Below are 72,089 nucleotides of genomic sequence, written 5' to 3'. Positions count from 1 at the left end.
TTCAATACCCGGGATGGTAACTATGAGTACCGAGTGATGCCCTTTGGTCTCTGCAATGCTCCCGCCGTCTTCCAAGAACTGGTCAACGACATATTCCGTGATCTTCTTTACTCCTGCGTAGTGGTATACCTGGACGATATCTTGGTCTTCTCTCCGGATCTTCCCACACACCGGAGGGATGTTTGTCAGGTCCTGCTTAGGCTCAGACAGAACCACCTCTATTCTAAATATGAGAAGTGCCTCTTCGAGCAGACCTCTCTTCCATTCCTGGGCTATGTTATCTCCCAGACAGGCTTGCAAATGGGTCCCGAGAAACTCTCTGCGGTCCTAAAGTGGCCCCGTCCGGAGGGGTTGAGGGCGATTCAGCGATTCCTGGGCTTCGCCATTTACTATCATCTCTTCATTCCACACTTCTCGTCCCGGACAGCTCCCATATCTGCGCTCACCCGCAAGGGAGCAAATCCCAAGGTATGGTCGCCCGAAGCCAAGGAGGCCTTCCTTTCCTTAAAGCAAGTCTTCTCCTCTGCCCCAGTACTGCACCATCTGGACTGCAATAAACAATTCTACCTGGAGGTTAATGCTTCCTCCTCCAGAGCCGGAGCGGTGCTCACCCAAAAATCTTCTTCCGGGAGAATGGTAACCTGCGGCTTCTTCTCCAAGATCTTCTCCTCATCTGAGCTCAACTACTCCATAGGAGACCGAGAATTTCTAGCCATCAAATTGGCGCTGGAGGAGTGGCGCTACCTGCTTGAAGGGGCTCTATACCCGGTGATCATCTATACGGATCACAAAAATCTGGCATATCTCCAGAATGCCCAAAGACTCAATCCGCGTCAGGCCCGGTGGTCTTTGTTCTTTGCCCGCTTCGACTTCATCCTACATTTCCACCCGGCAGACAAGAATGTCAAAGCCGATGCCTTGTCCCGATCCTTCCTGTCCTCCGACCAAGAGGAGGAGCCTATGCACATCATCGACCCCTCCAAGGTGATGAATGTGGCCCCCTTGGATGTGACTCGTCTTCCACCCGGTAAGACATTTGTAGCGGTTCCTGACCATGAGAGGGTTCCTCGCTGGGGTCATTCTTCTAAACTAGCTGGCCATGCTTGCCAAAAGAAGACCTTCCTGCTCATTACCCGGCATTACTGGTGGCCTGCCCTGTGTAAGGATGTGGTAGACTTCTTCTCAGCTTGTTCATCTTGTGACCACAACAAAGTTCCCAGACATTTACCAGCCGGTCATCTCCTGCCTCTTCCAGTACCTGCTGCCCCATGGCAACACATTGCTATGGACTTTATTACCGATCTCCCTGTTTCTGTCGGTTGTACAGTCATTTGGGTGGTCGCGGAACGCTTTTCTAAAATGGCCCACTTCATTCCTCTGCCTGGTCTCCCGTCGGCATCAGAGCTTGCTAAGGACTTTTTTCACCATATCTTTCGTCTCCATGGCCACCCCTCCACATCGTGTTGGATCGAGGGGTTCAGTTCACCTCACGCTTCTGAAGAGCTACCTGTAAGCTGCTGGATGTCACCCTGGATTTCTCCTCCGCTTACCACCCACAGTCCAATGGTCAGGTAGAGCGGATCAACCAGATCCTTACCCGCTACCTCCAGCACTTTGTCAATGCCCACCATACTGATTGGGTGGACCTCCTACCATGGGCCGAATTCTCTTATAACAATCATGAGAGCGAATCCACTTCCAAGTCCCCGTTCTTTATTGTCTATGGCCAACACCCCCGGATTCCTTTTCCCGTCTCCACTTCTGTGGACAACCCTGCTGAGGAGTCTCTGGTCAGTGAATTCTCCACTATCTGGGAGAGTACTAGGTCCGCACTTCTTCAGTCCTCCGAGCGGATGAAGAGATTTGCTGACAAAAGACGTCTGGATCCGCCTCAATTCCATCCGGGAGACAAGGTTTGGCTCTCCTTCAAACATGTGCGGCTTAAAATACCCTCCTACAAGCTGGGTCCTCGGTTCATCGGTCCATTTGAGGTCCTTAAACAGATCAATCCAGTGGCCTGCAAGTTGAAGCTTCCACCCACCTTATACATTCCCAATTCCTTCCACGTACAGTATCTCTCCTCAAACCTGCTGTCTTTAACTCTTTCTCCAATAATTCAGGTACTCCTCCTGCTCCGGTTTCTGCTGAGGACGTTTTTGAGGTAGAGAATATTCTGGCCACCAAGAGGGTAAGAGGGAGAACCTTTTTTCTGGTGGATTGGAAGGGGTTTGGCCCAGAGGAGAGAACTTGGGAACCCAGGGAGAACGTCCATGCCCCGCTTCTCCTTGAAATTTTTTTTGCCAGCCTAAAAAAGAGGGGGCGTAAAGGGGGGGGGGGGTACTGTAGCATCGGCGTCTCTGCCTCCTGCCACGCAGAGACGCCGTCCCTCTCACCTCCTCTCTCCCCGCGCGGCATCCTCCGGCGCTCCTCTTCCTGCAGCGGCCAGCGCGCGCTCCTTCCCGGGCACTGTGCTTAAGGCGCACGCGCTCCCTCTCTCTTAAAGGGACCGCGCGCGCCATCCTAAGGAGTCCCCGGCCAATTGCCGGAGGACCTCCCATATATAAGGCACCTCCTCCAAAATGGAGGTGCCCGAGCAAAAGTTGTTACACAAGTATACTTACCTCTGCTTCAGCCCTCAGGTCCCGTTGCCAGCCTGACTACCAGTCCTGTCTGTCAGCTTGTCTACTCTCCATCCCGACAGTCTGTCTCCGGTCATCCGCCAGTCTGTCTTTGGGCAAGTCCACCTGCTTACCAGGAAGCACCTGCCTGTCTCCTGCCTGCTACCTGCCATGCTTGCTAACCCGCTCACCTGGGAGCGCTCGCCTGTTACCCGTCTGTTACCTGCTAGCCTACCTGGAGGCTCTGCCGTCACTTGCCGTGACCACCTGCCTGCTAGCCTAGAGACTTCACCCTGCTTGGCCGTCACTTGCCGTGACCACCTGATAGCCTACCTGGAGGCTCCTGCTGTCACTTGCCGTGACCACCCACCTGGTAAACCTAGACACTACTACCTGCTCTGCTGTCACATACCGTGACCACCTGTCAGCTATACCAGAGACTTCTGCCTGCTTGCTGTGTCCATCCGTGATACCGGTCAGTCCCAGCCATCTGACCCGTCAGAGCCACCTGCTCTCTTACATGGTCGTCCCCAGAGTAGCACCTGGTCCCTCTGCCCGGATCCTCCCTGGTCACGGAGTCGTTAGCCGCCGTCCGACCAGGGTCGGTTCGGGTTGATACTTAGTTACGCCATTCTGGGTCCCTCCTTGCACCGCGGCACAGAGGTTCCACCACCCGGACCCGTAACACCGAGCTTCAGCAACACGTGAGTAGCTGTCCTGGAGCTCATTTTGTCGAACCCAAGGTAGGATTGCCTGATGTTTTTTATGGTAAACAGCAAAGTTTTTTTTCCTTTAAAAATGCTTGTTTGTTATATTTTCATTTGAGACCAAGATCCTCTGGGAATTAATCACAGCGCATTGGTTTTATTATGTCACTTTTGCGCAAAGAACCACAGGGTTGGGCCTTTTCTCTCCAGCTTAATGATCCGTGTTTAAGTTCTGTTGAAGAATTTTTTTCTGCTATGGGGCTATTATATGACGATCCTGATCGAATTTCATCTGCTGAATCAGAACTTAGACGTTTGAATCAGGGGTCTGATGATGTTGAAAATTATTGCACACACTTCAGAAGATGGGCATCAGAAGTTAAATGGAATGATTCTGCGCTGAGATGTTTATTTCTTGCTGGTCTGAGTGAAAGGGTTAAGGATATGCTAATTGCATTCCATGCACCTGAGACTCTGCAGGAAGCTATGCAGTTAGCTGTTCGTGTGGACAGGAGACTGAGGTCCAGGGTGAATGATGTAAAGACTCCTGTAATGTCAGATCCTAGTCCCCAGAAAATCTGCTCTGATGGTGGGAACCAATGGAGGTTGGGGGGGATGTCACTCCGCTCTCAGGAAAAGACCGGAGAATCGCAGAGGGATTGTGTCTTTATTGTGTTAAAGGTCACCATTTGATTAAGTATTGTGAGCGTCGTTTAAGTAAAGAAAAAAAAAAAGGTCAGTTATGTCCGTATAGCTTGTTTACCCTCTGCAGGAGTATTTCTTTCTGGGAGTACTACTCTTCAGGGAGATTTGATTGAATTTCAGGTATTTGTGGATTGTGGTTCAACACTTAATGTGATTGATAAAGGGTTTTTGGAAAACCTTAAATTGAAATCCAAACCTTTGTCATCACCTATTTCTGTGGATGCAATTGATAACACTCCTTTGAAATGTATTACTCACAAGACTGCTGCATTTTCCCTCACTATCAATGGAGTTCACCAAGAAATTTTGGACTTGGTTGTTTTGGATTATTTGCCCTCTCCAGTTGTTCTAGGATTGCCTTGGTTAAAACTGCACAATCCTTTATTGGACTGGTCTACTAATGTGATTAAGTCTTGGAGTCCAAAGTGCTATGATAAATGTTGTAATGGTCACCTTGCGGCTGTGGAAAAAGGGGAATTACCTGTACCTATTCAAGATTTTTGGAGGGTTTTTTCAGAGGAGGAGTCGCAAGTTTTACCTCCTCGTATGGATTATGATTGCGCCATTGAGTTTGTTCCGGGTGCTACTCTTCCCAAAAGTTGCTTGTTTAATCTGACTATCCCTGAAAGAAAGGCTTTGGAGGAGTACATAGAGACTAGCCTGGCTGCTGGTCACATTAGACATTCTATGTCGCCGTGGCAGTTGGATTCTTCTTTGTTAAAAAAAAGGACGGCGGTTTACGTCCATGTTTGGATTTTTGTGAAATTAATAAGATTACTATACGCAATTCCTACCCATTGCCGTTAATTCCTGACTTGTTTAACCAGTTAGTGGGAGCCAAGTGGTTCTCCAAAATTGATCTCCAGGGGTCATACAATTTGTTACGAGTGAAGGAGGGTGATGAATGGAAAACTTCTTTTAACACTCCGGTAGGTCATTTTAAGAATGTGTTGATACCTTTTGGTCTTACCAATGCACCTGCATTTTTTCAGAACCTTATTAATGACATCCTGAGACCTTTGATTGGTAAGAATGTGGTTGTGTATTTGGATGACATTTTGATTTATTCGCCAGATCTGGAGTCCCATTGGCAGAGTGTACGTGAAGTTTTGCAGTTATTGAGTGATAATTCACTCTTTGCTAAACTGGAGAAATGTGAGTTTGCTGTGCAGAAAATTAGTTTTTTGGGCTACATTGTCTCCAGCGAGGGCTTCGAGATGGACCCTGTGAAGGTTCAGGCTGTGCAGGAATGGCCTAGGCCTATTGGTTTGAAATCTATACAGAGATTTTTGGGTTTTGCCAATTATTACAGGAAATTCATTAAGAATTTTTCTGTAATTGTTAAACTTCTAACCGATCTCACCAAGAAAGGTGCAAATACGGCCCTGTGGACTACTGAGGCCATTGAAGCGTTTGAGTATCTCAAAGAGAGGTTCAGTTCTGCCCCTATCCTTATGCAGCCTGATGACACCAAGCCTTTTTTGGTCGAGGTCGATGCTTCATCGGTGGGGGTCGGAGCAGTTTTGTCTCAGGAGAACAAGGGTGGAGTACATTCTTGTGCCTTCTTTTCGAGGAAATTTTCGGAAACCGAACTGAATTATGATGTTGGAAATCTGGAGTTGCTGGCTATTAAACTTGCGTTTGAACATTGGCATAATTTTTTGGAAGGCGCTAGATTTCCTATTCAGGTTTTCACAGATCACAAGAATTTGATCTATCTGGATGCTGCCAAGCGCTTGAATGCCCGTCAAGCTAGGTGGGCACTTTTTTTTTCCCGGTTTAATTTTTCTGTTACCTATATCCCTGGTACTAAGAATTTTAAAGCCGATGCTTTATCTCGCAGCTTCTCTCCTGCGGTCGGTGCCGAGGAGGAGGAGAGCATTTTACAGAATGGAGTTGTGGTGGCGGCTTTGGACTCCGTTTTGGAGAATGGGATTCTGAAAGCTCAAGATGATGCTCCATTTAACACTCCCCATGGGAGGTTGTTCGTGCCTAGAGCCTTTAGGAGAGATTTGTTTGTGGAGTGTCATGAGTCTCAGTTGGCAGGTCATCCAGGAATTTTGGAAACTAAGAGACTTATCAGTCGCAGTTTTTGGTGGCCTGGATGGCAGAAGGAAGTCATCAAGTGGGTATGTCAATGTACTGCGTGTGCTAGGTCAAAGGCTTCACATACTCCTGCTGCGGGGTTGCTTTACCCTCTGGAAGTTCCTAGTGTGCCTTGGATGCATCTCTCAATGGATTTTATTACTGATCTCCCTTTGTCCGAGGGTCTCACTGTCATCTGGGTGGTCGTGGACTGTTTTAGTAAGATGTGTCACTTGGTTCCATTCATTAAGTTGCCCTGCGCCAAGACACTCGCTAAGGAGATTGTCAACTCCATGGCATTCCCACAGATATTGTTTCTGATAGAGGACCTCAGTTTGTGGCTCGCTTTTGGCGTGCTTTTTGTGACAGGTTGGGAGTCCATTTGTCATTTTCGTCTGGTTATCATCCTGAGTCTAATGGACAGACTGAAAGAAAGAACCAGGATGTTGAACAGTTTTTGCGTTGTTTTGTGGCAGACAATCAAGAGGTGTGGTCTGAGTTTCTGCCTCTCGCTGAATTTGCTCTTAACAATCATACATCCTCCTCGGCTGGGTGTTCTCCTATTTTTTGCTGTACTGGGAGACATCCGTCTTTTGGTTCGTTCTCCAAATTAGGGTCGGCGGTGCAGGAGGAGGAGAATTTTTACGGTGATTTGGAGAGAGTTTGAACTAATGTACATTGCAACCTTCAAGAGGCTAACAAGAAGTCCAAGAAGTATTTTGACAGAAAACGTAAAGAGGTTTTGTTTACTGTGGGTGACATGGTTTGGTTGTCCTCGAAGAACCTGCGGTTGAGGATTCCCTCTAAAAAACTGGGTCGTAAGTTTGTGGGTCCATTTAAGGTGCTTCAGGTTGTTAACCCGTCTGCTGTTAGGTTGGATGTCCCTACTTCCTGGAAGATTAATCCTGTGTTTCATGTTTCCTTGTTGAAAAAGGCTGACGTATCTGATAGGGACGCCACTGTCACAGTTCCCCCTGTGGTGGAAGACGGCGAATTTGAAATTTCTAGTATCTTGAATTCTAGATGGCATAGAGGGAGATTACAGTATCTTGTCTCCTGGAAGGGTTTCGGTCCCGAAGACAACTCCAGGGTGAGGACGGATGATGTCTCTGCTCCTAGGCTTGTTAAAGCTTTCCACAGGAGGTTTCCGGATAGGCCTGGCCTGGAGGATCCAGAGTATCCTCATAGAAGAGGGGGTACTGTTAGAACCCTCCTGTTAGTTTTTTCTATCTTGTGTTTTGCGGTCACGTGACCATCTGCCTATATATTCCAGCTCCGCCCTTATGGCTTTGCTGGACTTCAGTGTTGTTTGACTGTTTTGCTAGCCTGGTGCTTCGGTGCCTATCTCTGTCAGTTTGCTTGGTCCTCTTGGACCTCTAGTACTTTTTGTCAGTTTGTCTTTTGTGTTCTACAACAATTTCTGTTTAGGAGGTGTCCCATTTTTGTCCCAGTCCTTAGTTCTTTTAGGGACCCCTCCCTTTATTCTATAGGTCTTCGTTCAGACTAGCCGAGGACGAAGGCGGGTCTGTTCACTAGGAACAGGCAGCCCGCTACTTCATTAGTCTTACTGTAGGGACAGCTTTTCCCTATCTTTCCTTAGTAGAGATGAGCGTTGTTCTACTCGAACTGTTCGCCAATCTCAAATTCGAGCTGTTTTGGGCGGTGTTCGAGCCGTTCGGCGAACACGAACAATTTGAGAAAAATTCGGCTGTTCGAGGTTATGTTCGATAACTGTTCGTGCACCAAAATCATAACTGGATTTTTTCTCAGTAATGATGAAAATTAATGTTAATACGCAGTTTGAGTGTACAGCGGGGTGGGGGGGAGGGGCAGGGGATGGATCTCTGCAGGAACAATGAAGATCTCCATTTTTTTTTTCTCTTTCCCGCATTTACAGTGGGGAGGTGCAATCTGTCAGCCTATCAGCAGAGCACACACGGAGCAAAGTGCTTTTTTTCACACAAGCAAGGGCATGTGTCATTGGCAGTGTATGTCACATGTCCTTGCCCTATAAGACCAAGGCATTTTCCCCGTCGCCACCATTTTCTCACTGCTGCAGCTGCGTGTTAGACGGCACCGCTGTTGCTGTGTGCGCTATACCTTGTTAATTTCAAGCCAATTTTCGCACAAATCTACAGATAGCTTGGGAGTAGGGAATAGTTGTGATTGCAGTCCTTTTAAGGACTAGGTTACAGCATTTCCTACGACTTTTATCAGGCAGGTCTGTGCTCTTAAATAGATAGATTGTGGGAGTAAAGACTAATTGTAATTGGAGTCCTTTTCAGGACTAGGTTACATCAGTTCCTATCAGTTTTTGCCAGGCAGGTCTGTGCGAGTGCTGTGCAAGTTTTTTTCACAGCATTTGGCTGAATCTAGCAAAGCTAATCCTTTTTGGCCTATTGCAGAGTGTGTTAGTCAGTGGAGTAGCCTATCTGTGTTGCAAGATATACCACCTGTGTATAGAATACCAATTTTTTTACTGCACCTAGTGAAGTAAAATCTTTTGGGCATAGCATCATTCTATTAGTCCATCTATACTGACCTCCATCAGGTTGCAAATTGAATATAATTTTTTTCTGCATCTCGCTCTGAAAAAATATTGGGCTTCTAGCTGTGTGTGGGACTTGTTGTATTAGTCCATCTATACTGACCTCCATCAGGTTGCAAACTGCATATATTTTTTTCTTCATCTACCTCTGAAAAAATATTGGGCTTCTAGCTGTGTGTGGGACTTGTTCTATTAATCCATCTATACAGACCTCCATCAGGTTGCAAACTGAATATATTTTTTTCTGCATCTACCTCTGAAAAAATATTGGGCTTCTAGCTGTGTGTGGGACTTGTTGTATTAGTCCATCTATATTGACCTCCATCAGGTTGCAAACTGAATATATTTTTTTCTGCATCTACCTCTGAAAAAATATTGGGCTTCTAGCTGTGTGTGGGACTTGTTGTATTAGTCCATCTATACTGACCTCCATCAGGTTGCAAACTGAATATATTTTTTTCTGCATCTACCTCTGAAAAAATATTGGGCTTCTAGCTGTGTGTGGGACTTGTTCTATTAATCCATCTATACAGACCTCCATCAGGTTGCAAACTGAATATATTTTTTTCTGCATCTACCTCTGAAAAAATATTGGGCTTCTAGCTGTGAGTGGGACTTGTTGTATTAGTCCATCTATACTGACCTCCATCAGGTTGCAAACTGAATATATTTTTTTCTGCATCTACCTCTGAAAAAATATTGGGCTTCTAGCTGTGTGTGGGACTTGTTCTATTAATCCATCTATACAGACCTCCATCAGGTTGCAAACTGAATATATTTTTTTCTGCATCTACCTCTGAAAAAATATTAGGCTTCTAGCTGTGTGTGGGACTTGTTGTATTAGTCCATCTATACTGACCTCCATCAGGTTGCAAACTGAATATATTTTTTTCTGCATCTACCTCTGAAAAAATATTAGGCTTCTAGCTGTGTGTGGGACTTGTTCTATTAATCCATCTATACAGACCTCCATAAGGTTGCAAACTGAATATATTTTTTTCTGCATCTACCTCTGAAAAAATATTGGGCTTCTAGCTGTGTGTGGGACTTGTTGTATTAGTCCATCTATACTGACCTCCATCAGGTTGCAAACTGAATATATTTTTTTCTGCATCTACCTCTGAAAAAATATTGGGCTTCTAGCTGTGTGTGGGACTTGTTCTATTAATCCATCTATACAGACCTCCATCAGGTTGCAAACTGAATATATTTTTTTCTGCATCTACCTCTGAAAAAATATTGGGCTTCTAGCTGTGTGTGGGACTTGTTGTATTAGTCCATCTATACTGACCTCCATCAGGTTGCAAACTGAATATATTTTTTTCTGCATCTACCTCTAAAAAAATATTGGGCTTCTAGCTGTGTGTGGGACTTGTTCTATTAATCCATCTATACAGACCTCCATCAGGTTGCAAACTGAATATATTTTTTTCTGCATCTACCTCTGAAAAAATATTGGGCTTCTAGCTGTGTGTGGGACTTGTTGTATTAGTCCATCTATACTGACCTCCATCAGGTTGCAAACTGCATATATTTTTTTCTTCATCTACCTCTGAAAAAATATTGGGCTTCTAGCTGTGTGTGGGACTTGTTCTATTAATCCATCTATACAGACCTCCATCAGGTTGCAAACTGAATATATTTTTTTCTGCATCTACCTCTGAAAAAATATTGGGCTTCTAGCTGTGTGTGGGACTTGTTGTATTAGTCCATCTATACTGACCTCCATCAGGTTGCAAACTGAATATATTTTTTTCTGCATCTACCTCTGAAAAAATATTGGGCTTCTAGCTGTGTGTGGGACTTGTTGTATTAGTCCATCTATACTGACCTCCATCAGGTTGCAAACTGAATATATTTTTTTCTGTATCTACCTCTGAAAAAATATTGGGCTTCTAGCTGTGTGTGGGACTTGTTCTATTAATCCATCTATACAGACCTCCATCAGGTTGCAAACTGAATATATTTTTATCTGCATCTACCTCTGAAAAAATATTGGGCTTCTAGCTGTGTGTGGGACTTGTTCTATTAATCCATCTATACAGACCTCCATCAGGTTGCAAACTGAATATATTTTTATCTGCATCTACCTCTGAAAAAATATTGGGCTTCTAGCTATGTGTGGGACTTGTTGTATTAGTCCATCTATACTGACCTCCATCAGGTTGCAAACTGAATATATTTTTTTCTGCATCTACCTCTGAAAAAATATTGGGCTTCTAGCTGTGTGTGGGACTTGTTCTATTAATCCATCTATACAGACCTCCATCAGGTTTCAAACTGAATATATTTTTTTCTGCATCTACCTCTGAAAAAATATTGGGCTTCTAGCTGTGTGTGGGACTTGTTGTATTAGTCCATCTATACTGACCTCCATCAGGTTGCAAACTGAATATATTTTTTTCTGCATCTACCTCTGAAAAAATATTGGGCTTCTAGCTGTGTGTGGGACTTGTTCTATTAATCCATCTATACAGACCTCCATCAGGTTGCAAACTGAATATATTTTTTTCTGCATCTACCTCTGAAAAAATATTGGGCTTCTAGCTGTGTGTGGGACTTGTTGTATTAGTCCATCTATACTGACCTCCATCAGGTTGCAAACTGAATATATTTTTTTCTGCATCTACCTCTAAAAAAATATTGGGCTTCTAGCTGTGTGTGGGACTTGTTCTATTAATCCATCTATACAGACCTCCATCAGGTTGCAAACTGAATATATTTTTTTCTGCATCTACCTCTGAAAAAAATATTGGGCTTCTAGCTGTGTGTGGGACTTGTTGTATTAGTCCATCTATACTGACCTCCATCAGGTTGCAAACTGAATATATTTTTTTCTGCATCTACCTCTAAAAAAATATTGGGCTTCTAGCTGTGTGTGGGACTTGTTCTATTAATCCATCTATACAGACCTCCATCAGGTTGCAAACTGAATATATTTTTTTCTGCATCTACCTCTGAAAAAATATTGGGCTTCTAGCTGTGTGTGGGACTTGTTGTATTAGTCCATCTATACTGACCTCCATCAGGTTGCAAACTGCATATATTTTTTTCTTCATCTACCTCTGAAAAAATATTGGGCTTCTAGCTGTGTGTGGGACTTGTTCTATTAATCCATCTATACAGACCTCCATCAGGTTGCAAACTGAATATATTTTTTTCTGCATCTACCTCTGAAAAAATATTGGGCTTCTAGCTGTGTGTGGGACTTGTTGTATTAGTCCATCTATACTGACCTCCATCAGGTTGCAAACTGAATATATTTTTTTCTGCATCTACCTCTGAAAAAATATTGGGCTTCTAGCTGTGTGTGGGACTTGTTGTATTAGTCCATCTATACTGACCTCCATCAGGTTGTAAACTGAATATATTTTTTTCTGCATCTACCTCTGAAAAAATATTGGGCTTCTAGCTGTGTGTGGGACTTGTTCTATTAATCCATCTATACAGACCTCCATCAGGTTGCAAACTGAATATATTTTTATCTGCATCTACCTCTGAAAAAATATTGGGCTTCTAGCTGTGTGTGGGACTTGTTCTATTAATCCATCTATACAGACCTCCATCAGGTTGCAAACTGAATATATTTTTATCTGCATCTACCTCTGAAAAAATATTGGGCTTCTAGCTGTGTGTGGGACTTGTTGTATTAGTCCATCTATACTGACCTCCATCAGGTTGCAAACTGAATATATTTTTTTCTGCATCTACCTCTGAAAAAATATTGGGCTTCTAGCTGTGTGTGGGACTTGTTCTATTAATCCATCTATACAGACCTCCATCAGGTTTCAAACTGAATATATTTTTTTCTGCATCTACCTCTGAAAAAATATTGGGCTTCTAGCTGTGTGTGGGACTTGTTGTATTAGTCCATCTATACTGACCTCCATCAGGTTGCAAACTGAATATATTTTGTTCTGTATCTACCTCTGAAAAAATATTGGGCTTCTAGCTGTGTGTGGGACTTGTTCTATTAATCCATCTATACAGACCTCCATCAGGTTGCAAACTGAATATATTTTTTTCTGCATCTACCTCTGAAAAAATATTGGGCTTCTAGCTGTGTGTGGGACTTGTTGTATTAGTCCATCTATACTGACCTCCATCAGGTTGCAAATTGAATATATTTTTTTCTGCATCTACCTCTGAAAAAATATTGGGCTTCTAGCTGTGTGTGGGACTTGTTCTATTAATCCATCTATACAGACCTCCATCAGGTTGCAAACTGAATATATTTTTTTCTGCATCTACCTCTGAAAAAATATTGGGCTTCTAGCTGTGTGTGGGACTTGTTGTATTAGTCCATCTATACTGACCTCCATCAGGTTGCAAACTGAATATATTTTTTTCTGCATCTACCTCTGAAAAAATATTGGGCTTCTAGCTGTGTGTGGGACTTGTTCTATTAATCCATCTATACAGACCTCCATCAGGTTGCAAACTGAATATATTTTTTTCTGCATCTACCTCTGAAAAAATATTGGGCTTCTAGCTGTGTGTGGGACTTGTTGTATTAGTCCATCTATACTGACCTCCATCAGGTTGCAAACTGAATATATTTTTTTCTGCATCTACCTCTGAAAAAATATTAGGCTTCTAGCTGTGTGTGGGACTTGTTCTATTAATCCATCTATACTGACCTCCATCAGGTTGCAAACTGAATATATTTTTTTCTGCATCTACCTCTGAAAAAATATTGGGCTTCTAGCTGTGTGTGGGACTTGTTGTATTAGTCCATCTATACTGACCTCCATCAGGTTGCAAACTGAATATATTTTTTTCTGCATCTACCTCTGAAAAAATATTGGGCTTCTAGCTGTGTGTGGGACTTGTTCTATTAATCCATCTATACAGACCTCCATCAGGTTGCAAACTGAATATATTTTTTTCTGCATCTACCTCTGAAAAAATATTGGGCTTCTAGCTGTGTGTGGGACTTGTTGTATTAGTCCATCTATACTGACCTCCATCAGGTTGCAAACTGAATATATTTTTTTCTGCATCTACCTCTAAAAAAATATTGGGCTTCTAGCTTTGTGTGGGACTTGTTCTATTAATCCATCTATACAGACCTCCATCAGGTTGCAAACTGAATATATTTTTTTCTGCATCTACCTCTGAAAAAATATTGGGCTTCTAGCTGTGTGTGGGACTTGTTGTATTAGTCCATCTATACTGACCTCCATCAGGTTGCAAACTGCATATATTTTTTTCTTCATCTACCTCTGAAAAAATATTGGGCTTCTAGCTGTGTGTGGGACTTGTTCTATTAATCCATCTATACAGACCTCCATCAGGTTGCAAACTGAATATATTTTTTTCTGCATCTACCTCTGAAAAAATATTGGGCTTCTAGCTGTGTGTGGGACTTGTTGTATTAGTCCATCTATACTGACCTCCATCAGGTTGCAAACTGAATATATTTTTTTCTGCATCTACCTCTGAAAAAATATTGGGCTTCTAGCTGTGTGTGGGACTTGTTGTATTAGTCCATCTATACTGACCTCCATCAGGTTGCAAACTGAATATATTTTTTTCTGCATCTACCTCTGAAAAAATATTGGGCTTCTAGCTGTGTGTGGGACTTGTTGTATTAGTCCATCTATACTGACCTCCATCAGGTTGCAAACTGAATATATTTTTTTCTGCATCTACCTCTGAAAAAATATTGGGCTTCTAGCTGTGTGTGGGACTTGTTCTATTAATCCATCTATACAGACCTCCATCAGGTTGCAAACTGAATATATTTTTATCTGCATCTACCTCTGAAAAAATATTGGGCTTCTAGCTGTGTGTGGGACTTGTTCTATTAATCCATCTATACAGACCTCCATCAGGTTGCAAACTGAATATATTTTTATCTGCATCTACCTCTGAAAAAATATTGGGCTTCTAGCTGTGTGTGGGACTTGTTGTATTAGTCCATCTATACTGACCTCCATCAGGTTGCAAACTGAATATATTTTTTTCTGCATCTACCTCTGAAAAAATATTGGGCTTCTAGCTGTGTGTGGGACTTGTTCTATTAATCCATCTATACAGACCTCCATCAGGTTTCAAACTGAATATATTTTTTTCTGCATCTACCTCTGAAAAAATATTGGGCTTCTAGCTGTGTGTGGGACTTGTTGTATTAGTCCATCTATACTGACCTCCATCAGGTTGCAAACTGAATATATTTTTTTCTGCATCTACCTCTGAAAAAATATTGGGCTTCTAGCTGTGTGTGGGACTTGTTCTATTAATCCATCTATACAGACCTCCATCAGGTTGCAAACTGAATATATTTTTTTCTGCATCTACCTCTGAAAAAATATTGGGCTTCTAGCTGTGTGTGGGACTTGTTGTATTAGTCCATCTATACTGACCTCCATCAGGTTGCAAACTGAATATATTTTTTTCTGCATCTACCTCTAAAAAAATATTGGGCTTCTAGCTGTGTGTGGGACTTGTTCTATTAATCCATCTATACAGACCTCCATCAGGTTGCAAACTGAATATATTTTTTTCTGCATCTACCTCTGAAAAAATATTGGGCTTCTAGCTGTGTGTGGGACTTGTTGTATTAGTCCATCTATACTGACCTCCATCAGGTTGCAAACTGCATATATTTTTTTCTTCATCTACCTCTGAAAAAATATTGGGCTTCTAGCTGTGTGTGGGACTTGTTCTATTAATCCATCTATACAGACCTCCATCAGGTTGCAAACTGAATATATTTTTTTCTGCATCTACCTCTGAAAAAATATTGGGCTTCTAGCTGTGTGTGGGACTTGTTGTATTAGTCCATCTATACTGACCTCCATCAGGTTGCAAACTGAATATATTTTTTTCTGCATCTACCTCTGAAAAAATATTGGGCTTCTAGCTGTGTGTGGGACTTGTTGTATTAGTCCATCTATACTGACCTCCATCAGGTTGTAAACTGAATATATTTTTTTCTGCATCTACCTCTGAAAAAATATTGGGCTTCTAGCTGTGTGTGGGACTTGTTCTATTAATCCATCTATACAGACCTCCATCAGGTTGCAAACTGAATATATTTTTATCTGCATCTACCTCTGAAAAAATATTGGGCTTCTAGCTGTGTGTGGGACTTGTTCTATTAATCCATCTATACAGACCTCCATCAGGTTGCAAACTGAATATATTTTTATCTGCATCTACCTCTGAAAAAATATTGGGCTTCTAGCTGTGTGTGGGACTTGTTGTATTAGTCCATCTATACTGACCTCCATCAGGTTGCAAACTGAATATATTTTTTTCTGCATCTACCTCTGAAAAAATATTGGGCTTCTAGCTGTGTGTGGGACTTGTTCTATTAATCCATCTATACAGACCTCCATCAGGTTTCAAACTGAATATATTTTTTTCTGCATCTACCTCTGAAAAAATATTGGGCTTCTAGCTGTGTGTGGGACTTGTTGTATTAGTCCATCTATACTGACCTCCATCAGGTTGCAAACTGAATATATTTTTTTCTGCATCTACCTCTGAAAAAATATTGGGCTTCTAGCTGTGTGTGGGACTTGTTCTATTAATCCATCTATACAGACCTCCATCAGGTTCCAAACTGAATATATTTTTTTCTGCATCTACCTCTGAAAAAATATTGGGCTTCTAGCTGTGTGTGGGACTTGTTGTATTAGTCCATCTATACTGACCTCCATCAGGTTGCAAACTGAATATATTTTTTTCTGCATCTACCTCTGAAAAAATATTGGGCTTCTAGCTGTGTGTGGGACTTGTTCTATTAATCCATCTATACAGACCTCCATCAGGTTGCAAACTGAATATATTTTTTTCTGCATCTACCTCTGAAAAAATATTGGGCTTCTAGCTGTGTGTGGGACTTGTTGTATTAGTCCATCTATACTGACCTCCATCAGGTTGCAAACTGAATATATTTTTTTCTGCATCTACCTCTGAAAAAATATTGGGCTTCTAGCTGTGTGTGGGACTTGTTCTATTAATCCATCTATACAGACCTCCATCAGGTTGCAAACTGAATATATTTTTTTCTGCATCTACCTCTGAAAAAATATTGGGCTTCTAGCTGTGTGTGGGACTTGTTGTATTAGTCCATCTATACTGACCTCCATCAGGTTGAAAACTGAATATATTTTTTTCTGCATCTACCTCTGAAAAAATATTGGGCTTCTAGCTGTGTGTGGGACTTGTTCTATTAATCCATCTATACAGACCTCCATCAGGTTGCAAACTGAATATATTTTTTTCTGCATCTACCTCTGAAAAAATATTGGGCTTCTAGCTGTGTGTGGGACTTGTTGTATTAGTCCATCTATACTGACCTCCATCAGGTTGCATACTGAATATATTTTTTTCTGCATCTACCTCTGAAAAAATATTGGGCTTCTAGCTGTGTGTGGGACTTGTTCTATTAATCCATCTATACAGACCTCCATCAGGTTGCAAACTGAATATATTTTTTTCTGCATCTACCTCTGAAAAAATATTGGGCTTCTAGCTGTGTGTGGGACTTGTTGTATTAGTCCATCTATACTGACCTCCATCAGGTTGCAAACTGAATATATTTTTTTCTGCATCTACCTCTGAAAAAATATTGGGTTTCTAGCTGTGTGTGGGACTTGTTCTATTAATCCATCTATACAGACCTCCATCAGGTTGCAAACTGAATATATTTTTTTCTGCATCTACCTTTGAAAAAATATTTGGCCTTCTAGCAGTGTGTGGGACTTTCTCTATTAGTCCATCTATACTGACCTCCATCAGGTTGCAAATTAAAAATAATTTTTATCTGCATCTAGCTCTGAAAAAATATTTGGCCTACTAGCAGTGTGTGGGACTTTCTCTATTAGTCCATCTATACTGACCTCCATCAGGTTGCAAATTGAATATAATTTTTTTCTGCATCTAACCCAGCCAATAGTTTTGGCCTAATACCACAGTTTGGCCACTCAGCTCTGCTCGGTTCCCATCCATTGTTTTTTTGTGCAAACAACTCCAGAGTTGTTAATTAGTTAACCACCAAAATGAGTGGAAAAAGGCCTGCTGCTGGTGGAAAGGGGAATAGGCGTGTTGGGAAGGGGAAAAAAGGTTGTGTCCGTGGGGTAGGTGTTAAAGCAACAGTAACATCTGCAGAAGAAAGACCATCTTCCAGCCAAACTAAAATGTCTACTTCTTTTAGCGGACAATGTGATAAGATCCCTTTCTTACGGCCACGCCAATCGCTACAAATTCCAGATGAGGCACAAAAACAGCAGGTGCTTCAATGGATATCAAGTGCTCCTTTAAGTGGGCTCTCCTCCACATCAAATTCAACATCACAAATACTCCAGTCCTCAAAGGTGTCACCCCAATCGCACTTGCTTCCTCACAGCTCCCAAATCTCCAGCTGCCCGTCTGAGTATGAGGTAGAACAGATGGTTGAGTCTGCAGAGCTGTTTACTCATACTATAGCCTGGGAATCAGAGGTCGACTCCAGCGCTTCTGTGAATCCAGACGAGGAAATGATCTGCACTGATGCCCAGAATCTTTATGAGTCGGATCAAGGACCAGACGCAGAAGGTTCTGACCATAATGTAGACCCTCATTCCCAAACTGTAACTCCTGTTGGTGGAGACAATGAGGAAGACGATGATAAGACTCAAATACCTGATTGGAGCGACAACTTTAGTTTTTTGTCAGGGCAGGAACAGGTTGGCTCTGAGGACAACGGGTGTGATAACGCACAGGGTGATGATGATGAGGTTGAAAATCCCACTTACTGTCAACCCACAGTCAGCCAAGAGATGAGGTCAGCAGAGGAGGTGGAGGAAGATGCTAGTGACGACGAGGTCAGGTTGCGCCTTCCTGGACAGAGACGTAGTACTGGAAGCACGTCAACAACTGCATCCTCAAACACAACTCTGCCTCTCACCACAAGTCGTGGTGGCTCTTCAGGTCGCATGGGTGCTAAGCCTTGCATAGCCTGGGCATTTTTTCAGATCGATAAAGATGACCCAACTCGTGTTATCTGTAACATTTGTCAGCAAAAGCTAAGTAGAGGCCAAAAAATACATAGTTTGAGTACTTCATGCATGAACCGGCACATGGACATGAAGCATAAGTTGCAGTGGGAAGCTCAGTGTGCTACAATGCGGCCTAGCCGGCCGGGCCAACCACCGTCTGCCATATCTTGTGCATCCGCGGCCTCTTCATCCTCTGTGACTGGGGGGACAGCAGTCACACCTGTTTTGGGGCGCAGACCTGCCACCTCTTTACCCGCAACAGCCAGCGTGATTGGCAGGTCATCATTTTCTTTGGAGGTGGTAACACCAGCTGGTGTTGAGCGCTGTCCGACATCGATAGCACCACCTTTGGATCAAGGCAACCTAACATGTCCGCCTGCATCTTCCTCACAGACCGGCAGTTTGCCGGGGACACCCTTATCAACCCCGTCTAAGCACAATAGCCAGCCCTCGGTCCCTCAGATGTGGACAAGTAAAAGACCATTTCCTCCTAGCCATGAGAAAGCTAAGAGGTTGAATTTCACCATCTGCAAGTTCTTGGCTACAGAAATGCTGCCTTTCCGCCTGGTGGACACAGAGGATTTTCGAGACCTTATGTCCGTCGCAGTGCCCAAGTACCAGATGCCCAGTCGGCACTACTTCTCAAAGAAAGGTGTGCCTGTGCTCCACCAGCATGTCGCACACAACATCACCGCTTCTTTGAGAAACTCTGTGTGTGACAGGGTGCATTTCACCACAGACACTTGGACGAGTAGGCATGGACAGGGGCGTTACATGTCGCTGACTGGGCACTGGGTAACTATGGTGACAGCAGGACAAGGGGCTGCTGTCCAAGTCTTGCCGTCCCCACGAGTTGTGCGTCAATCCTCTTTATGTCAAAGTTCCTCCACTGCTTCTGCCTCCTCAACCTCCTCTCGGTCTTCCACCTGCACCCAAAGCCTGTCTGGTCATGCCACAAGCTTTCTAACTGCGCAGAAGGGATCCTGCACACCTCCTTACTATGCTGGCAGTAGGGCTCAACGTCATCAGGCGGTTTTTACATTGAAATGTCTGGGAAATGTGAGTCACACAGCTGAGGAGTTGTGGTCAGCTCTGGAGAACCAATTTCATGAATGGTTGTCTCCACTGGACCTGAAACCAGGGAAGGCCGTGTGCGACAATGCTGCAAACCTGGGTGCGGCCCTTCGCCGGGGCAATGTCACACACGTGCCTTGTATGGCTCACGTGTTGAACCTGGTTGTCCAGCAATTTTTAGCCCACTATCCCAGACTAGATGGCCTTCTGCAGAGGGCACGGTCGCTGTGTGCTCACTTTCGCCGTTCGCATCCCGCAGCTCAGCGACTTACATCTCTACAGAAGTCGTTGGACCTGCCACTTCACCGGCTAAAATGCGATGTGCCTACCCGGTGGAATTCAACTCTGCACATGTTGCAGCTACTGTGGCAGCACCGACAAGCCCTGGTGCAATACGTTCTGACGTATAGCCTGGGCCAACGAGATCCAGAGGTGGGGCAAATCACGCTGGAGGAGTGGTCTCAGATCAGGGACCTATGCACCCTTCTGCACAGTTTTGAAATGGCGACGAAGATGTTTAGTGCTGACGATGCCATTATCAGCATGACTATTCCGGTGATTTACATGCTGGAGCACATGTTAAACAGAATTCGGAGTCAGGTGGTGGCACAAGAGGAGGTGGAGGAAGTAGAGGAGGAGGAGTTGTATGCGGAAGGGCTAACATCTGCAAGGTCCAGACGGTCGGCAGCACCAAGGCGGCAGGCATGTGAGGGTGGGGGAGATGGTTTTACCAGGGCGCATGGTAGCAGCCAAACTAGTGAGGAAGGTGCAGGAGCCCAGGAAGAAGTGGAGGACGAACTGATGGAAGACTCATCAGATGAGGGAGACCTTGATCACATTTCTGTTGTGCGAGGTTGGGGGGAGAGGACAGAGGAAGGAAGCATGATTGTTACCTTGCCACCAACACAACAGGGACTTGGTGCTCCTGGATGCGCAACACACATGAGTGCCTTCTTGCTGCACTACCTGCAACATGACCCTCGAATTGTGAGAATTAGAAATAATCCTGACTACTGGGTTGCCACACTGTTAGATCCCCGGTACAAAAGTAAATTTGCAGAAATTATTCCTGCCATAGAAAGGGATGCACGCATGCAGGAGTATCAGCAGAGACTGTTGCAGAATCTTACATGTGCTTTTCCACAAAATACCAGTGGTGCACGTAGTGAATCTCACAGTTCCAACTTGCCAACCGTGGGACCGTCAAGTGTTCAGCACTCAAACCGTAACAGAACCACAGTATCTGCTGGTAACATCAATTTTGCGGAATCATTTCACCACTTTTTTAGCCCATCCTTTGCAAGGCCACAGGAGACAAGAAGTCTGACACATAGTCAACGCCTAGAGACAATGGTACAGGAGTATCTCCAAGTAAACATTGAATCCACGACTGTGTCACTGGACCCTTGCTCTTTTTGGGCTTCCAATCTGGATAAATGGCCGGAGCTAGCCACTTACGCCTTGGAGATCTTGTCATGCCCCGCAGCCAGCGTTCTGTCTGAACGTGTGTTCAGCGCTGCTGGTGGTGTGCTGACAGATAAGCGCACGTGGCTCTCCACTGATAATGTAGACAGACTCACGTTCATAAAGATGAACAAATCATGGATCCGAAATGACTTTTCTACCCCTGTGTCATCCTGGGGAGAGTAAAAGCTTGATGATTGGTTAAAATCACCCTACCAACCGTTTTAAGCTTTCAAATTACTAATCATGTTTATCTGTATCTTGGCTGGAAAATAATTTGGGCTTTGTAGCAGCGTGCAGCACTGATTCTATTAGGCCATCTATAATAAGCTCCACCAGATTTAAAATTACTAATCATGTTTATCTGTATCTTGACTGGAAAATAATTGGGCTTTGTAGCAGTGTGCAGCACTGATCCTATTAGGCCATCTATACTAAAGCTTCACCAGATTTAAAATTAATAATAATTTTTAGCTGCATCTAGCCCGGAAAATAATTTTGCGGCTCCGAGATGCGCAAGACACATAAGTGCCTTCTTGCTGCACTACCTGCAGCATGACCCTCATATTGTCAGAATTCGAAGTAATCATGACTACTGGGTTGCCACACTCTTAGATCCCCCAAACTTTTCGATCAACCTTTTCATTTTAATAAAGACCAAAAAAATGGTCATTTTTGAAATTATAAGCATTAGCAGGTTGTTAGAAACTGAAATCAAACAGTTTTCAACTCAAAACTTTATTCTAGGTGATGTTACATTTTCACATAGGACCCCTTGTTCGAAAGGAGCTTCTGAACTCTCTCGTCCATTGAATTTGTCAGGTTTTGGATGGTTTCTGCTTCAATTGTTTTGCATGAGGACAGAATACCCTCCCAGAGCTGTTGCTTAGATGTGAACTGCCTCCCGCCATCATAGACACTCCTTTTAATGATGCTCCAAAGGTTCTGAATGGGGTAGAGGTCAGGGGAGCATGGGGGTCACACCATAAGTTTGTCCCCTTTTATGCCCATATCAGCCAGAGATGCAGATGTTTTATGTGCAGCATGAGATGGTGCATTATCATGCAGAAAAATGATCTTGCTGTGAAATACACGGTTCTTCTTCTTGAACCATGGCAGGAAGTGCTGTTTGAGATAATCCACATACATTATGGAGTTCATCTTTAGCGCCTTCAGGGATCCTAAAGGGGCCGACAATCTCTCTCCCCATGATTCCAGCCCAAAACATTACTCCACCTCCTCCTTGTTGGCGCTGTAGCCGTGTTTGCGTGGGGTGTCCATCAACCAGCCATCCTCCACTCCATCCATCTGGACCATCGAGCGCTGCACGGCACTCATCCGTGAACAAAACAGTTTTGAAATCAGTCTTCATGTAATGTTTGGCCCACTGGAGCCGTTTCTGCTTGTGTGAAGTGGATAGAGGAGGTCGACAGGATGGCGTATGCACAGCTGCAAACCTCTGAAGGACCCTGCATCTTGTTGTTCGGGGGACGTTGGAGGCACAAGCAGCTTCAAAAACTTGTCTGCTGCTATGACAAGGCTTTTTTGCCGCTGCTCTTTCAACCTGACGTAATTGCCTGTAGGAAAGAGTCCTCAATTTGCCCTTATCAGCACGCACACGTGTGTACTGTGAATCAGCTACATACTTCTTGATTGCCAAGACACTTCATCCTGATCATCGCACAATGTTGATTGTAGTCATGCCTTGACCTAAACACTCCACAATTTGTTGCTTCTCAGCAGCCGACACATCCTTTTTCTTTCCCATTTTGGCAGAAAATGTAGGCTGCTTAATAATGTGAGACAGCCTTCTTAAGTAGTCTTGCCTTTCATTGGACACACCTGCCAAACTAATTAGCACAGGTGTCTGCAATTGCTTACAGTGATATAAAGAGCCCTGACACACATCACCATCAATGAGTTTAACTGACAAACAAACAAATTCTTCCCTTATCACTCCTAAACACTTTTTGCATAATAATTTGGAACACAGTGTACATGTGCTTTTCCACAAAACACCAGTTGTTCACGTAGTGAATCTTACAGTTCTAACTTGCCAACCGTGGTCTGTATGGAGTTGTTCAATAAAGGGCCCAAAATTAAGATAACATAGATGGGAGAGGTCTCTATGAATAGGAATTCCTAAGTATTTGATACCCTGTGAGGGCCAGGCAAAGGGAAAGTTGGACTGGATGGAATCCTATATGGATTTGGGGAGGGAGACATCGAGGGCCTCAGACTTCGCTGCATTGATTTTAAAATTTGACCATGTAACAAAGTGATCTATTTCAGCCATAACAGCATGGATGGATATATGTGATTGAGTGATATATACTAGGACATCATCAGCAAATAGAGAGCACTTGTACTCGGTGCCTCCCACCTCAATCCACCTAATATTGGGGTTATGGCGAATTGATGAGAGCAGGTGCTCCGTCACTAGGATGTATAAGAGAGGGGACAGAGAACATCCCTGCCTTGTCCCATTGGTGATTGTGAAAGGTGATGAAAATGTTCTGGCGCGCCCCCTGGGCCTTGGGACACCCGGAGCCGGACCCTTTTTGGTGGATGCTGGTGGTTGTAGTCTCCGTGGCGGCAACCCGGTTCCGTGGCTCAGGGCGGTCAAACCAGTGGCGGAACTATTTATGTGGTTTTGATGTTTAAATGTCTGACTACGCCACCCGTGGATTGCGGTCAGAGTGAACCGCCGCTCCAGGGCAGACCGCTGAGGCTGGTGTTGTGGGTGCAGCAGAGCGTAGCATAACTCCCCACGGGAGGAGTATAGCCTCAGGGCAGTGTATGCGGAGGATGGGGGTGATGGTGCAGGGCAGCAGCAGTAATAACACGGAGTCAGTGATGCAGTCCAGGGCCTTTACTCACAGTTCTTATTATCCAGACCACGTCTGCAGGTAACGGCTGCCCACGTCGTACTGTGCTCACCAGGTGAGGGGCTCAGACAACTCCCAGATAACTTTGGAGTGCTTCACAGGACCCCCTTTGTGTGTCCTTTGTCTGGCCTTTCTTACCAACCCTTCTGTCCGGCTGCCTCGGGCCTCCTCTTGGTAAACTTGGCGCCAGTTTCCCTGACCCTATGTGGTGCCTTCCTAGCGGGTGTAGCGAGGGGCTGCGCCACATAAAATGTCACAGCCTCCTGTTTCTAGCTGAGGGTCGTTTCCTGCCTCCACTAGTTTCGGGGACCGGTCTCCCCCTTTGGCCTGACCCCTCCACGCAGGTGGATTCGGGCGTGCGGTGGTGACTCGCCCGTCCGCACCCCTGAGATCCCTTCGTTCCTCGTTCCTGGAGCCTTCTCCGCTCCTCTTCCTTCCTTCTCCCTCTTCCAGGCCTGGGCCTCTGTTACTAGGCCCACCTCCGGAGCAGAGCTCATGCAGAGCCCCTGCTCCCTGCCACTTCTGCTCAGACTTCTCTGCACTGAACTAAGATGGTGCCCACCTTTTATACTCCCTTCTCAATGCACCCAGGAACTGCTTCCTCCCTGCTCCTGCACTACAGGGTTCCCCTTCCTCAGTGTTCCCTCCCCCCACTCCAGCCAGGGTCAGGGACTGTCGTGCCCATCTCAGGGGCATATTGGTCGCCCTGCCCCACGGCAATGTGGTGTAATGCATGCAGGTGTCGGGTCCTGATCCACACTACATCCTTACCTGAGAGTGAGATATCACACCTCTGGGTGAGGTGCAATACCTCTGTAGCAACCGAGCCCTCAGGGTGCTACAGTTCCATTTATCTTCAGCCTAGGTGATGTATTGCGATACAGGGCCGTGATTTTGGCTATAAAAGGGTCCCCTAGACCCCTACCCCAAGCTTTTTAAGAGAATCATATATGGCGTGCCAGGAGACTCTATGGAATGCTTTCTCAGCATCCAACGAGAGTATCTAATTACAAATTTTTAACTACATCTAGCCCAGGAAATACTTTGTGCCTAGTAGCAGGGTCTGCTAGTCAGCGGATTATCCCGGCTGTTAAGCAAGCTACACCACCTGTAGTTTGGACACTTCATTTTTTCAAAGGAAATGCTTCGGGACCACGGGATACTCAGTGAAGAGCATCAGGAGGCACCCCAAGGCATAGGGGCTCGGACTGGCAGTAGGATGCCTTGCGGTGGACAGCCGAGCTCGATCCTTATAAAAGCTTTTTAACTGCAGCAGCTTTAGTGGACGCTACTGGAGCTGGAATTACGCGGCTGCTGGCATGAGACTTGCCCTCCAATAGATCCTTGTAAATGGATTTAAAGTGTATTTATTCAAATTAGAGAGACAATTTAAATTAAAAAGCTTAGAGCTGCCTCCACCACAGGGGGGCTCGCTCGACCCACCAGCGGACAGGCACCAGTATTGGGAGAGGGGGGCTGGCCGTCAGGGTTCACCGCGGCTCTGGCACAAACCCGGCGACACGGAGGTGGCACGGGCAGGAGCAGACTGAGCGTGTCGGCTTCTCACTTTTTGGATTTTAGAAGGGCATGACATGCCTATATCTGTGTCTCCCCCTCCTTTTACTCCTCCACCTCTTTTCTTTTCGCATGACTATATGTACTTGTCACTTTTCCATGTGTTAGTTGTGTCTTCTGAGCAGTTTGTCAGCTTTTGGACACCTTTGAAGGTGTTTTCTATGTGTTTCTATGTGCTTTTGTTTGCCTGCCATTGGTTTTAACGGTGTTCGAAGGTGTTCGACGAACAGTTCGACGAACAGTTCGGCGAACACACGGGTGTTCGACGAACCGAACCGAACTCGAACACTACGGGGGTGGCTCAACACTATTCCTTAGTTCTTGTTGCAGATCATAACAGTAGAGTTCCAATGCGTGGGAACATCACACACCAGTCTGTGAGCTGGAAGCTGCAAACGCTGCTGAAACTCGGCAAGGGTGGCAGAAGCTGTAGATGACTTTCTAAAATGGGCACACAGGCGGCATATTTTAACAAGCAGATCCGGCAGCTCTGGGTAGGATTTGAGAAACCGCTAAACCACAAGGTTAAGCACATGGGCCATGCATGGGGTACGTGTGTGTGCTCGCCTCGCCTCAGAGCTGCCACCAGGTTCCGGCCATTGTCACACATGTCCATGCTTGGCTGTAGGTTCTGCGGTGTGAGCCACAGATCTGCCTGCTCTTTCAGAGCTGTCCACGTGTCCGTGTTTAGATGCACTTCCCGGTAACTGCGTTGTTTATGGCACGGCTAATGTTTTGGGACGCGCGCGTGCTTGTGTAATGCGGGGACGGCATACGAGGAGAAATAGTGGCGGCTGGGGACCGAGTACCGAGGGATGGCCACCGCCATCAGGTTGCGGAATGCTTCCGTCTCCATGAGCCTAAAAGGCAACATTTCGAGCGCAAGCAGTCGCGAAATGTGGGAATTTAGTAGTGTGGCCTGTGGGGCGTTGGCTGTGTATTTGCACTTGCATTCCAAGGACTGGGGTATAGACAACTGAACGCTGCGCTGGGACAAGGACTTGGACGTGCTTCCTGATGCTGCTACTTGACAGTGTGCAATGACTGGTGCATCTTCGCATGCACCATGGACAGGGGATTGGCTTGCATGCACAACAGCGGAAGAAGCAGTGGTGCCACCCGCAGACATTGTTCCTGGTCCCTGGGGTTCGGCCCACAAAGTCGGGTGCTTTGCTGCCATGTGCCTAATCATGCTGGTGGTGGTCAGGCTGGTAGTTTTGCCACCCCTGCTGATGCTGGCCTGGCAGGTGGTACAAATGGCCTGTGTATAGGTGCAGCAATTACAATAATAATTTAGAATTAAAATGCAATGTGCTCTGTCTTGTACATAGTATTATCATTTAACAAACAGTGATAACTAAGTGATTTTTCAGTAGATCATAATGATAGTTTAGATAATGAGAGATCACATTCTTCATAATGTACTGCTCAAAAAACATTAACATGTGCATATTTATTTTTCATCATATTTTTCATCATTATGACCTGCTGAAAATCACTTTGTTATCACTGATTGTTATATGATACTACAATGTATGAGACAGAGCACATTGCACTTTAATTCTAAATTATTATTGCAATTGCTGCACCTATAAAGATGTAACTGATACACTTGTATACTGCATGAAAAAGGTTCACATTTGAACCGAAATGTCGCCATCACTATGGGCTATTAAATCACCTTTAGTTTTTGGAAGAATATGGAGCGCTGCCTCAATTTCTTCAAGATAGATAAGATAGGTTAGATAAGTAGGTATATAATTTCACAACCCTCCTACATATTATAAATTTGTATCCTTTAGTGCCTTCTATGTGTAGTTTATTCTACAGATATTTAGGCTTGTTTAATCTAATAAATAAATGAAAAAAGTGATGTTGGGCCCCCCACTATTTTATGAAACCAGCAAAGGTAAAGCAGACGTTTGTGAGCTGATATTATCAGGCTGTGAAGGTCCATGGTTATTTGGGTCCTTCCTAGCCTAAAAATATCAGCCCACAGCCACCCCAGAAGTGGCACATCACATTTAAAAAAAATAAAAAAATCCATGAAGGTCCGAGGTAGTCCACCGAATCCCACGTAGTTCAGGTAATCCAACGTAGACCACAAATGGAAACCTGAAAAACATAAAAAAAGAGAAAAAAAACAACACCCTGTCCCTCGTTCACCAATTTATTAGAAATTAAGGGTCCTACGAAGGTCCGACGTAGTCCAGCTCTTCCCTCGACATTCTCTGATTACATTTTTAAAAGAATAATGGAGACTCGTTCTGAGGCTCCATAGGTTTTCAGCAACATCCACTCCAGGTTCGCTGTGCTCCGCCAGACCCGACAGCTCTGATGAGTGTTATCGTTTACTGATGTAATCCCTGTTCAGAGCCGCCGGGTCTATAAGAGTCTATGAATATGAATAAAATAGATTACTATGTTAGTACCTGTAGTCACATCTGCTACATTAGAGGAACACAGCAACGCCACAGCTTAAACTGATGCTGCCATTTATACTTTTGTGAAAAGGGTTGGTACATAACTTTTTCCTTACATGACAATGGTCGCTTAGGAACTGAATTGTCTACATTGGAAATCTGACACGCAAGTAACCCTTAATCTAGCAAGGCCCATTATATAGGCGCATGCCTTACATTCCACCATGGTGATTACTTCCGCCAACTGCAAAGAACTTATCTTTATGATGTGGACTGTATAATTTAACTTTTAGCATTATGTGTGCACGGTTAGTCATTAGTAGTTTTGTTAAGCAATATTATTCTTCTGACACATCTATTTTTTTTATTACAAACCGTGTTTCTAATGGTGCGTTTACACAGTGTAATCAACTTGACAATGAATTTGCTTATAAAATCATCATTATCGTCAGCACATTGTGTTGTGTAAACCTAACATGTGATACCAAGAACAGTGATAGTCTATTTTACGTGTGTTACCAATTGTTCTGTGCATATGAGAAGTGCTATGAAAATTGTACGTTCACACTGAAGGCATCAAAACTATGAATTAACACATGTGGAATTATATACTTAACAAAAAAGTGTGAAACAGCTGAAAATATGTCTTACATTCTAGGTTCTTCAAAGTAGCCACCTTTTGCTTTTGTTACGCTCGCACCCGGACTGACTGGCGTGAGCGTGATTAGTGATCCCACTGAACCATGAACCGAGGAGTGCCTGGAGGGGCGTAACTAAGTATCAACCCAATCCGACCAAGGTCACACGGCGGCTTAGTCGACTCCGTGGACCAAGGAGGAACCGAGCAGGGGACCAGGTGCGACTCCAGGTCAGACCCCGGTCACAGTTGTTGACCCACACCGGGTAATGCAGGAACAGGCAGGTTAGACTGGCATACAGGCAGGTGGGTATTGGCAAGTACGGCTGGCATGCAGACAGGTGGGTACTGGCAAGTACAGCTGGTTTGCAGACAGGTGGGCACTGGCAAGCACGGCTGGTATGCAGACAGGTGGGCACTGGCAAGCACGGCTGGTATGCAGACAGGGAGATACTGGCAAGCACAGCGGAAGTGCAGACAGGGAGGTACTAGAAGGTTGGAGCGCAGGCTGGATAGGGTCCAGTACAGACTGGGAGACAGGTACAGAGCTGCAGATGCGGTAGACAAGCAGAGTAAAGCGAAACCTCTGGTGCGGAGGACAAGGCAGAGCAGAGAGGAACTGCTGGTGTGGTGAGCAAGCAGAGCGGAGCGAAAACCGCAGGTGCGGTGGGCAAGGCAGAGCAAAGCGGAACAGCCGGAGTGGTGGACAAGGCAGAGCAGAGAGAAACCGCAGGTGCAGTGGACAAGGCAGAGCGGAACCACCGGAGCGGTGGGCAAGGCAGAGCAGAGAGAAGCCACCGGAGCGGTGGGCAAGGCAGAGAAGAGAGAAATCGCAGGTGCGGTGGACAAGACTGAGCAGAGCAGAACCACCGGAACGGTGGGCAAGGCAGAGCAGAGAGAAGCCACCGGAGCGGTGGGCAAGTCAGAGCAGAGAGAAACCGCTGGTGCGGTGAGCAAGGCAGAGCAGAGAGAAGCCGCCGGAGCGGTGGGCAAGTCAGAGCAGAGAGAAACCGCTGGAGCGGAGGGTAAGGCAGAGCAGAGGGAAGCCGCCGGAGCGATGGGAAAGTCAGAGGAGAGAGAAACCGCCGGAGCAGTGGGCAAGCAGAGCCGAACAGGGCTGAAGGTGCAGGCAGAGAGGACAGGGCTCTGTTCACATGGAACAGACTGGAAAATACAGGAGGATGGCTAGAACACAGGTGGAAGATACGGAGGAAGGGAAAAGTGACAAGCAGAACCAGATACACACAAGGTACTTCCTATGAAGTAGCGAGTGGACACAAAACTCACAAACAGAAGTACAGAGACAACGAGTTGGAGTTAGGTGCAGGTTCAGATACTGCAGGAAAAGGGAAGGTACGGTCATAGAGACAAACAGGTAACAGGCTAGGATACAGTTCAGACAGGAGTTGCTACTGCTATGAGATACAAGAACGAGCCTGGGTATACAGCTCCCTGAGTGGCGGAAACAGACTAGAAGTCACAGGTAACAGGTCTGGGTATGCAGCCCCCAGAGTGGCGGAAAACAGACTAGAAACAGGACAGGACCTGGCAATTCAGCAGCAAGGACTAACTGAGTGAAGGTGTTGCTCAGGCACCTCCTTCTGGGTGGAGGGGGTTTAAATATCCAGTGACTCACAGCAATAAGCTGGAGCTGCATTAGGGGTCTGCCCACAGCAGCTATAAGAATCAGGAAGTAACCGGGCCGCCGCCCTAAGCAGCATGAACTGGAGCAAGGTTTGTAGGCTGGACTGACAGGTAAGATTGCGGTCTTGCATAGTGGGAGGTGGTGCACTATGCAAGCACGCTGCCAGGGATGTTACAGCTTTGATGACTGCTTTGCACACTCTTCACATTTTCTTGATGAGCTTCAAGAGGTAGTCACTGGAAATGGTTTTCACTTCACAGGTGTGCCCTGCCAGGTTTAATAAGTGGGATTTCTTGCCTTATAAATGGGGTTGGGACCATCAGTTGTGTTGTGCAGAAGTCTGGTGGATACACAGCTGATAGTCCTATTGAATAGACTGTTAGAATTTGTATTATGGCAAGAAAAAAGCAGCTAAGTAAAGAAAAACAAGTGGCCATCATTACTTTAAGAAATGAAGGTCAGTCAATTTGAAAAATTGGGAAAACTTTGAAAGTGTCCCCAAGTGCATTTGCAAAATCCATCAAGATCTACAAAGAAGCTGGCTCACATGAGGACCGCCCCAGGAAAGGAAGACCAAGAGTCACCTCTGCTTCTGAGGATAAGTTTATCTGAGTCACCAGCCTCAGAAATCGCAGGTTAACAGCAGCTCAGATTAGAGACCAGGTCAATGCCACACAGAGTTCTAGCAGCAGACTCATCTCTTCAACAGCTGTTAAGAGGAGACTTTGTGCAGCAGGCCTTCATGGTAAAATAGCTGCTAGGAAACCACTGCTAAGGACAGGCAACAAGCAGAAGAGACTTGTTTGAGCTAAAGAACACAAGGAATTGAAATTAGACCAGTGGAAATCTGTGCTTTGGTCTGATGAGTCCAAATTTGAGATCTTTGGTTCCAACCACCGTGTCTTTGTGCGACCCAGAAAAGGTGAACGGATCGACTCTACATGCCTGGTTCCCACCATGAAGCATGGAGGAGGAGGTGTGATGGTGTGGGGGTGCTTTGCTGGTGACACTGTTGGGGATTTATTCAAAATTGAAGGCATACAGAACCAGCATGGCTACCATAGCATCTTGCAGCGGCATGCTATTCCATCCGGTTTGCGTTTAGTTGGACCATCATTTATTTTTCAACAGGACAATGACCCCAAACACACCTCCAGGCTGTGTAAGGGCTATTTGACCAAGGAGGAGAGTGATGGGGTGCTATGCCAGATGACCTGGCCTCCACAGTCACCAGACCTGAACCCAATCGAGATGGTTTGGGGTGAGCTGGACCGCAGAGTGAAGGCAAAAGGGCCAACAAGTGCTATGCATCTTTGGGAACTCCTTCAAGATTGTTGGAAGACCATTTCCGGTGACTACCTCTTGAAGCTCATCAAGAGAATGCCAAGAGTGTGCAAAGCAGTCATCAAAGCAAAAGGTGGCTACTTTGAAGTACCTAGAATATAAGACATATTTTCAGTTGTTTCACACTTTTTTGTTAAGTATATAATTCCACGTGTTAATTCATAGTTTTGATGCCTTCAGTGTGAATGTACAATTTTCATAGTCATGAAAATACAGAAAAATCTTTAAATGAGAAGGCGTGTCCAAACTTTTGGTCTGTACTGTACACATTGCTATATTATATAATTTTTCATATTATCCCACAGGTCCTTTAACAAGAAAATTAGTCTGGGCCTGGAGACATAACATGTGGTCAGGGATTTCATCACATTCTCTGTTGTTCCTAACCATCCTAGTCGCTGATGCCCAGGCCAGAGTGCTGTCATTAGATTGCAGCTCCATTCTCTCTTTTCTGCACTGATCATTGATATTAGTGTTGGACGTAGTCCATACATATAAGCTCCATGTAATGGCTGCGTTCTAATATCTGTCATATTAGAGAGATAAGGTGTGGACAGGTAAGTTCTCCGTGCACTGTGCAGCCGGTATTGTTACAAAAGAAACTGTGCATGGTATGCTGCTTAAAACGGAGCTGTACTTTTAACAAACTTTGCATAAAATCAATAGTGCAGGCGATTATGAGAAACTTTGTAATGTATTTTATCTGAGAAATTAGCTTCCTTGCCCACTTATCAGACACGTGTTCCCCTCTCCCATGCCTCCTGGACTTGTCCACTGTGAAACATCAGCTGAAGTCCATCTTGCTCAGAAGAGTAGGACTGCCCATTATCCTCTATGGAAGGGAGGATGGAGCGGCAGGTAAGGAACAGATACATCAGAGGTTCATTCAGTTCAACACAGCTCAGCTCTGCTGTATAATGTCCTCCATGTCACTGCAACTCTGTCTTTAACTGAAAAATTAATGAGCAGCACACACCTCTCTGTGTTGTGCTGGCTGTGAAAGAAATCACTACAGCTTGTGTGCTCCCCCTAGCTATCAGTGGATTGCAAGTTACAGATGGAGCATGCAAAGGGGAAAGATGAGAATGTGGGATAGAAGTCACATAATGGCCAGACATAGTGTTATACCTCATGTTTACACAGGACACTTTATTATGAACAGTGACTTGAAAGCTCAGTTACCGTTTAATCCTTTAAAAAGGTTGTCTGGGACTTTAATATTGACTATCTTCCCTTAGGGATTGTTCACATGGCTGTGTTTTTGGTCTGAGTGCCATACAACAAAACATTGAATCGCACTCAGACCAGTGTTATTCTATGAGGCCTTGCACATGTCCACTTTTTTTCTCAGATCCAGCTGGTCCAAGAAAAAAATCACAGCATGCCCAAGTTTGATCCAAATATCGGATCGCACTCGGCCATGCAAGTTCATGAATTGTGGAAAACATCGGACTGCACTCAAATGACATCCGAGTGCAGTCCGTTTTTCATGGACTGACAGAATGGAGATGATGGAGAAATTTTTTTCCCATCTTCTCCTCATGTGATAAAATCTGATAACACTATGCTCATACTCTAATCAAACCCTGATGAGACAATCATTTGCATAAACGGCCCGATTCTGTTGGTTGAGAGATAATATGCTGGTGTGACCCTAGCCTTAATAACACTATTAACCTGCAGATATGGGATCAATCTACAGGTTAGTAGCGTTTTGACACTGAGAGCACAGCTGCCAGAAGGAAATATGCTTTATTCCACCTGGCTGGCTCACGCTTTCAAACATAGATGTGGGCCAGCATGGTTTTAGCACCCCCTCAATGACTGACAGCAGGCTCAGCATAACTCTCAACCAGTCCGACCAGTTCATCAGCATTCCGGGGATCGCCCTGGGCAACCCAAGTCTGTACCTGTCTCGGTAAGGAGTGCACGAACCGATCCATCACTACTCGCTCTATGATCTGCGCCCGGGTAGAAGATTCTGGTTGCAGCCATTTTTGCACAAGGCGCAACAGGTCAGACATTTGGGAGTGTGGTGGTTTCTCGCGGTGATATGCCCAGTGGTGGACGCGCAGTGCCCTGACAGTCATTGTTACCCCCAAGCGTGCCAAAATTTCAGTTTTTAATTTTGCATATTCTCTGGCATCCTGCAAGGCTAAGTCATAATATGCTTTCTGGGGTTCCCCCATCAGGAATGGCACCAACACCTCTGCCCATTGGTGGCAGCCTCTCCCTCTCGGTGACCTTCTCGAATACCATCAGAAAAGCTTCTACATCATCACCCGGAGTCATTTTCTGTAGCGCTCCCCTTACTGCCTTTCGGACAGAAAAGTCATCCACTGACCTTATCGTTGGAGCGGTTGCCGAGCCACCGATTGCCTCTGGAAGCAAATCGATCTGCTGCTGCTGTTGTCGGCACTGGTCCTGGTGGGCCTGCAGCTGGAGCTGCAGCTGCTGCATAAGCAGTTTGGTGGTCTCCTGTTGCGCCATCTGCTGTTGCTGTAGCATCTGCTGGTGCTGCGTTTGTTGCTGTTGGTGCTGCGCCTGCTGCGCCTGCAACAAATGCTTAAGGAGGTCCTCCATCTTTTCCGGTGTCACTTGCTGGCTCACAGCCAACTTCACCCAGGACATACATGTCTTCCTGTGACAGTCACACGTGTTCGCTGGGAGTGTTTCCCGCAATTCTAACACCACTTGTGGTATAGCGACAAGCTCGGCTGTATGTGGAGGTAAACACGAGATACTGTCTCTTTAAATTTTCGGGTTAGTTTTTTTGGCAGGCATAAACTTACCCAGTAGTCCATAAAGAAAAAACAAACACAGCCAAAGAGACACAAAATGAAATACCAAACTTGTAGCAGAGTCCGTATCTCGGCCAAGGTCTGGCCACTCACGATTAGCCACACAGAGGTTCAGCACAGCACGTGCTAGTTCCACTCTGGAGCAGGTTTCCCCAGGTACTGACCACACCTCATTGTCAGGGCTGACAATTTAAAGCCCAAACACTACCCTGATTGAAGGGATGGTGGATAACGTCCCTCCCTGCACTTAGTTATCCACTGAAAACATTCCCTTGCAACTGTGGCTCTATTAACTCTCTCTGCACCTACTTGTGCAGGAGAACTTGCATGTTTTCACTGAGGCTAAGAGTCTCAGCGACACATACCTCCCTTCTGACACACAATACCAGTGACTTTGTCACATATACATATAATATAAATGTTATAGGCCCTGAACTAGGTCATGTGACCAAAACTTTGGTTCCTTTCTCTGCACAGATTTACTGCACTGCTGAATATGAAATAAATACAGAATCGCTTGAATGTGATTGTAACGTGGTATTTTGCTATTTTACTAGGCTCCCTTTATCCCCTTTAGTGACTGAGCTAATTTTAACCTTAATGACCTGGCAGAATTTTTAAAATCTGACTAGTGTCATTTATATGGTAATAATTCTGGATCACTTCAACGTATCCCAGTGATTCTGAGATTGCTTTTCTTTCATCTCACATTGTATTTTATTTTAGTGATAAATTTAGGTAGAATTTTTTTGCCTTTATTTGTAAAATATTGGAATTTTGGCAAAAGTTTTGAAAAATTAGCGATTTTCAAACTTTTAATCTTTATATCCTTAAACCAGTTAGTCATGTATACATAATAATTAATAAATAACATTTCCCATATGTCTACTTTACATCAGCATTATTTTTCAAACTTAATTTTATTTTGTTAGGATTAGTGATGGGCAGACCCGTGGATGTTCGGGTCCGTCGGGTTCTGCCGAACCTTTAAAATAAGTTTGGTTCGGGTACCAGAACAGTAACCGAACTCGAACCAAAACCAGGACCCCATTCAAATGGATGTGGGGCCCGAACATCCGGCATTTCCCACGCTGTCATCTGCATGACATCTTGGCAAACACCGGCATTGATCGGCAGTAAGTTCATTACCACCGGTCAGGGCGCTGAGGTTCCCACACTGTCACACAGATGACAGCGTGTGAGGCATCAGCTCTGACCGGCAGTAAAAAGGTTACCGCCGGTCACAGGCATTGGCTGATGAGAGTACTACTATCAGATAACAGCATCCAGTCCAGTCCTGAAGTTTATTCCGCCATCATACATTTCGATCAAATAGTCGATTAAGACCTATCACAGGTCAAAACATTGTATGATGGTGGAATAAACTTCAACTTTTGAAATGCATCACCCTGGACTGGACAATGTTTGTTTGCCTCTATGCTGTTAATCCTCCAAGTGGGTTCCTTGGAACTTTGAACGAGTGTTCATCTTAGTGCGTGCTGTCAGCCTTCCTTCTTTCTTGCAGCTGGGGGCTGATATTCTCAGACTTGGAAGAGGCTATGGATATTGGCCCTCCCCAGCCTAAAAATAGCAGCCCGCAGCCACCCCAGATATTAGATGCGTCAATTCTGGCACTTTGCCTGGCTCTTCCCACTTGCCCTGGTGCGGTGGCAAGTGGGGTAATATTTGTGGGGTTGATGTCAGCATTGTAATGCTGGCTGTTCACAGAGTGCTGTATCCAAGCATATTAATGGAAAGTTGAGTGGAAGGAAAAAGTGTGGTAGAAAAAGTTGCACAAGCAACCGGAATAACCACAGCCTTGAAAAGATTGTTAAGAAAAGGCCATGGGAGATTTACAAGGAGTGGACTGCTGCTGGAGTCATTGCTTCAAGAGCCACCACACACAGACGTATCCAGGACATGGGCTACAAGTGTCGCATTCCTTGTGTCAAGCCACTCATGACCAATAGACAACGCCAGAAGCATCTTACCTGGGCCAAGTAGAAAAAGACCTGGACTGGTCAGTGGTCCATGGTGTTTTTTTCAGATAAAAGTAAATTTTGAATTTCATTTGGAAATCAAGGTACCAGAGTCTGAAGGAAGAGTGGAGAGGCCACAATCCAAGCTGCTTGACATCTAGTGTGAAGTTTCCACAATCAGTGATGGTTTGGGGAGCCATGTCATCTGCTGGTGCAGGTCCACTGTGTTTTATCAAGACCAAAGTCAGCGCAGCTGTTTACCAGGAAATTTTAGAGCACTTAATGTTTCCCTCTGCTGACAAGCTTTTTGGAGATGGAAATTTCATTCTCCAGCAGGATGTGGCCCCTGTCCACACTGCCAAAAGTAACAATACCTGGTTTTAAAACAACAGAATCACTGTGCTTGATTGGCCGGCAAACTCACCTGACCTTAACCCCATAGAGAATCTATGGGATATTGTCAAGAGGAAGATGAGAGACACCAGACCCAACAATGCAGATAAGCTGAAGGCTGCTATCAAAGCAGCCTGAGCTTCCATAACACTTCAGCAATGCCACAGGCTGATCGCCTCCATGCCACGCCACATTGATGCAGTTATTGATGCAAAAGGAGCCCTGACCAAGTATTTAGTGCATTTACTGAACATACATTTCAGTAGGCCAATATTTTGGATTTTAAAAACATTTTTCAAGCTGTTGTTATAAAGTATTCTAATTTACTGAGATAATGACTTTTGTGTTTTCATTGGCTGTAAGCCTTAATAATCATCAACATTCACAGAAATAAACACTTGATATAGATCACTCTGTTTGTAATGACTCTATATAATATTTGAGTTTGTATTGAAGAACTGAAATAAATTAACTTTTTGATGATATTCTAATTTTGTGAGAAGGACCTGTAACATGAACAAGTGGATGCACAGTTTGTTACTCACTTTCTTCGGAATGTGGTGATACCCCACATGTAGTCAAAAGTACCCCACATGTAGTCATTGTTTAGGAACAGTGGGGCTCAGAAGGAGGGGGGCATTTGGATTTGGGAGCGCAGATGTCACTGGACTTTATTTGAGGGGGTGAGAGCCATGTTGCTTTTCCAGAGTCTTTGTTCTACCAGTAACATGGGAACCCCTATATTTCCAGTGACAGATGACGGACCTGAGAGGGGGCTGGGTTTGTGCGGGATAAATTAGGGTTTTTATTGGTAACACTTTGGGGTACATTTTTTGATTCCTTTCAGTATAAGGCTGGAATATCATTCTTGTGTTCTATACTGAGCACTTACAGTACGTGAGAGTTTCTGTGTTAATCCTACAAAAATGCAATTCAGACGAAACCCCAGACTCATCCACTCACTATAATGAGACAGATGGAGACACTTTGGACTTCATTTGCTATCTGTTCCAGTGGTATCCATCTTTTTAGGTGTTCATAGAATGATGGTCGCCCACACTTTAGTGCTAATTAAATGCCTAAACTGATGGGACACTGCCAAAATAGAGACCAGACGGAGTCCAAAGGGACTCCATCTCCCTCATGAGTTAGTGGTTCCGTTGGTGGTTTTGTGAAAATCGCAGTTTTGAGCATTTACACCGAAATTCCGACATAAGCGCTCAGTGGAGAGCGCAGGATAAGCGTGACGCGTGCCTTTTTCTGATTTTTGGGAGGCAGAATGAACAGATAGACAGCAGTACAAGAATAGTTCTTATTTTTATTTTTGCGTGGTTCACTGTGCAGTGTAAGTGATTAGATGACTTTATTCTTCTGGTCGGTGTGATTACAAAGATAATGGATTTATGTTGTTTTTTATGTTTTGCTGCTATCACCTAGAGGTGAGTGAACATGCTCTAAAAATGTTAGTTTTTTTCAAATTCGGCACAAACATTGCACATTCAGATTTGTGATCAGACACCCGAGCGTTTTTACTGAAAATTGCCCCAATTCGGCAAAAGTGCGGGGAATTATTGCGTTTCCACTACTGTATTTATTAGGTCTCTGGCTAGGGTAGTGGTGCCTAAAATCTAATTTTTTCTGGTGCTACTATGCTACGGAAACCATGCCACATTTCATCTTTTAATTATTTTGTGCTAGTATTGTGCTCCAGCCAGGAGTTCACATTTCACAATCTAAATTCTTTGTGCTAATCACGTGGTCCAGAAACCAGGCCATGTTTCAGCATATAAATATTTTGTGCTAATATTGTGCTCCATCCAGGAGTCCAAATTTCAGAATCTAAATTGGTTGTGCTAATAGCGTGGTCCTGATCCTGCCACATTTCAGCATTGGACAGGGCTTGGAGCAGCATTTCTAGCTTAAACTTTGATAAGTAACAGGTAGATGAGTGACAGGTGTAGGCCTGGTGCTCTGAGAGCTCTGCCAAATTCAGGCAACATACATGAAGGAGAACCAACTTGGAGATCAAACATTTCCCACAATTATGGGCAGATACCACTAAAGTGGCATCAATTTCTATTTATTTATTTATTTTTGCGCCATTAATTCCACAACACTTTATAAACATTATCAATTTTTCCAGAGTAGAAATAGTATAATGTGGCTCTGACACCCCTTCCACTACAGGCAACCCACCAGATGGAAACCCAACTTGGAGTCTCCACATTTCAAAAAAATGTTAGTAACATCAGCAGCAGTATCAACAGCAGGCACAGAAGCCACGATAAAGGTGTCACAGACTGCAATAATGCAAAATCGATGCAGCACACTAAAAACTACACCATCTGCCCAGTCTGCAACTGCGAAAGTCATTGGAGATCCATGACTTGTTAAGCTTGATGAAAGTTAGGCAGTCTACACTACACTTTGCTGGTGCTTACATACTGCATTGACCCAGGCTATGCAAAATGACATACTGCGCCAGAGCTCATCGCTACTGCCACAATTGCTGCAACATGTGCAGAGTTGAATTACACCATGTCGGAACAATGCATATCAACCGGTTAACCTGTAGGCCTAAAGATCTATATAGCAATGCAAGTCGATGACCCGCAGGTTGCGAATGGCGGAAGTGGGCACACAGCGACTGTGGTTTCTACAGCAGCACATTCAGGCCGGTATAGTGGCAGAGAAATTGCTGTACCACCAGGTTGAAGATGTGAGTCATTCAAGGCACATATGCGAGGTTGCCCCGGTGTAGGGCCACCACCAGGTTTGCATCGTTATCGCACACGACCTTCCATGTGTTGCCCCAGTGTAGGGCACCACCAGGTTTGCATCATTATCGCACACAACCTTCCATGTATCCAGGTTCAGTGGAGACAGCCATTGCTCATACTCGGCCTGGATAGCTGTCCACAACTCTTGAGCTATATGACTGCAATCTCCAAGGCATATTAAGTTAAACACTGCCTGATTGTGATCAGCCCTGACTGTGCAATACAGAGGTGGGGGGGCTTCTCTCTGCACTGTTGGAACTCGTGTCTCATTAAGGCAGAGGTTGAGGGCACAAGTGGGTGCTCTAGAGGAAGTGGAGGAGGCAGAAGCAGTGGAGGAAGTGTTAGATACAGAGGTTTGTCTCTCAAGTCTTGGGGATTCCAAGACTTGGTGTCTAGTGGTTTAGTTCTCCATCCCCTGATGTGTAGTGGTTTAGTTCTCCAACCCTAGGTGTTTAGTAATTTAATTCTCCAACCTCTGTTGTCTATTAGTATAGTTCTCCATCTTCTGGTGTATAGTGGTTTAGTTCTCCAACCCTAGCTTTTTAATAATTTTGTTCTCCAACTCCTGCTGTCTATTAGTTTGGTTCTCTATCTTCTGGTGTGTAGTGGTTTAGTTCTCCAACCCCAAGCACCCTGCAAGCCTTAGGGATTCCAAGACTTGTGGAGAAGCTCATTCCCCGCCTGCACCCTCAGACACCAGAGTAACCCAGTTCCCAGTCAGCGAGTTGTAATGCCCCTGGCCATGCTTGCTTGTCCTTGTGTCAGTGGTGAAATGCACCCTGTCAGACCTAGATTTTTTCAAGAAATGGGTGATGTTGTCTGCAACAACCTGGTGTAGCACAGGCACATCTTTCTTAGAGAAGTAATGGCAACTGGGCAACTGGTACTAGGGGACTGCGACGGCCATCAGTTTTCAGAAAATGTCTGTATCCACCAGACTGAAAGCCAGCATTTTCGTGGTCAACAGATTGGAGGTGGTGAAGCTCAAGCTCTTTGCTTTGGCATGTGTAGGAGGAAACAATATTTTACATGACCACAACTGCGAGACCAGGCTGACTGCTGTGCTGAGAGAGGGTGGAGTATGGTGAACATGACAAACTGCTGGACTATGAGAGAGGTGCAGGCGGAGATGTTGTGGTGGATTGAGAAAGATATGGTGTGCTTGGTGTCTGAGATCGGTCAAAAACAGCAGCAATGTCCACTTCCGTAACAGCTGAAGGGCTCTCACTCACCCCGACTGTAGCGGGTAAACAAGTGGAGGTTTTGCGGCCGGAGACCTTTGTGAGAACACAAAGCTGCAGTTGCAGTTGATGGGGCGGCCGGTTGTTGGCGAGGTCCACTAGTCTGCATTTTAGCCAGTTCATGCATGTAATAGTCAAATTATTGACATTTTTGTCTCTACTCTACTCGTTTTTAACAAACTTGGAAGAAAACGTGAGTTAATGACCCAGACTGGGCAACCCTTGCTGCCCCTGCGAACTGCAGGCCCGTGACAGCTGTTGGCCACAGCCACAGTTGCGGCTGTGGATGCAGTGCTTGTCGTGGTTGCATCACAAGTGTCTGTGTGGGAAGCCGCAACGTAACTTCCTCGTCTTCCTCATCCTCCACCTCCTCTTCTGAGCTACTCAGCTGTGTGCCTCTGGGTTCACACCAAGTGGGATCTACAACCTCCTCATCAGCCTATCTGTTCTCCCATTCCTCGCCTTGAGGCTATGACTCCACTATCAGTATTTGGTCAGTATTCGGTCAGTATTCGGTCAGTATTCGGTCAGTACTCTCAGGAGTGAGAGTAATAAACCAGGAGTGGATGATAAATGAAGAATTGGTGCACATTTTCTCTGATTGTTCCTCACCTGGTTTTGGCTCCCACTTCGGAGAAAAAATACTGACCAAATACTGATAGTGGGGCCATGGCCTGAGAGTCACCCTCCTCCTCTTCGTGCCCTGACAGCACAGTACAGCCCGCGTGCACCTCAGGTATCTGAGTCTCATCAGTATCACCGAATTCATCATCTTTCCACCATCTCATTCAACCCCCCCAACTGACCTATCCATCAAAGTCAATGACGGCCCACTCTCCCTAGTCCCACAAGCTTGACTGTGATCTCACTTTCAGACCTGAGATCCAAGCCTTTTCCACTTCCTGCCGACTTCGATTTCAAAATATCTCCCGGATCTGCACATTCCTCAACTATGAATCTGCAAAAACACTAGTGCACGCCCTCATTATCTCCCCTCTCAACTACTGCAACCTCCTGCTCTGTGGCCTCCCTTCCAACACTCACGCACCCCTCCAATCTATCCTAAACTCTGCTGGCCGACTAATCCACCTGTCACCCTGCTGTTCCCTGCCTTCTTCCCTTTGTCAATCCCTGCACTGGCTACCTGCTGCCCAGAGACTCCAGTAGAAAACCCTAACTTTGGCATACAAATCCATCCAAACTCTGTCTCCTCCATACATCTGTGACCTAGTCTCCCAGTACTTACCTGCGAACCTCTGATCCTAACAAATCTCCTTCTATACTTCCCTCTTATCTCCTCTTCCCACAATCTCATACAAGATTTTTCCCGTGCATCTCCCCTACTCTGGAACTCTCTACCCCTACACATCAGACTCTCGCCTACCATGGAAGCCTTCGAAAGGAACCTGAAGACCCACCTCTTCCGACAAACGTACAACCTGCAGTAACCCTCGCTCCACCATACCCCATGCATGACCAGCTCTACCCTCACCTACTGTATCCTTACCCATCCCTTGTAGACTGTGAGCCCTCACCGGCAGAATCCTTTCTCCTCCTGTACAAGTCGGTGATCCCTGTTCACATAATAATTGAATAAATGTCACTATAATAATAAATAATAATTATACTATTTGTACTGTGACACGTTTCCTGGTGTCAGCCCTAAATTTGAGCTGTTTTGGCAACTTTTGGGCCCCTTTGAAGGTGTTGTGTATGCGTTTGTTTTTGCCTCCCATTGAATGCAATGGGATTCGGATATGTTCGTTGAACTGTTCGGCGAACAACGGGAAGTTCACTGACCTGGAACGAATCGAACTTTGAGAGTTTCGGTCATCTCTAGCTATCACACACTAAAAATTCTTTTTTATAAAAAAGTTATTTTGTCTCCATATTTTGAGAGCTGTAACGTTTTTATTTTTTGGTGAACAGAGCTGTGTGAGGGTTTATTTTTTGCACGACGAGTTGGAGATTTTTTTGGTACCATTTTGGAGCACGTTATAATTTTTAATCGCTTTTTATTCAGATTTTTCAGACACAGAATGAAAAAAAAACAGCAATTCAGTTATAGTTTTTATCTATTTTTTGGGGCATTTTACCATGCGGTAACAGTGATAAGACCGATTTGTTCTTCGTGTCCATATGATTACAGTGATACCAGATTTATATATTTTTTTCATGCTTTGCTGCTTTTACAGGCTAAAAACAGTATTTTACAGAAATGAATTTGTTTTTGCATCGCCATATTCTGAGAGCTGTAACTTTTTTTTTTTTTTTGGCCAAAGAGACAAATTAAGGCTTGTTTTTTCAGGGACGATTTAACGTTTTTATTTATACCATTTTTTTTTTTACATGTGACTTTTTGATCGCTTTTCATTAATTTTTTTCTGCATCAGTATGATGAAAAAGCAACATTTTTGGTGTGTTTTTTTACAGTATTTATAGAATAAATAATATGACAGTTTTATAGATCGGGTCGTTCCGGACACAGCAATACCAATTACGTGTACTTTTATTTGTTTGTTTTTCTTCTATCACAAAGGCTGCATTTTTAATGGCGAAATGGCTTTTCGTGATTTTTTTTGTGTTTTATTTTAATTTTACACCATTTTTATAACATTTTTTCACTTTTTCACCAAGTCCCACTGTGGAAAATGTATAATTTTTATTTTGATTGCTGGTCTTATGGACTGCAGTACTCATGTATGGCAGTGCATGAGACCTGTCAGTGAGTCACTGACAGAGCCTGTGAGACCCGACTTATAGCTGGATCTCACAGGTCACTGTACCCTGGGGTCATCAGTGAACCTCAGGGTACCATGGCAATGTTCGGTACCCACTATTACAATTGCAGGGGGTCGATCCTGCCAAAGAGGGTCTTTTAGCCCCCTTTTAACCACTTAGATAGCTGCGACAGTGGTATTTAAGGGGTTAATTGGCCCCAAACGATCAGCTGGGACCAATACAACAGAGTGGCAGCTGTCATGTACAGCTGTCACCCACAGGAATATTCTCTTATATAAGGGAATAAGGCCCGTGAATGACTGCCATTTTAATGCGTATCGTTAAGGGGTTAAAGACCAAGGAATTTTTCATTTTGTGCACTTTTATTTATCCTCATCTTCTTTCACACGCCATATCTTTTTTATTTTTCTGTCTACATTTATATGTGAGAGCTTGCTTTTTGAGGAACGAGTTGTATATTTAAATGGCACCATTAATTTTTCATATAATGTACTTGCAACACAAGAAAAAAAATAGTCCTGAAATGGTGAAAAAAATGCAGTTCCACCATGGAAACATGATTGTCCAGGTCAGTTCGAGTACAGCAACACAAAATATGCATTGTTTTTTTTCTATTTAAGTAATGCAAAAACTTCAGAATATTGTAGAAAAAAAAATTTTTTGATTTGTGCTGACATTTTTCGAGACCCATAACATTTTTATTTTTCTGTTAATGGGGCTGAGTGTGGGTTTGTTTTTTGTGAAGTGAACTGATGTTTTCATTCATACTAGTTTCGTGTACACACAATGCTTTGATTGCTTATTAGGGCACAATCAGATGACCGTATAAATCGAACCAAGATCGGAACTCAGTGCACAGATTGGCCAGTGGCTCTCCCAATCTGAGCGTGACAGCAGCATACAAATAAATGAAGCTGTCATGCTCGGGATGGGGGAGCCGTCGGACAGTCCATGCATTGTGTTCCAATCTGACTATGCCTTTACATCTTCTTAGAGAGGTAACGTGACCAAAAAAACACAATTCTGTCATTTTGATTATTTTCTTTTTATAGCGTTTACCGATTGGGTTAATTAATTCCATATATTAATAAACTCGACTTTAAGAATGTGGCAATGTCAAATATCTTTTTTTCCCCTAATTTTTGTCCTTTATTTTTAATGGGGGAAAAGGTCACATGCTTAGTGAAAGGAATTCTACCTGTGTGCAATCTAAAGGTATGTGCACACTGTCCGGAGCCGCCTGCGGCCCCGACACAGCGGAGTTTTTTTAATTTTATTTTTCACCTGCGGACTTTCCTCATAGATGCTAGGTCTATGAGGAAAGCCCGCATGCGGACCCGCCGGAGAAATTGACATGCTGCGGTCTGGAAAGACGCGCCGCATGTCAGTTTCCGCTGGTGAGCCGGAGACACATAGTGGACATGGGATTTCTAGAAATCCATCCACTATGCTGTAACAGCTGGCCGCTGCGGATTTGACGCTGCATAAGACGCAGCGTCAAACCTGCAGTGGCTCCTGACCATGTGCATATACCCTAAGGGCTCTTTCACACGCCAGTTTGTCCGGTACATGTGGTGACAGTTTCCGCACGTACTGGAAACACTGACATACGTCAAATGAATGGGTCTGTGCACATGTTAGCATGTTTCCATGGACTGTTTGCCGTGGGCAAAACACATTGGCATGTTAATTTTTAACCCGCTGCACGGGTCGCAAAACGTCCCGCACTGATGACACACGGATAACATCTGTGTATCATTGTTGTGACAAGTCCCGGCACTTGGGAATCAGCGGTACAGTTAGTGCTGTCCTCAAGCGCAGAGTGCTGAACACTGCCCTCATCATTGTCCCCTGCCGGCGCTGCGATCAGCACCAACACAGGACAATGTTGAGAGTAGTAGTCTGCTCCCGGAGAGTCCAACTGTAAAAATAAGAATAAAATAAAAAAAAATCCTTGTAGTCACCTATCCTAAGTGTCCCCCGCTGTAATACATGCAACCACTCATGCTGATGAGCCGGGCAGAATGACTCCTGCAGCGAGCAGGCCCGAACCTCCGTTGCGGTCAGCGAGCGGTGTTATGTCACTCACTGAGCTCAGTGCAGCTCTGGGGCCTGCTCACTGGAGCGCGTCATTCTCCCCGGCTTCTCGGCATGAGCGGTCGCATGGATTACAGCGGGGGACACTTACGACAGGTGAGTATAAGGATTTTTGTATTTTATTTTTATTTTTACAGTTGGACACTGTGGGAGCAGACTACTACTCTCAACATTGTCCCCTCCTGGTGCTAATCGCAGCACCAGCAGGGAACAATGATGAGGGCAGCGTTCAGCACCCAATGCTTGGGAAAAGCGCTAACTTTACCACTGATTTCCAAGCACCGGTGCGGCGCACGGGCAGCACATAGTTGTCACACATGTGCCACACAGTTGCCCAATGACACGGATATCTCCAGTTCTGGTTTTTCCAGTGCCGGAAATGTCCGGACATGTGAAAGAGGCCAAAGTGTCACATCGCCTGTGAGTATATGCACACCTTTTCTGAAAGGCCTCAGAGGCTGCAACACCATTAACCCCTTAGTGACGAGCCAATTTTGACCTTAATGACCAGGCCAAATTTTTTAAATCTGACCACTGTAACTTTAAGGCCACGGCACCACTATCAGTATTTGGTCAGTATTTTTTCTCAGGAGTGCGAGACAAAACCAGGAGTGGGTGATAAATGCAGAATTAGTGCACTTGTTTCTATTATACCTTTTCTCTGATTGTTCCTCAACGGGGTTTTGTATCCTACTCCTGAGAAAGAAAACTGGCTGAATACTGACCAAATACTGATAGTGGGGCTGTAGCCTATGAGGTAATAACTCTGGAACACTTCAGCGTATCCCAGTGATTCTGAGATTGTTATTTCGGGACTTATGGTATTTCATAAAAGGAGTAAAATGTGTTCTCTATGACTTGCGTTTATATGTGAAAATATCGGAAATTTGGCAAAAATGTAGAAAATTTCGCAATTTTCAAACTTTCAATTCTTATGCTCTTACACCAGAGAGTTATGTCGCACAAAATTGTTAACAAATAACATTTTACACATGTCTACTTTACACCTGCATCATTTTTGAAACATAATTTTTTTTTGCTAGGAAGTTATAAGGGCTAAAAGTTGATCAGCAATTTCTAATTTTTCCAACAAAATTTGCAAAACCATTTTTTTTAGTGATCACATCACATTTGAAGTGACTTTGAGGGGTCTTTATGACAGAAAATACCCAAAAGTGAAAACATTTTAAAAACTGCACTCCTCAAAACCACATTCTAGAAGTTTATTAAACCTTCAGGTGCTTCAAAAAAGCTAAAGCAAAATCGAAGGAAAAAATGAACATTTTACTTTTTTTTAAAAAATTAACTTTAGCCCGTATTTTTTTATTTTCACAAGAGTAACAGGATATAATAAGAAGGGAGTATAAAAGGTGGGCACCATCTTAGTTCAGTGCAGAGAAGTCTGAGCAGAAGTGGCAGGGAGCAGGGGCTCTGCATGAGCTCTGCTCCGGAGGCGGGCCTAGTAACAGAGGCCCAGGCCTGGAAGAGGGAGAAGGAAGGAAGAGGAGCGGAGAAGGCTCCAGGAACGAGGAAGGAAGGGATCCCAGGGGTGCGGACGGGCGAGTCGCCACCGCACGCCCGAATCCACCTGCGTGGAGGGGTCAGGCCAAAGGGGGAGACCGGTCCCCGAAACTAGTGGAGGCAGGAAACGACCCTCAGCTAGAAACCGGAGGCTGTGACATTTTATGTGGCCCAGCCCCTCGCTACACCCGCTAGGAAGGCACCACATAGGGTCAGGGAAACTGGCGCCAAGTTTACCAAGAGGAGGCCCGAGGCAGCCGGACAGAAGGGTTGGTAAGAAAGGCCAGACAAAGGACACACAAAGGGGGTCCTGTGAAGCGCTCCAAAGTTATCTGGGAGTTGTCTGAGCCCCTCACCTGGTGAGCACAGTACGACGTGGGCAGCCGTTACCTGCAGACGTGGTCTGGATAATAAGAACTGTGAGTAAAGGTACTGGACTGCATCACTGACTCCGTGTCATTACTGCTGCTGCCCTGCACCATCACCCCCATCCTCCGCATACACTGCCCTGAGGCTATACTCCTCCCGTGGGGAGTTATGCTACGCTCTGCTGCACCCACAACACCAGCCTCAGCGGTCTGCCCTGCAGCGGCGGTTCACTCTGACCGCAATCCACGGGTGGCGTAGTCGGACATTTAAACATCAAAACCACATTAATAGTTCCGCCACTGGTTTGACCACCCTGAGCCACGGAACCGGGTCGCCGCCACGAAGACTACAACCACCAGCATCCACCAAAAAGGGTCCAGCTCCGGGTGTCCCAAGGCCCAGGGGGTGCATCAGAACATTTTCATCACCTTTCACAATCACCAATGGGACAAGGCAGGGATGTCCTCTGTCCCCTCTCTTATACATCCTAGTGACGGAGCACCTGCTCTCATCAATTCGCATTAACCCCAATATTAGGTGGATTGAGGTGGGAGGCACCGAGTACAAGTGCTCTCTATTTGCTGATGATGTCCTAGTATATATCACTCAATCACATATATCCATCCATGCTGTTATGGCTGAAATAGATCACTTTGTTACATGGTCAAATTTTAAAATCAATGCAGCGAAGTCTGAGGCCCTCGATGTCTCCCTCCCCAAATCCATATAGGATTCCATCCAGTCCAACTTTCCCTTTGCCTGGCCCTCACAGGGTATCAAATACTTAGGAATTCCTATTCATAGAGACCTCTCCCATCTATGTTATCTTAATTTTGGGCCCTTTATTGAACAACTCCATACAGACCACGGTTGGCAAGTTAGAACTGTAAGATTGACTACGTGAACCACTGGTGTTTTGTGGAAAAGCACATGTACACTGTTTTCCAAATTATTATGCAAAAAGTGTTTAGGAGTGATAAGGGAAGAATTTGTTTGTTTGTCAGTTAAACTCATTGAGGTGATGTGTGTCAGGGCTCTTTATATCACTGTAAGCAATTGCAGACACCTGTGCTAATTAGTTTGGCAGGTGTGTCCAATGAAAGGCAAGACTATTTAAGAAGGCTGTCTCACATTATTAAGCAGCCTACATTTTCTGCCAAAATGGGAAAGAAAAAGGATGTGTCGGCTGCTGAGAAGCATCAAATTGTGGAGTGTTTAGGTCAAGGCATGACTACAATCAACATTGTGCGATGATCAGGATGAAGTGTCTTGGCAATCAAGAAGTATGTAGCTGATTCACAGTACACACGTGTGCGTGCTGATAAGGGCAAATTGAGAACTCTTTCCTACAGGCAATTACGTCAGGTTAAAAGAGCAGCGGCAAAAAAGCCTTGTCATAGCAGCAGACAAGTTTTTGAAGCTGCTGGTGCCTCCAACGTCCCCCGAACAACAAGATGCAGGGTCCTTCAGAGGTTTGCAGCTGTGCATACGCCATCCTGTTGACCTCCTCTATCCACTTCACACAAGCAGAAACGGCTCCAGTGGGCCAAACATTACATGAAGACTGATTTCAAAACTGTTTTGTTCACGGATGAGTGCCGTGCAGCGCTCGATGGTCCAGATGGATGGAGTGGAGGATGGCTGGTTGATGGACACCCCACGCAAACACGGCTACAGCGCCAACAAGGAGGAGGTGGAGTAATGTTTTGGGTTGGAATCATGGGGAGAGAGATTGTCGGCCCCTTTAGGATCCCTGAAGGTGCTAAAGATGAACTCCATAATGTATGTGGATTTTCTCAAACAGCACTTCCTGCCATGGTTCAAGAAGAAGAACCATGTATTTCACAGCAAGATCATTTTTTTGCATGATAATGCACCATCTCATGCTGCACATAAAACATCTGCATCTCTGGCTGATATGGGCATAAAAGGGGACAAACTTATGGTGTGACCCCCATGCTCCCCTGACCTCTACCCCATTCAGAACCTCTGGAGCATCATCAAAAGGAGTGTCTATGATGGCGGGAGGCAGTTCACATCTAAGCAACAGCTCTGGGAGGGTATTCTGTCCTCATGCAAAACAATTGAAGCAGAAACCATCCAAAACCTGACAAATTCAATGGACGAGAGAGTTCAGAAGCTCATTTCGAACAAGGGGTCCTATGTGAAAATGTAACATCACCTAGAATAAAGTTTTGAGTTGAAAACTGTTTGATTTCAGTTTCTAATAACCTGCTAATGCTTATAATTTCAAAAATGACCATTTTTTTGGTCTTTATTAAAATGAAAAGGTTGATCGAAAAGTTTGGGGGATCTAAGAGTGTGGCAACCCAGTAGTCATGATTACTTCGAATTCTGACAATATGAGGGTCATGTTGCAGGTACTGCAGCAAGAAGGCACTTATGTGTCTTGCGCATCTCGGAGCCCCAAAATTATTTTCCGGGCTAGATGCAGCTAAAAATTATTATTAATTTTAAATCTGGTGGAGCGTAGTATAGATGGCCTAATAGGATCAGTGCTGCACACTGCTACAAAGCCCAAATTATTTTCCAGTCAAGATACAGATAAACATGATTAGTAATTTTAAATCTGGTGGAGCTTATTATAGATGGCCTAATAGAATCAGTGCTGCACACTGCTACAAAGCCCAAATTATTTTCCAGCCAAGATACAGATAAACATGATTAGTAATTTGAAAGCTTAAAACGGTTGGTAGGGTGATTTTAACCAATCATCAAGCTTTTACTCTCCCCAGGATGACACAGGGGTAGAAAAGTCGTTTCGGATCCATGATTTGTTCATCTTTATGAACGTGAGTCTGTCTACATTATCAGTGGAGAGCCGCGTGCGCTTATCTGTCAGCACACCACCAGCAGTGCTGAACACACGTTCAGACAGAACGCTGGCTGTGGGGCATGACAAGATCTCCAAGGCGTAAGTGGCTAGCTCCGGCCATTTATCCAGATTGGAAGCCCAAAAAGAGCAAGGGTCCAGTGACACAGTCATGGCTTCAATGTTTACTTGGAGATACTCCTGTACCATCGTCTCTAGGCGTTGACTATGTGTCAGACTTCTTGTCTCCTGTGGCCTTGCAAAGGATGGGCTAAAAAAGTGGTGAAATGATTCCGCAAAATTGATGTTACCAGCAGATACTGTGGTTCTGTTATGGTTTGAGTGCTGAACACTTGACGGTCCCACGGTTGGCAAGTTGGAACTGTGAGATTCACTACGTGCACCACTGGTGTTTTGTGGAAAAGCACATGTAAGATTCTGCAACAGTCTCTGCTGATACTCCTGCATGCGTGCATCCCTTTCTATGGCAGGAATAATTTCTGCAAATTTACTTTAGTACCGGGGATCTAACGGTGTGGCAACCCAGTAGTCAGGATTATTTCTAATTCTCACAATTCGAGGGTCATGTTGCAGGTAGTGCTGCAAGAAGGCACTCATGTGTGTTGCGCATCCAGGAGCACCAAGTCCCTGTTGTGTTGGTGGCGAGGTAACAATCATGCTTCCTTCCTCTGTCCTCTCCCCCCAACCTCGCACAACAGAAATGTGATCAAGGTCTCCCTCATCTGATGAGTCTTCCATCAGTTCGTCCTCCACTTCTTCCTGGGCTCCTGCACCTTCCTCACTAGTTTGGCTGCTACCATGCGCCCTGGTAAAACCATCTCCCCCACCCTCACATGCCTGCCGCCTTGGTGCTGCCGACCGTCTGGACCTTGCAGATGTTAGCCCTTCCGCATACAACTCCTCCTCCTCTACTTCCTCCACCTCCTCTTGTGCCACCACCTGACTCCGAATTCTGTTTAACATGTGCTCCAGCATGTAAATCACCGGAATAGTCATGCTGATAATGGCATCGTCAGCACTAAACATCTTCGTCGCCATTTCAAAACTGTGCAGAAGGGTGCATAGGTCCCTGATCTGAGACCACTCCTCCAGCGTGATTTGCCCCACCTCTGGATCTCGTTGGCCCAGGCTATACGTCAGAACGTATTGCACCAGGGCTTGTCGGTGCTGCCACAGTCGCTGCAACATGTGCAGAGTTGAATTCCACTGGGTAGGCACATCGCATTTTACCCGGTGAAGTGGCAGGCCCAACGACTTCTGTAGAGATGTAAGTCGCTGAGCTGCGGGATGCGAACGGCGGAAGTGAGCACACAGCGACCGTGCCCTCTGCAGAAGGCCATCTAGTCTGAGATAGTGGGCTAAAAATTGCTGGACAACAAGGTTCAACACGTGAGCCATACAAGGCACGTGTGTGACATTGCCCCGGCGAAGGGCCGCACCCAGGTTTGAAGCATTGTCGCACACGGCCTTCCCTGGTTTCAGGTCCAGTGGAGACAACCATTCATGAAATTGGTTCTCCAGAGCTGACCACAACTCCTCAGCTGTGTGACTCACATTTCCCAGACATTTCAAAGTAAAAACCGCCTGATGACGTTGAGCCCTACTGCCAGCATAGTAAGGAGGTGTGCAGGATCCCTTCTGCGCAGTTAGAAAGCTTGTGGCATGACCAGACAGGCTTTGGGTGCAGGTGGAAGACCGAGAGGAGGTTGAGGAGGCAGAAGCAGTGGAGGAACTTTGACATAAAGAAGATTGACGCACAACTCGTGGGGACGGCAAGACTTGGACAGCAGCCCCTTGTCCTGCTGTCACCATAGTTACCCAGTGCCCAGTCAGCGACATGTAATGCCCCTGTCCATGCCTACTCGTCCAAGTGTCTGTGGTGAAATGCACCCTGTCACACACAGAGTTTCTCAAAGAAGCGGTGATGTTGTGTGCGACATGCTGGTAGAGCGCAGGCACACCTTTCTTTGAGAAGTAGTGCCAACTGGGCATCTGGTACTGGGGCACTGCGACGGACATAAGGTCTCGAAAATCCTCTGTGTCCACCAGGCGGAAAGGCAGCATTTCTGTAGCCAAGAGCTTGCAGATGGTGAAATTCAACCTCTTAGCTTTCTCATGGCTAGGAGGAAATGGTCTTTTACTTGTCCACATCTGAGGGACCGAGGGCTGGCTATTGTGCTTAGACGGGGTTGATAAGGGTGTCCCCGGCAAACTGCCGGTCTGTGAGGAAGATGCAGGCGGACATGTTAGGTTGCCTTGATCCAAAGGTGGTGCTATCGATGTCGGACAGCGCTCAACACCAGCTGGTGTTACCACCTCCAAAGAAAATGATGACCTGCCAATCACGCTGGCTGTTGCGGGTAAAGAGGTGGCAGGTCTGCGCCCCAAAACAGGTGTGACTGCTGTCCCCCCAGTCACAGAGGATGAAGAGGCCGCGGATGCACAAGATATGGCAGACGGTGGTTGGCCCGGCCGGCTAGGCCGCATTGTAGCACACTGAGCTTCCCACTGCAACTTATGCTTCATGTCCATGTGCCGGTTCATGCATGAAGTACTCAAACTATGTATTTTTTGGCCTCTACTTAGCTTTTGCTGACAAATGTTACAGATAACACGAGTTGGGTCATCTTTATCGATCTGAAAAAATGCCCAGGCTATGCAAGGCTTAGCACCCATGCGACCTGAAGAGCCACCACGACTTGTGGTGAGAGGCAGAGTTGTGTTTGAGGATGCAGTTGTTGACGTGCTTCCAGTACTACGTCTCTGTCCAGGAAGGCGCAACCTGACCTCGTCGTCACTAGCATCTTCCTCCACCTCCTCTGCTGACCTCATCTCTTGGCTGACTGTGGGTTGACAGTAAGTGGGATCTCCAACCTCATCATCATCACCCTGTGCGTTATCACACCCGTCATCCTCAGAGCCAACTGTTCCTGCCCTGACAAAAAACTAAAGTTGTCGCTCCAATCAGGTATTTGAGTCTCATCATCGTCTTCCTCATTGTCTCCACCAACAGGAGTTACAGTTTGGGAATGAGGGTCTACATTATGGTCAGAACCTTCTGCGTCTGGTCCTGGATCCGACTCATAAAGATTCTGGGCATCAGTGCAGATCATTTCCTCGTCTGGATTCACAGAAGCGCTGGAGTCGACCTCTGATTCCCAGGCTATAGTATGAGTAAACAGCTCTGCAGACTCAACCATCTGTTCTACCTCATACTCAGACGGGCAGCGGGAGATTTGGGAGCTGTGAGGAAGCAAGTGCGATTGGGGTGACACCTTTGAGGACTGGAGTATTTGTGATGTTGAAGTTGATGTGGAGGAGAGCCCACTTAAAGGAGCACTTGATATCCGTTGAAACACCTGCTGTTTTTGTGCCTCATCTGGAATTTGTAGCGATTGGCGTGGCCGTAAGAAAGGGATCTTATCACATTGTCCGCTAAAAGAAGTAGACATTTTAGTTTGGCTGGAAGATGGTCTTTCTTCTGCAGATGTTACTGTTGCTTTAACACCTACCCCACGGACACAACCTTTTTTCCCCTTCCCAACATGCCTATTCCCCTTTCCACCAGCAGCAGGCCTTTTTCCACTCATTTTGGTGGTTAACTAATTCACAACTCTGGAGTTGTTTGCACAAAAAAACAATGGATGGGAACCGAGCAGAGCTGAGTGGCCAAACTGTGGTATTAGGCCAAAACTATTGGCTGGGTTAGATGCAGAAAAAAATTATATTCAATTTGCAACCTGATGGAGGTCAGTATAGATGGACTAATAGAACAAGTCCCACACACAGCTAGAAGCCCAAATATTTTTTCAGAGGTAGATGCAGAAAAAAATTGTATTCAGTTTGCAACCTGATGGAGGTCAGTATAGATGGACTAATAGAACAAGTCCTACACACAGCTAGAAGCCCAAATATTTTTTCAGAGGTAGATGCAGAAAAAAAATATATTCAGTTTGCAACCTGATGAAGGTCAGTATAGATGGACTAATATAGAAAGTCCCACACACTGCTAGAAGGCCAAATATTTTTTCAGAGCTAGATGCAGACAAAAAATTATTTTTAATTTGCAACCTGATGGAGGTCAGTATAGATGGACTAATAGAGAAAGTCCCACACACTGCTAGAAGGCCAGATATTTTTTCAGAGCTAGATGCAGATATAAATTATTTTTAATTTGCAACCTGATGGAGGTCAGTATAGATGGACTAATAGAGAAAGTCCCACACACTGCTAGAAGGCCAAATATTTTTTCAGAGCTAGATGCAGAAAAAAATTATATTCAGTTTGCAACCTGATGGAGGTCAGTATAGATGGACTAATAGAACAAGTCCCACACACAGCTAGAAGGCCAAATATTTTTTCAGAGGTAGATGCAGATAAAAATTATTTTTAATTTGCAGCCTGATGGAGGTCAGTATAGATGGACTAATAGAGAAAGTCCCACACACTGCTAGAAGGCCAAATATTTTTTCAGAGCCAGATGCAGACAAAAAATTATTTTGAATTTGCAACCTGATGGAGGTCAGTATAGATGGACTAATAGAGAAAGTCCCACACACTGCTAGAAGGCCAAATATTTTTTCAGAGCTAGATGCAGACAAAAAATTATTTTTAATTTGCAACCTGATGGAGGTCAGTATAGATGGACTAATAGAGAAAGTCCCACACACTGCTAGAAGGCCACATATTTTTTCAGAGCTAGATGCAGATAAAAATTATTTTTAATTTGCAACCTGATGGAGGTCAGTATAGATGGACTAATAGAGAAAGTCCCACACACTGCTAGAAGGCCAAATATTTTTTCAGAGCTAGATGCAGAAAAAAATTATATTCAGTTTGCAACCTGATGGAGGTCAGTATAGATGGACTAATAGAACAAGTCCCACACACAGCTAGAAGCCCAAATATTTTTTCAGAGGTAGATGCAGAAAAAAATTATATTCAGTTTGCAACCTGATGGAGGTCTGTATAGATGGATTAATAGACCAAGTCCCACACACAGCTAGAAGCCCAATATTTTTTCAGAGGTAGATGCAGAAAAAAAATATATTCAGTTTGCAACCTGATGGAGGTCAGTATAGATGGACTAATAGAGAAAGTCCCACACACTGCTAGAAGGCCAAATATTTTTTCAGAGCTAGATGCAGACAAAAAATTATTTTTAATTTGCAACCTGATGGAGGTCAGTATAGATGGACTAATAGAGAAAGTCCCACACACTGCTAGAAGGCCAAATATTTTTTCAGAGCTAGATGCAGATAAAAATTATTTTTAATTTGCAACCTGATGGAGGTCAGTATAGATGGACTAATAGAGAAAGTCCCACACACTGCTAGAAGGCCAAATATTTTTTCAGAGCTAGATGCAGAAAAAAATTATATTCAGTTTGCAACCTGATGGAGGTCAGTATAGATGGACTAATAGAACAAGTCCCACACACAGCTAGAAGCCCAAATATTTTTTCAGAGGTAAATGCAGAAAAAAATTATATTCAGTTTGCAACCTGATGGAGGTCTGTATAGATGGAATAATAGAACAAGTCCCACACACAGCTAGAAGCCCAAATATTTTTTCAGAGGTAGATGCAGAAAAAAATTATATTCAGTTTGCAACCTGATGGAGGTCTGTATAGATGGATTAATAGACCAAGTCCCACACACAGCTAGAAGCCCAATATTTTTTCAGAGGTAGATGCAGAAAAAAAATATATTCAGTTTGCAACCTGATGGAGGTCAGTATAGATGGATTAATAGAGAAAGTCCCACACACTGCTAGAAGGCCAAATATTTTTTCAGAGCTAGATGCAGAAAAAAATTATATTCAGTTTGCAACCTGATGGAGGTCAGTATAGATGGACTAATAGAACAAGTCCCACACACAGCTAGAAGCTCAAATATTTTTTCAGAGGTAAATGCAGAAAAAAATTATATTCAGTTTGCAACCTGATGGAGGTCTGTATAGATGGAATAATAGAACAAGTCCCACACACAGCTAGAAGCCCAAATATTTTTTCAGAGGTAGATGCAGAAAAAAATTATATTCAGTTTGCAACCTGATGGAGGTCTGTATAGATGGATTAATAGACCAAGTCCCACACACAGCTAGAAGCCCAATATTTTTTCAGAGGTAGATGCAGAAAAAAAATATATTCAGTTTGCAACCTGATGGAGGTCAGTATAGATGGACTAATAGAGAAAGTCCCACACACTGCTAGAAGGCCAAATATTTTTTCAGAGCTAGATGCAGACAAAAAATTATTTTTAATTTGCAACCTGATGGAGGTCAGTATAGATGGACTAATAGAGAAAGTCCCACACACTGCTAGAAGGCCAAATATTTTTTCAGAGCTAGATGCAGATATAAATTATTTTTAATTTGCAACCTGATGGAGGTCAGTATAGATGGACTAATAGAGAAAGTCCCACACACTGCTAGAAGGCCAAATATTTTTTCAGAGCTAGATGCAGACAAAAAATTATTTTGAATTTGAAGCGTGATGGAGGTCAGTATAGATGGACTAATAGAACAAGTCCCACACACAGCTAGAAGGCCAAATATTTTTTCAGAGGTAGATGCAGATAAAAATTATTTTTAATTTGCAGCCTGATGGAGGTCAGTATAGATGGACTAATAGAGAAAGTCCCACACACTGCTAGAAGGCCATATATTTTTTCAGAGCTAGATGCAGACAAAAAATTATTTTGAATTTGCAACCTGATGGAGGTCAGTATAGATGGACTAATAGAGAAAGTCCCACACACTGCTAGAAGGCCAAATATTTTTTCAGAGCGAGATGCAGACAAAAAATTATTTTGAATTTGCAGCGTGATGGAGGTCAGTATAGATGGACTAATAGAACAAGTCCCACACACTGCTAGAAGCCCAAATATTTTTTCAGAGCTAGATGCAGAAAAAAATTATATTCAATTTGCAACCTGATGGAGGTCAGTATAGATGGACTAATAAAATGATGCTATGCCCAAAAGATTTTACTTCACTGGGTGCAGTAAAAAAATTGGTATTCTATACACAGGTGGTATATCTTGCAACACAGATAGGCTACTCCACTGACTAACACACTCTGCAATAGGCCAAAAAGGATTAGCTTTGCTAGATTCAGCCAAATGCTGTGAAAAAAACTTGCACAGCACTGGCACAGACCTGCCTGGCAAAAACTGATAGGAACTGATGTAACCTAGTCCTGAAAAGGACTGCAATTACAATTAGTCTTTACTCCCACAATCTATCTATTTAAGAGCACAGACCTGCCTGATAAAAGTCATAGGAAATGCTGTAACTTAGTCCTTAAAAGGACTGCAATCACAACTATTCCCTACTCCCAAGCTATCTGTAGATTTGTGCGAAAATTGGCTTGAAATTAACAAGGTATATCGCACACAGCAACAGCGGTGCCGTCTAACACGCAGCTGCAGCAGTGAGAAAATGGTGGCGACGGGGAAAATGGCTTGGTCTTATAGGGCAAGGACATGTGACATACACTGCCAATGACACATGCCCTTGCTTGTGTGAAAAAAAGCACTTCGCTCCGTGTGTGCGCTGCTGATAGGCTGACAGATTGCACCTCCCCACTGTAAATGCGGGAAAGAGAAAAAAAAATGGAGATCTTCATTATTCCTGCAGAGATCCATCCCCTGCCCCTCCCCCCACCCCGCTGTACACTCAAACTGCGTATTAACATTAATTTTCATCATTACTGAGAAAAAATCCAGTTATGATTTTGGTGCACGAACAGTTATCGAACATAACTTCGAACAGCCGAATTTTTCTCAAATCGTTCGTGTTCGCCGAACGGCTCGAACACCACCCAAAACAGCTCGAATTTGAGATTGGCGAACAGTTCGAGTTGAACAACGCTTATCTCTACTCCTGAGCACCTTGAACCCCCAGGTGCTTCACAGAAGTTTATAACGTAAAGTCATGAAAATAAAAAATACCTTCTTTTTTTTTTTACACAAAAATGAACTTTAGCCAAATTTTTTTTATTTTCACTATGGTAACAGAAGAAAATAAACCCCAAAATTTGTTTTGCAGTTTCTACTGAGTACACTGATACCCAATATATGGGGTAAAACTACTGTTTGGGTGCACGGCAGGGCTCTGAAGGGAGGGAGCATTGTTTGACTTTTTGAATGCAAAATTGTCTGGAATCAAGAGCGGACACCATGTCGCATTTGGAGAGCCCCTGATGTGCCTAAACAGTGGAACCCCCCCACAAGTGACCCCTTTTTGGAAACCAGATCCCTCAAGGAATGTATGTAGATGTCTAATGAGCACCATGAGCCCCCAGGTGCTTAACAGAAGTTTATCACGTTGAGCCGTGAAAATAAAAAAAAATCTAATTTTTCCCACAAAAATGTACTTTTAGCACAATTTTTTTTATTTTCAGAAGGGTAATAGGAGAAAATGGACCCCAAAATTTGTTGTGCATTTGCTTTGAGTACGCCGATACCCCATATGTAGGGGTATATGCAGACTTTGATAGAATGGTCTGCTGGCGTCATATCGCATTTGGAGAAACCCTGATGTGCCTAAACAGTGGAAACCCCCCACAAGTTACCCAATTTTGGAAACTACACCCCTCAAGGATTTAATTCAGTGGTATAGTGAACATTTTGAACTTGCAAGTACAACACGGAATTTGACAACATTAGGTCAGCATATTGAAACTTTATTTTTTTCACAAAAATATAGTTTTAGCCCAATTTTGATATAGGAATTCTGGTAGAGGACCTATTGCTGCTAGTTTATTCCCCTAGTTTAGCCCCAAATTTGTAATTTTCAAAATAGATAATAGGCAAAAACAGACTCCATAATTTGTTATGCAATTTCTTCTGAACGTGATAATACCCCATATGTGCTCAAAAACTTCTGTTTGGGCACATGGCAGGGCTAGGAATGGAAAGAGCGTTATTTGTCCGGAATAGATTGTGAATGTCATGTTGCATCTGGAGGGACCTGACATGCGAAAACAGCAGAAATCCCCCCCATAAGCGACCCCAATTTGGAAACTAGTCCCCTCAAGGAATTCATCTAGTGGTGTATTGAGCATTTTTAACCTACAGGAGATTCACAAAACTTTAGAACTTGTAGATGTGAGAACAAAAAATGAAATTTTTTCCACCAAATTTATAATTTACAGGAGGAGTAATAGGAGAAAATGGACCCCATAATTTGTTACGCAATTTTTACACAGTGATACCCCATATGTGGTTGTACACTTCTATTTGAGCACACAGCAGGGATTGGATGATGTAGATTCTATTTGAATAGGTTGTGGGCTCCATTAGCCGATCCCTTGAGGTGCCAGAAGAGCAGAAACCACTCCAGGGGAGCCCATATTGAAAACTTCACTGCCTATGGAATTAATCTAAGAGTATCATCAGTATTTTAAGCCCATAGGCGCTTCACAGAATTTTATAACATCGAGACGTGGAAATATGACATTTTTTGTGGTAAAAATGTAATTTTTGTATTTGCAGCAAACTTTTCAGGTACATAAGGGTTAATAGGTGAAACTGGACCCCATAATTTACTGCGCAATTTCTCCCGAATGCGGTCATGCCCTATATGTTGTCAGAAATTAATGTTAGGCCACATGTCAGGGATGAGAAGGAAGGAGCGCTATTTCGCTTTAGGAGCACAGATTTTGCTAGAATAGTTTGCGGATGACATTTGCAGAGCAAATATATTAGTTGCAAATATGCGAGTTTAGTGCCCATACATTGTGTCCCCATATATTGTAGCACCCCCATAAATTGTGCCCAGATTGTGCTTCTGGAGACACTCACCCCTTAAATTGTTAAGTGCTCTCTCCCCACTACAATAAACATGTGGCCGCTTATTGTGGTTTAGGCCAGGTGGGGCTCAGAAGGAGGGGGGCATTTGGATTTTGGAGCACAGAATTCACTGGACTTTATTTGAGGGGTGGGAGCCATGTCGCTTTGCTAGGGTCTTTGTTCTAGCAGTAACATGGGAACCCCCTATAGTTCCAGTGACAGATGACAGACCTAAGTGGGGTCTGGTTTTGTGTGGGATAAATTAGGGTTTTTTATTGGTAACATTTTTGGGTACATAATATTTTTTTTATCACTTCTAAGAACTACCATAGTGATTAGGGTTGGAGATCCAATGTGTTCTCATGGTCTCTATATGTATAACCTTTCCTGAACAATTTTAGCAATTTACTCTGTCTCACCTTTTATGGATATTCTGTTTATATGTATCTTTAATAAAATTTGTTGCATATATAATGAAACTGTTCCCGCAGTTCCTTTTTGATTGGAGTCATTTGATGTTGTTTTATTCAACTTTAATAACTACTAAGAACCCCTAGAGATTATTTGCACGTTATTACTTTTTTGGTTCTTTTTCTATATTGAAAATACATTCTAAAATCATTGGACTCTGACTTTTTTCGGTTTAAAGTATACAGTATATGTTGTATTTTATGAGGATTATAATCTCCTCTTTTTTATCTTCCACAGATCACTTTCCGATCGTGAACCTATGAATGAAGACAGACTCATCCATGTAAATTATATATTCATTAGTGATTTCTGTATTTACTATTTTTTTTTATTAAAATCATGTTTTTTATAAATGTGTTTTTCAGGTCATAGCCTTTTAGTCAAACAAAAATATGTGAGTTCCTTATTGAGGCAATGAGATTTTAATGGAACCTGGGTTCCTATGTGGAGGGGAAATATGAAAAGGAAAATCATTTCTGCCTTGATTTATACCAGTGGTACAATCGAGGGACTTGCCCTTTAAGGACTGGAATCCCCTAATAGTACCTGTGACCATTGTGATTGTCACCTTGCAAGAGGTGATGTTTTGCATAGTCCTGGGTTTTATATGGTATATAAACAAGTGAAATGAAATCTTATACCCCAGTGAAACACAGATGCACCAGCCATATAAAGGGAGATATCCCCGCATGACAAGGGTTCCTGTATTCAGCCTCTATTGCCTTTAAATGCTGGTCACGCCATGTGAGGGCAAAGGGAGATGATATCCCTAAATAAAGATGGTGACCGCATATTGGGAGACCATATTGCGCAGGTGCGAGGCCCGACTGAGACTCCGGGCATAGTGATTGGCTACTAGGTGATGGCGCGAACACACGCTGCAGCGTAATATTTAAAAACTAATGGGTGAGTCATACTCCATGATTAATTATACCATACATGATATTGTTTATTGATAGTTAATGCACTAAGCAATTTATATCAATATATATATATATTTATGAAATGCACTCTTGTGAGATATTATGTGATTTGTATTCACACATTGTATTATATATGTAATGATTATGGTTGTACCATATACAATAATTTTTTTGCACTTATTTATTAATAACATTGTAAATTGTAATGATGATATATACTATGCACTTGCACTCTGTACACTGCTTGATGCAGTTGTCCGCAACCGAAATGTCGCCACACTGGGCTAATAAAGTCCATATTTTTTCAAAGAACTTTTGGAGTGCTTCCTGCCAATTTTTACTATACTGTTTATACTTATGGATATCTGTTTGGGGGCCTTGCACCCGATATTTTGAAGAAATGGTGCTGTTCAAATTTTGACTCCAGATATATGGCTTGATAGATATATAGATATAGATTCTGTTTATATGTATCTTTAATAAAATTTGTTGCATATATAATGAAACTGTTCCCGCAGTTCCTTTTTGATTGGAGTCATTTGATGTTGTTTTATTCAACTTTAATAACTACTAAGAACCCCTAGAGATTATTTGCACGTTATTACTTTTTTGGTTCTTTTTTTATATTGAAAATACATTCTAAAATCATTGGACTCTGACTTTTTTCGGTTTAAGGTTTAAAATCGGGCAGGGCCCCATTGGTTTGTGGTGCCTTAATAGGTTCTCTATATACTGTATACTATACACTATACTAAACACTATAAGATCGCATTTATTTTAAAATCTGCCTTTAGGCCATTAGGTCTGAGGGTATTTAGTCTATGAATCCATTCCAACTCCTTCCGTTTAAGGAGACATCTCCTATCTCCTCCCCTTCTTTGCGGGGTACTGTGTAAATAATCATGAATTTTGATTGTTTTTCTGTATGCCCTTTTTCCATAAAGTGCTTTGGGACCGGAAGGTCTAACCTCTATCTCCTTATGGTATATCGGTGGTGATTAATTCGGGTCTTAAAATCCCATGTTCTCTCACTGATATACCACAAGGAGCACGGGCACTGGAGCAAGTAAAACCACGTAGTCGGAGTTACAGGTAAAGCAGTGTTTGATTTCATAGGTCAATTCATATTAGGATGTGTAAATCTGGATCCTTTTATCATTAGGAGGCAATTCACACATGATAAACAAGGGAAACATTCCTTTCTTTGTATACCAGTAATGTAAGTCTGTTTTGTCTTTTTTAGGGGCCCAACATCCGAGTGTACCACATAATCTCCAATTTTTTTGTTTCTCTAATACAAAAATAATATTGGATTTTAAAATCTCTCCACAATAGGCAAGCACTTAGACAGCATGCTCCATGTTTTTTAATAACTGCGGCTATTTCCCCACTTTTTTTGTTATACATTGTGACCAAGGGAATCCTCTTAAGTTCTTTATCTTTTGATTTCTGATTTAAGATATCTGATCTACTTAGAGACATTACTTTTTCTTTATGCCCCTCCAATAAGGTTTTGGGATACCCTCCCTCTATCCCTGAATTTTTTTATCAGATTATCCAGTGATGTTGTCACCTTATTGTCATCATTTTGGAGTGCTGCCTGTCGTTTCTTACTATACTATCCATATATCTATCCATATACAGTGGGGAATAAAAGTCTCCAGATATAAACCCTGTAGAAAACCTTTGGAGGGAGTTGAAAGTCCGTGTTGCCCAGCGACAGCCCCAAAACATCACTGCTCCAGAGGAGATCTGCATGGAGGAATGGGCCAACATACCTATCACAGTGTGCAGGGCCGGCTCCAGGTTTTTCTGGGCCCCGGGCGAAAGAGTCTCAGTGGGCCCCTTTAACACATACCATGATTCATGATGCAGAGATACGGCGGAGAAATATATATATAGATATATAGTACAATGCAAAGATTTCACTTCTTACATTACATGAGTGATATCTATTGTAAATTCCACAATAGCTCAGAAACCGGTGAATCGCTCCACACAGAATACTGGCCCCCATATAAGGCTCCATACGGAATACTGGCCCCCATATAACGCTTCATATGGAATACTGGCCCCCATATAAGGCCCCATACGGAATACTGGCCCCCATATAAGGCCCCATAAGGAATACTGGCCCCCATATAAGGCCCCATACGGAATACTGGCCCCCATATAAGGCCCCATACGGAATACTGGCCCCCATATAAGGCTCCATGCGGAATACTGACCCCCATATAAGGCTCCATGCGTAATACTGGCCCCCATATAAGGCTCCATGCGGAATACTGGCCCCCATATAAGGCTCCATACGGAATACTGGCCCCCATATAAGGCTCCATACGGAATACTGGCCCCCATACGGAGTACTGGCCCCCATATAAGGCTCCATACAGAATACTGGCCCCCATATAACGCTCCATACAGGATACCGGTCCCCTTATAATGCTCCATACAGGATACTGGCCCCCATATAATGCTCCATGCAGGCTGTTACCCCCCACATAATGCCCCATACAGGCCCCCCCCCTTTTAATGCTGCATGCAGGCTGTTACCCCCCACATAATGCCCCATACAGGCTGGCCCCCCCTTATAATGCTCCATGCAGGCTGTCCTCCCCCACATAATGCCCCATACAGGCCCCCCCCTTTTAATGCTCCATGCAGGCTGTTCCCCACCTTATAATGCCCCATGCAGGCTGTCACCCCTCCTCTTTATAATGCCCCATGCAGGCTGTCACCCCTCCTCTTTATAATGCCCCATGCAAGCTGTCACCCCCCCTCTTTATAATGCCCCATGCAGGATGTTCCCCACCTTATAATGCCCCATGCATGCTGTCACCCCTCCTCTTTATACTGCCCCATGCAGGATGTCCCCCCCCTCCTCTTTATAATGCCCCATGCAGGCTGTTCCCCACCTTATAATGCCCCATGCAGGCTGTTCCCCACCTTATAATGCCCCATGCATGCTGTCACCCCTCCTCTTTATAATGCCCCATGCAGGATGTCCCCCCCCCTCCTCTTTATAATGCCCCATGCAGGATGTGCCCCCTTCTCTTTATACTGCCCCATGCCTCCATACATTAAAAAAAAAAAATCAAATACTCACCTCCCTTCTCCTCACCTGCTACCTGCTGCCCCCTGCCCGCTGCTCGGGTCCGAACTCCAGCGTTGTCGGTGTCTTCCCGCTCAGCGCTCCCTGTGACGGCTCAGGGGAGGGCGCGGTGTAAAGACGTCACAGGGAGCGCAGAGCAGGAAGACAGCTGATCTGCGGAGGCACGGGGAGAGGTAAGTATCCGCCTGCCGGGGCCCTGAGCAAGCGGGGGGAAGGGCGGGCGCTGACACCGCTCTCCTCCGCCCATAGCCCGGCGGGGTGTGCGACCGCTAGTGGGCCCCTCTTCCTGCTCAGGGCCCCGGCATTTGCCCGGGTGCGCCGGGTGCTGACGCCGGCCCTGACAGTGTGCGCCAACCTTGTGAAGACTTACAGAAAACGTTTGACCTCTGTCATTGCCAACAAAGGATATATAACTAAGTATTGAGATGAACTTTTGCAATTGACCAAATACTTCTTTTCCACCAAAATTTTAAAAAAATTTCTTTCCAAATCAGACAATGTGATTTTCAGGATTTGTTTTCTCATTTTGTCTCTCATAGTTGAGGTCTACCTATGATATCAATTACAGGCCTCTCTCATCTTTTTAAGTGGGAGAACTTGCACAATTGGTGGCTGACTAAATACTTTTTTCCCCACTGTAGCTATCTAGCTACCGTATTTTTCAGACTATAAGATGCACCTTTTTCCTCCAAAATTTTGGAGGAAAGTTGGGGGCGTGTCTTATAGTCTGAATACTAGCCATAGTATATACTATATACTGTGGGTGGTGGAGCGGCAGCGGGGGGATGAGGGGGAACAGGAGGCAACAGCCGCCTGCTGCAGCCTACACTGTGCCCGCTGCTAAAGAAAATTAATATTTACTGCTCCCCACGCCCGTGGGCGTCAAGAGCAATGAATACTGCTCCTGCTGTGCTCGGCGGTCAGTGTGCCTGCTATTAAAGCCCATGAATATTCACTACAATCCTCCATCCATGGGTTGTAGTGAATATTCATGGTCTTTAATAGCGGGCACACTGACCGCAGAGTGGCAGCAGGAGCCGCACTGCAGCTACAGTGTGCGCGCTATTGAAGAGAGTGAATGATCACTGCTCCCCACGGAGCACTTCTCTGTGTGAGGGCGCATGGCAGTGTGATGATGATCAGGGGGGCCATGCATTACCAGGATGGGGATCAGGGGGGCCATGCATTACCAGGATGGGGATCAGGGGGGCCATGCATTACCAGGATGGGGAACAATGGGGCCATGCATTACCACGATGTGGATCACGGGGGCCATGCATTACCATGATAGGGATCAGGGGGGGCCAAGCATTACCAGGATGGGGATCAGGGGGTGCCTTGCATACCAGGATGGGGATCAGGGGGACCATGCATTACCAGGATGGGGATCAGAGGGTGCCTTGCATACCAGGATGGGGATCAGGGGGTGCCATGCATACCAGGATGGGGATTAGGGGTGCAATGCATACAAGGATGGGGATCATGGGGTGTCAGGCATACCAGGATAGGGATCAGGGGTGTCTTGCATACCAGGATAGGGATCAGGGGTGCTTTGCATACCAGGATGGGGATAAGGGGGTGCCAAGCATACCAGGATGGGGATCAGGGGTGCCAAGCATACCAGGATGGTGATCAGGGGTGCCTTGCATACCAGGATGGGGATCAGGGGGTGCCATGCATGCCATGATGGGGATCTGGGGGTGCCATGCCTACCAGGATGGGGATCAGGGGTGCCAAGCATGCCAAGATGGGGATCAGGGATGCCATGCATACCAGAATGGGGATCAGGGGTGCCAAGCATACTAGAATGGGGATCAGGTGTGCCATGCATACCAGGTTCGGGATCAGGGGTGCCATGCATACCAGGATGGTTATCAGGGGTCCCAAGCAAACCAGGATGGGGATCAGGGGGTGCAAAGCATACCAGGATGGGGATCACGGGGTGCCTTTCATACCAGGATGGGGATCAGGGGGAGCCATGCATACCAGGATGGGGATCAATGGGTGCCATGCATACCAGGATGAGGGGTGCCATGCATATGGGAATGGGGGCCACGTATAACAGGAAGGAGGGGGACATATATACCAGGATGGGGGATATTAACAGAATTGGGGGACATTATCCATATAACAGTGTCAGCAGCAGAACCCCCTCCAACTTAACAGTGCATCATGACCACATTTTTTGCTTAATTTTTTTTCTATTTTCCTCCTCTAAAACCTAGGTGCGTCTTATGGTCTGGTGCATCTTATAGTCTGAAAAATATGGTTCCCAGGCTATTAATAGCACCTGACAGCTGTTTGCTTAACCTTTACTGGTTATTATAGGGGAGACCCAACAAAAAATGTATGTGGGGTCCCCCCCTATATTTACTAACCAGCAAAGGCTAAGCAGACTGCTGTGGGCTGATATTAATAGCCTTGAAAGGGACCATTAGGCCGAAATGTTCCCTGGCTATTAATAACAGCCCATAGCTGTTTGATTAGCTTTCACTGGCTAGATTAGAGGGGGACCCCTGAAAAAAAATGACATAGGGTCTCCCTATAAATTCTAACCAGCCAAGGTTAAACAGACAACTGTGGGCTGGTATGCCTCTCTGAGGCTAATAACATCAGCCCTCAGTCACCCCAGAAATGGGGCATCAATAAGATGCACCAACTCTGGCGCTTAGCCTCGGCTTTTACCACTTTCCCTGGTGCGGTGGCAAGTGGGGTAATAGGGTTGGGGTTCATGTCAGCCTTGTATTGGCAGCTGACATGAAGTCCAGGGGTTAGTAATGGAGAGTCGTCGCTTTTTAAATAAATACACAGCAAGAATACAATTCTTTATTTTAAACAAAAGTCCACACTTTTTTTTACACGTTTATTTAAAAATAAAAAACACAGTTCATACTCACCTAACGCTCAATCCGCTGATGCCAATGTCACCTGTAAAAAAACAAAAATAAAAAACAACCGTATCCCTCACCTGTCTGATGTGATGAAATAATCCAGAGTGTCCCATGAAGATCTGGGTCAGTTCTAGAGCAGTCACATCAGCAATCACTGACGTGACGGTTCTAGAGGACAACAGGCTATACACTGACAGGAATGTAATCACTCCCGTCAGTGTATAGCGATGAGCTGCAGTGATACAGGTCACCAGAGTGTATACCCATGCCCCTCTTTAAACTCAGACATGGGTATACAGTTCATTATTTTGTCTATTTTATATCACCCTTCTCCTTCTCCTTCTCCTCATCCTCCACCACCATATCAACAGGGTGATTATCATGCAACACGCATATACTTTTTCTTTAAGGGTGATTATGATGCCCGTGCAAACTATTTTTCGAGACCTACAGAGGGTACGGAAAGTATTCAGACCCCTTTACATTTTTCACTCATTGCCATGTGATAGTTCAGTTTTTCATTTTTTAATAAATATGCAAAAATTTATACATTTCTGTATTTTTTCAGTCAAGATGGGGTGCAGAGTGTACTTTAATGAGAAAAAAAATGAACTTTTTAGAATTTACCAAATGGATGCAATGAAACAACGAGTGAAAAATGTAAAGGGGTTAATAGCGTTATCAGACATAACAGGTTCTCTTGTAGGTTAAACGATTTGGAATGTTTGTGTAATTTTGCCATCTATATGCAATCCGGAAGCTAGTCATAGCTTCATTATTTTCATCCATAGTTCATCCACTTTTATATCAGCAGTTAATAAAACATACAAGATTAAATCCAATTTCCTATGGTAATATGTTATGTATCCATAAAAATCGGATGCTATATAGATGATCAGTATGGGATACTAAGGAAAAACTGTGTAATTATGTATTTCTCATTTAGAATTTATAAGTATATGATTTACATCTTACAGTACATTCGATTTACATCTTATAGTATATTCAGCCTGGTGTAATGTACAGTGTAATAAGTGTTAATCTTTTTCTTACAGCACAATTTTCCTCTTCCATGTTTAAATGCTGTAGATAAGAACTAGAATGTAGCACAAAACATTTTAATTTGTATTAAATATTTCATTAGTCCTTTGTTTTTCTCATATCATCTTCAGATAGATATAGTTGATATGACAATTTAAGTGTTTATCCAGAAGATGGCGCCAAATCCTTTAGATTTTTATTGCTTTGGCCAAAGTCATTCAAAGGATTCCAGATTGTACTTTTTTATTTCCCTGTCTTTAGGGGAAAATTCTATGATTGTAGTAGTCTAAAAGCTAGCAGCAGATACATGTAGCATCGGCGTCTCTGCCCCGTTCTAGGCAGAGACGCCGTCCCTCTCACCTCCCCGCTCCTGGCGCGGCGTCCTCCAGCGCTGCTCTCCCCGCTGCTTCCGGCACGCGCTCCTTCCCCGGCAGTGTGCTTAGGGCGCGCGCGCGCGCTCCCCCTCTCTTAAAGAGACCGCGCGCGCCGTCCTAAGGAGTCCCCAGCCAATTGCCGGAGGACCTCCCATATAAAAGGCACCTCCTCCAAAATGGAGGTGCCCGAGCAATGTTGTAGCACTGTTCACTACTCTGCTTCAGCCCTCAGGTCCCGTTGCCAGTTACCTGCCAGATACCTGCCAGATTCCTGCCAGTCTGCTGTCTAATTCGTGCCTGATATCCTGCTACCTGCCTGCTAGCCTGAGGTCCGACGGTCTGCCTTCCAACTCCTGTCAGTCTGTCTAAGGACCAGCTTGCCCGCTCACCTGGGAGCGCACATCAACTACCTGCCTGCTTGCCTGAGGTCCGACGGTCTGCCTTCCAACTCTTGTCAGTCTGTCTATGGACCAGCTTGCCCGCTCACCTGGGAGCGCACATCTGCTACCTGCCTGCTAGCCTACCTGGAGGCTCTGCTGTCACGTGCTGTGACCACCTGCCTGTCCAGTGACTCCTGCCCGCTCACCTGGGAGCGCTCATCTGCTGCCTGTCTGCTAGCCTACCTGGAGGCTCTGCCGTCACGTGCTGTGACCACCCGCCTGTCCAGAGACTTCTGCCCGCTCACCTGGGAGCGCTCATCTGCCGCCTGTCTGTTGGTCTTCCTGGAGGCTCCGCCGTCACATGCTGTGACCACCCGTTTATCCAGAGACTCTCGCCTGCTCACCTGGGAGCTCACGTCTACCATCAGCCGCCACAGGTCATACCAACCCTTTACCCAGAGACTGCCCCGGTCACTTGCCGTGACCATCTGCCCGTTCACCCAGAGACTGCCCCGGTCTCTTGCCGTGACCATCTGCCCATTCACCCAGAGACTGCCCCGGTCACTTGCCGTGACCATCTGCCCGTTCACCCAGAGACTGCCCCGGTCTCTTGCCGTGACCATCTGCCCGTTCACCCAGAGACTGCCCCGGTCACTTGCCGTGACCATCTGCCCGTTCATCCAGAGACTGCCCCGGTCACTTGCCGTGACCTCCTGCCCGTTCTTCTAGAGACTGTCCCGGTCACCTGCTGTGACTGCCTGCCTGGTCGCCACACGCTCCCTTACAAGGACCGCCCCCTTGTTTAGTAGCTCAGAGGTTCCGCCTCCCAGACCCGTTACAGTTTGCTCAGGCCATGGAACCCGGTGGCCCCCAAGCTCCCTCGCTCTCGGACCTGTGTCATGAACTGTCCCGTCAGAGGTCCCAACAGGAGTCCATCCTGGGTCACCTGCGGAATGTCAATTCTCGCCTGGACACTCTGACTGCTCTGCCTGCAACCACCGCCAGTGCCATGACTCGCAATCCGGCAGCTCCACTGCCCACTAATAACATGGTATCCTACCCCGGACCCCGGCTTTCTGCACCTCCTCGTTTCGGAGGCGACTCCGCCCAGGCTCGAGGCTTCATAAATCAGTGCACCCTGCACTTTGAACTCCTGTCTCACCAGTTTAACTCCGACAGGGCCAAAATTGCCTTCATCATGTCCCATCTCACCGGAGAGGCCCTGGCCTGGCTAAATCCTCTATGGGAGAGAGGAGACCCCCTGGTGTCCGACTTGCCTGCCTTTCTCACGGCTTTCCGGAAAGTCTTCGACGAACCCGGACGGAAGACCTCATCCGCATCATCTCTGCTACGCCTCCGTCAGGGAAGTCTCACCGTGGGCCAATATGCCATACGGTTCCGTACCCTTGCCTCGGAGCTGGCCTGGGATAATGACGCTCTGGTTTCTGTCTTCTGGGAGGGTCTGTCCGGCCATATAAAAGATGAACTTGCCGGTCGGGAGATTCCTACCACTCTCGATGACCTAATAACTCTTGCCACCCGGTGTAACATACCTGGCGGCGTCCTTGCATGGTGGTCCATCTCCCACTGTGCAAGAGCGCGCACTTGATCTCCAGTCCAGAATGTCTCTCTGGCTTCCCTCCATGCTGTCTGTTTGTGTCTGTTTCTGCTGCTTAAGGGCGGCGCCCGATCACTTCCTGCTTTTTGTACCTGCTGTGGGTCACACCCCTTGTGCGTCCTCAGCCTATTGCTGTCTGTCACCTGGTATATAGCTCAGCTGCTCCCATCTATCCCTGCCTGAGCATAGTGTTTCATTCAGTGTGTGCTTTCACTCTGAAGATGCCAGGTCCCGTTCTTTGTCTCCTGTCTTGCGGTATCAGTTCCCGTGTCTGAACTGAGTCCTGTCTATGTCTCCTGCCTTGCGGTATCAGTTCCCGTGTCTGAGCTGAGTCCTGTCTTTGTCTCCTGCCTTGCGGTATCAGTTCCCGTGTCTGAACTGAGTCCTGTCTGTGTACTCTTGCCTGCTGCCTTTCCTGGAGGCTGTATTTCCAGGCCTGTCTGAACACGCTCCTAGCCTGTTCCTCCCGCCTTCTAGGGGCCGATTACCTAGATCCGTTCCTGTATCTTGTCTGTCCTGTCTGAACACGCTCCTTGCCTGTTCGTCCCGCCTCTCTGGGGGCCGATTACCCAGACCTGCTCCTGTATCTTGTCTGTTCTGTCTGAACACGCTCCTTGCCTGTTCGTCCCGCCTCTCTGGGGGCCGTATTCCCAGACCCGCTCCTGTGTCCCGCTCCTGTGTCGGTCTCGTCCGTACACTCAGTTCCAGTCTGTACTCTCTCCTATCTTTCATCTGTCTTTTCTCTATGTCCGTTCCTTTCCTTTTTCTGCAGAGTCTGAACTCGTACCTAACTCCTGCCTGTTGTCTCTGTACTCCCGTTTGTGAGTTTGTGGTCCACTCGCTACTTCACTGCAAGTACCCTGTGGGTGTCTGGCTCTGCCTTTCCCTTCCTGTCTGTTCCGTGTGAACAGAGCCCTGTCCCCCCTACTCAGCCTTGCCTGCTCTGACTCCTTTGCTCACTGCTCCGGCGGTTCTAGCCTGCTCTGACTCCTTTGCTCAC

This window comes from Phyllobates terribilis, unplaced genomic scaffold, assembly GCF_046119375.1.
Source record: "Phyllobates terribilis strain yellow unplaced genomic scaffold, ASM4611937v1 Scaffold_10__3_contigs__length_209671492, whole genome shotgun sequence".
Taxonomy (NCBI): Eukaryota; Metazoa; Chordata; class Amphibia; order Anura; family Dendrobatidae; genus Phyllobates; species Phyllobates terribilis.
Note: the sequence above shows the minus strand (reverse complement) of the source record.